At 33.2% G+C, this 66,264-nt stretch overlaps 2 protein-coding genes across 2 annotated transcripts; one reads left to right on the forward strand and one right to left on the reverse strand.

Moving 5' to 3' along the window:
- The first annotated feature begins 10,955 nt into the window (after positions 1-10,955).
- On the forward strand, positions 10,956-12,202 carry LOC113863772 (auxin-responsive protein SAUR36-like). The gene has a single exon (XM_027497471.1). The coding sequence runs from the start codon at positions 11,457-11,459 to the stop codon at positions 11,937-11,939; it is 483 nt and encodes a 160-aa protein (XP_027353272.1). The 5' UTR covers positions 10,956-11,456; the 3' UTR covers positions 11,940-12,202.
- A 10,490-nt stretch (positions 12,203-22,692) lies between these two features.
- LOC113861789 (DNA replication ATP-dependent helicase/nuclease DNA2) lies at positions 22,693-59,775 on the reverse strand. The gene is made up of 34 exons (XM_027494817.1): positions 59,493-59,775; positions 59,243-59,410; positions 58,969-59,157; positions 58,754-58,822; positions 57,759-57,971; positions 57,612-57,665; positions 57,474-57,535; positions 53,887-54,019; positions 52,973-53,083; positions 52,729-52,825; positions 52,475-52,557; positions 50,154-50,219; positions 48,462-48,617; positions 48,254-48,309; positions 48,115-48,172; positions 47,928-48,038; positions 47,797-47,853; positions 47,141-47,275; positions 46,773-47,009; positions 37,212-37,286; positions 36,930-37,045; positions 36,749-36,821; positions 36,540-36,644; positions 36,251-36,418; positions 35,846-35,915; positions 35,610-35,761; positions 31,306-31,383; positions 29,500-29,592; positions 29,264-29,401; positions 27,977-28,016; positions 27,810-27,883; positions 24,098-24,235; positions 23,773-23,892; positions 22,693-23,027 (listed from the first exon to the last, which is right to left on the reverse strand). The coding sequence occupies exons 1-34, from the start codon at positions 59,667-59,669 to the stop codon at positions 22,869-22,871; spliced, it is 3,831 nt and encodes a 1,276-aa protein (XP_027350618.1). The 5' UTR covers positions 59,670-59,775; the 3' UTR covers positions 22,693-22,868.
- Between the last annotated feature and the right edge of the window lie 6,489 nt (positions 59,776-66,264).

The following is a 66,264-nucleotide window of genomic DNA, read 5'->3' on the forward strand; positions in this document are numbered from 1 at the left end:
TAATTTATTTTCAAATATTTTCCAATGAGATATTTTTGCAAGTAAAAAAAGTGGATAATAAAAATTTCATTTCAATTGACTTTGAGTACATTATTTCAATAAAGTATTTCAAAATAGGTCATGGGTGGTGATTCGAACCAAAATAAATGTTACAGAACTCATTCTGTCACGACCCCCGTTTTATAAGGAACCGAGAACATTGTTTCTACATTACATATTTATTTAAGATAAATAAATAATAGAGAATATACGTATAAAATTTACTTCTCATTCAAAATAAAACAAAGTTTCTTACAACAAATATCCAATAAAACAACATAATATTACATTTAGTTCATAATATTCAAAATACCCAAAATTACTACGTAGCTTCCTCTACATGAGGTCTCAAAATATAAGGAAAAAGGACTTTGATGCAACATTACTTGACTCCAGCTTCTAACATTTCTTCACTGGCCCCTCAGCCTGTGAAGTAGATGCAACACCTGCTACATCTGCTCACGTACCAACGTACGATCATCGCAGTACACACGCACACAATGACATAGAAAGAAATGCAAAGGTGAGCTTACAAAAATAAAATAAAATCATATATAGAGAGCAAAATATTTCTCACAGCAATAGCCCCATGCATTTCCAACCCATCTAATGCACAGTATGAAAACGATTTCCAACTGGTTTCACAGCCTAAGTAATCCAGAAGGAACTGAGCCAGTCCGAGAGCGACCCATTCCGATATCTGGATCCAGACAGCAAAGCACAGCAGTTCAGCATGAACTTACCGTTACACGTCTACCTACCTAAACATGTAACTCGGCTCTATAATGATGCAAAACATATTTTTCAGCATGATGCACACCGCCAAAATTATTGTAACAGCTCAGCTAAGGCAAGTTTATAATAGATCAGCCAAAATCTCAGCATTTTAAATCAATTAACAACAGTTACAGCTTAGAAAATAGCTTTTATTCATAAGATCTAACAAAATTCATATCAAAACTTCTTGTAATAATATATCAACCGTCCAAAACATAGATTATAGGCTAAAGTAAGCTCCCCTTACCTCAGAACGATGATTCACACTAGATCTACTGAATATTACTTGTTTTATAGCAAGTTTCACCGAAGATTTAGCTTTAGACGGAGTTTCTCCTAAGAACACCATGAACTTCTATGAGAAAGAGAAGAAGAAGATAAACGAACGGTAAATCTAACTTCAAACTTAAAGAAACTTACTTCAAATCCCTCAGAATAGACGTAGAATCTTAAATCTGGCGAGAAATCTAAGTTTAGAAGGGTTTAATATGAGAGAAAATGGTGGTATATGACCTTAGAACCTTTGAGAACCTTGGATATGAGTAAAGGAATGAAAATTTTGTGTGAAGGCCCCTTTTTATAGAAAATTTTTGAAATTTACTGTTCACCGCCGGAAAGGAAACACTGTTCAGGATACTATTCACGCCAGAAATACTATGCACGCGTACTGTACACGCATTGTATGCGTATGTGACGTCAGCCATGACGTCATGATAATGTCACTGATGACGTCAGCAGTCACTGTACATACGCAGTTTTTTACTGTTCATACGCGGTTTGCACTGTTCATAGGCGGTTTTACTGTTCATATGGTACTGTTCATTTTTTTTTTAATAAAAAAATAATTCCAAACTCCATCTAAATTTATTCTAATACCAAATAATCTTTCAATTAACATTTAACAAATATAAAATATTATAGATTACTCAATAATAAATCACAAGCCTGACACATTCAACAAGTTACAATTTTCAAAATAAATTTCAAGTCCTATAGCAGTGTCATCCATCCCATTCATTGAGCTTAGTGTTGATCGTCTTGGTCACCTAAAAAATAAAATGTAAGGGTGAGCCTTCTACACTATACAAACACAACATGGAGACTCACCTTACCTATTTCAAGCCATCCCTAATAATGAATCCACATTTTACTAAATTTTTATACATTATTTATTACTTTTTATAGAAAAGAATAGACTTAGATAGTGTAAATAAGATGAATATTCCAATTAGGCTAAATAATATAGGTTTCTTAGTTTTTGGTTAATTTACATTGATTTAGATAGTTTATTTTACATGTTTTGATCATTTGAATAATGTGGCAGGAATCCCCAAGCTTATTTTGAAGAATTATTGGATTTTGAGGAATTTGAGGTGAAAGTAACTACTTTCAAGATTGATAGTGACAACTACAGCAAGCCACTTCCAGCAAAGGGACCAAAGTGATCACTTTCAAAGCTTAAAGTGACAACTACAGCAGCCCAGAATCCACTAAACCTGCACGTGGTTACTATGAAAGTTCATATTAATCACTCCAGAGCATGCAGAATTGAAAGTGTTGGGCGTAGTTACTATCGCAGTTCATAGTGACAACTCCAGAGAGTCCAAAATATCCCAGTGCTACGCATGGTTACTATGAACTTTCATAGTAATCACTCCAGAAAGGTAAAACCCAACTGATGTTGCGCGTGTTTACTATGAAAGAATGAAAGTAATTACTTTGGAGAGCATCAGCTTTAGTATAAATAGATTTTTACCAAATTAGGGTAGAGAGTTCTTACACTTTTTATACCTTTTCTCTTCCTTACTAAATTAGGACAATTTTCCATAGCTTAGGGCAACCTTAGGTGACAGCCAAGGGTCCAACCTAGGGTTTGGTTTCTCATTTCTCTTGCTTTTACATTAATGTTAATGATTTTTCTGCATTTTCCAACTGTGTTTTTGACCCCTATTTCCATGGAGGGCTAAATTTTGCGTAATCTTTAGTAAGTTCACATGGATTCTTGAGTTCCTTGATTTTAATGATAATATAATTTCTTTCTTCTCATGAATTACTTCTTCCTTGTCTCTTGAATTGAATTAATAGTGAATGAGGGGGATATTGCTTAATTAACCCTAATTCGTTTAAAGGAGATTCTAAACTAGGGATTGCTTAATCCTAGGTTTAATTCTAAGGTTGCGTAACTTTGGGATGAGAGAATAGAGCCTAGCAAATTGCGTAATTTTTTTAGGATAATAAGGTTAATTTTCGCTTGTTAAATTAACATAATTCATAGGAGAGAGGATGAATGTTAAATCTTGAGTGGAATGAGAATAGAATCTTTGTGGATGAACTAAGGATTGTTGTTTTCTATTGTTTGAATTAATTAAACTTGTTTGCTCGTTCCTCTTTATTTTGATTTAAAACCACAAAACCCCCTATTTTAATTGTTTGTTCAATTAATGCCTTCAACATGTTTAATGAAGATTAATAGCCAATGTTCACGGGAGACAATCTAGGGTAACCCTAGTACTACATTAAGTTGTTTAAATTTTGATGAGAATTTGCGACAAATCTTTTAAACACAACATGAGAAAGTTTGCTCATCACCTAACATGATTAAGTTATAATTTAAACAAGGTTTGTTCACTTCTTTTCAACAACACACGCATCAAGTTCACACTACTACAACAAGTCAATTCATACAAGCAGGTGCACTCACTACACAATCAACCCACATAACAGTATCACACATCAAACATGCTCAGGTGCGCTCACTATACCTCCAACCAATTCACACACACACGTGCGCTCATTGCACGTTAGCCACGCTCACTATGGCACGGTAATCACAGTTTTCTGATGCCCTTAACCTCAGGGACTTACTCAGTTTCACACCATGGATGGTCGCGGTTAGCCCCTGCCTCACGGATACAACGTGTGCGGTCACGAAACTCTTAGCAAAGGTATTGGTCAAAGGCCGATTAGGAGAAGAGTGTGTAGCCCGTGGTGCACCCACGCTTACTATTGGTGTCATCACTACTCTCTTTTTCCAAGGTATTTCTATCGCCCTCATCTTCTACACCCCAGTGTATCGCTGTAACCATTCATAGTTTTCAACCATTTCAAACACAATAACAATCAACATGTCATTCTCACACATGTACTCATATTCTCAATCGTATCACGTAATCATTTTCACACATGGCATGTGTGCACACATTCAAACACATTATACTCAAACGCATTATTTCTATCACAACCCTATTGCAAGTCACACTATTTTCATCACAAACATTAACTCAATATCTACCACATTATATTCCACACAAAATCTCTATCAAAATAAACTTCTTCCTATGTTCTATCTTCACCACATTCCAATATCTAGCAACATAACAAAATTTAAGCACAAAGAGATAGGGTAGAGTCCCCCATTACCTTGGTATGAAGACACACTATGAAATCAATGGTAGAAATGCTCCCTATATGGATTCTCGTCCTAAATACATGGAATAATCCACAAGAAACCTAAGAGAATGAAAAAGGAGTAAAAACAAAAACTCTAACTCACTAAACTTACCTCCAAACGCCCAAAACAGGATCACAATCTTCAATCTATGGTGCAAATGGTCTTGGAGGTAATTTAATCGGTGAAATAGGGTGAAGGGTTGAGAGAATTGACGGAGAGGTGAAGGGAAACAGCGAAAATGCATTTCTCGAACCCTAAACCCCTTAAATACCCCAGGAGTCATAATATTCTTTCTACAACGAGACATCTCCCACTGTAGCGAGGCATCTCACGCTACAGCGAGATCCCTTCTCACTACAACAAAAATATCATACAAATATGCACCTTGTCTTTTGCATAATTCCGTTGTAGCGAGAGGAGACTAAGCCTAGAAAACTACTCCTCTTTGTTGCCTTCTTGTTATAGTGAGACTCTTCTCCCTACTGTGAGAACGCAACAGAGACCCCCTCATTACCTGCACCTTTCTCGCTATAGTAAGAACCCTCTCGCTACAACGAGAGACACAGAAGTTTGCCCAAGACCTTCTCGCTACAGCGAGAATGCCTTTACAGCACAACCTCAGCCTATATTTCCAACCAATTTAGCTCAACCACAAGTTGGAGTGATATTATCCTTTCTCGCTTGAGTTAGACTAATCTCGCTTGAGCGAGATTGCTCTAAAATGCCTACTTCAGCACGATTTAGCCTCGCTTGAGTGAGAAACCCTGCACTAAAACTCCTATTTTTCCCAAAATGAAGGCAATGCAATTAAGGATTTTACAATAAGAGGCTTTGCTATATTCCTTACGTTAATACACACAAAACACTTAATAATTACTCACAAACCTCATTACTAATGTACCAAATAAAGCAACCAAATTGCACTACAAATGCACAACTCACATCCGGTAATTGCACAGTTCACATATTCTATATACAAACATATATAAAAACTCATATAGATGAAGCAATTACAACCCAAATTAAAAGGAATAATATATATAAATATATAGGTTTAACACTATTTGGTAATGCTTAGGGAGAACTTGGTCTTTTCGTCAACATCTTCCATCCCAACCTTGTAACTTTCCTTTGGATCTTAAGAACATGGTCTTAGAGACATCAACTTCCATCTCTCTATTGTGAAAGACCCATTTCCAAGTAAGGGGAGTTGATCCAAACTCTAAGCTCTATTTTATGTTTTAGCTTGAAAAACCCAAAAGACCCTATTTTGAACAATAGATGTGATGTATTTTTTGAAAAGTATAATGTTAAAAATAGAATTTTTGCCATGAAAAACCTATGGTTTGCTTTAAGAATCACCTAAAACAAAATTTTATGGTAACAATTACGAGCAAACAATGTTTTAAGAAGTTTTATGATTTGGCTATTAATTATCATATATGTAAATAATATACGTATTGGAGAATAAAAATAGGAAATGTTAAAGTCAAGGATATATGATTTTATTATTTCTTTGGACCTCTTCTCGCCTAAGAAAGAATGACCCTCGCTCAGGCGAGAATATTAGAAAAACTAAGAGCTTGCTCAAGCAAGAGCTAGTTCACTCAAGCGAGAACATGAGAGATTTGAGGAGTATTTAAGGATTTCAACTCAAAAAACTTGCATTACAATTGAAGAAACTTTCTATAACTTTTCTCTCTAAACTCTCACTTCGCTTCCTCTCAAAGAAAACCTCTGAGCTTTAAACTTGTTTCGAATACGATCTTGAACCTTCGTTCTATTGAATCACTAGTAATTTCATCTGAGCTTAATTCATCAATCTCGTCTTTATTTTTCTTTGTTTTCTCTCTTTTCAAAAAGTACTCTCCTTTGTAATATGTAGGAAGACCTTGATCTTTTGGATGATCTCTTCCACTAATTTCTTCACAAAACTATCTATTAGAGGTAAGGACAGCTTTATTCCATTACTGAGAACATGATGTATTTTGTGCTCATGAGAATGATATTGTGTGTTTCTTGTTTACAAATATGTGTTGAATGAAACTGTTAATGATTTAGTCATTTTGATGAAGTATGATTTCTTTATTCTTGATGAGTTAAATGAGATGTTGTATTGAATATATATGTATGTACATTTTTTACTGAATCTAGAGGTGTCTGGCCCTTGGTGTGATTCATGATATATCATATAAATAGTGGACTTGAATAAAACAGAAAGAGAAAAGGATGAAAAATATTATCATTAAAATGACAAATTTAAGTTACAATGAGAAATGAAAAAGAGTATAGTCAAAATGAGAAATGAAAAAAAATAAGGATAAGTATGGATAGTTCAGAGATACACTGGAGGTGTGGAAGATGGAGACGATTTTGGAAATCTTGGAGAAATGAGGATGGTAGATGCTTTTCTTTGATTTGCACGTAACTAATAAGAGTAAAAGCATCACAGGCCTCACACTTATTTCCAAAACTAAACTCCTTACCATACTTTTCCTAAAATGGGCCAGATCGGCACACGTATCCGTGTTACTATAGCTAACCAGCAACTATCTATACTAAAGAAGACCTCATAGGACCCTAGGGACAGTGAATGAATGAGATAAGGAAATCAAGAATATTTAAAAGGATGTTTGAATAAAATTATAATATTTATGGTCTTTGTATGTATATGAAATGTATTTGTTAGTTTTGATTGATTGGTGTGTTATTCATGTGTGTATTACCTGATATTACTGTTAATCATGTTTAGTAATGAGAAAAGAGGCTCATCCTTAATAAATATTTCAAGGAAGTAAGATGACCACTTTCCAAAGAAACATTAGAGTAGATGGAGTGTTTATGTTTAGTAGGTTACATTTTGCACTTAAAGAGTGGCAGCGGTTCTGTAACTCCTAGTTTCTTATAGATAATAATGATGAATCGAGTAATGTATTTACATTAGAAATGGATATATAGATTATAGCATTCCTTTTGAGTACCTCGTGGTAGGATTCAACACACACTCACTCAGCCTATATATATACATCGAGGAATGATCCAAACACCAAGTGCAGCAAATTACTTGTACATTTTTCTCTATCATGACCATATAGGAAGACCCACTCATTTCACCTTCAAACAAGTGACGGGTACCGAGGTTGTGACTTATATTGGTGATCTCGAAGAGAATGAGGACCTCATTCCAGAAGAACTGAATGAGATAGAGGGTTAGTATGGGAATGATAATGAGGATCGTCCTTAATATTTTAGTGTGGAGACAACTGCTCATTTGGACTAAGTTATGTTGATTTTTGTTAATGATGTATATGAGTCCTAATGTATTCTGGAATTATGATTTGTAATTATTAAACTCTTGTATATTAATGAAGCTGGTATACATGTATTTTATTTCAATTTTTATCTATATTTATTTATTTCTTATTGCTTTACCACTTGAATATTTTGTAAGCTAATTAACAAGATGAAGGTTCAAAATTTTATTTAATTTTGATCTATGAATGTAAGTAAAATTTATTTTATTTCCTCTTTTCAATATAAAACTATTTCACAAATTGTATCAATAAAATAAGGACGTTACAATTTGGTAGCAGAGTAGTTTTTCTAACCAAACTTACTAGTTCGTTTATACTGTGTGTTCTTATATTCTTGTCTCATAATAATATGAATTGATTGATTGTTGAAATAACCTGTTTGGTTTTCCAAATAAGGATTTGTGTGAATTGTTCGATTTGATTGTATATGTGCATTTGTGTGAATGATACTTGCTGATGAGTTTGATTGGTTTTCTTTTAAATTAGAATCATGATTTGTAGAGGTAGACTCACGAGAGTTATTAACAAAATCTTGAACCACATGATGCAAGTACTAGAAGCTTTACTACAAAACCAAGATGCGAAACTGAGTAAATATCAAGGATTATCATTGTTCATGAAGCATAATCCTTCAAGTTTGAAGGAAAATTCAATTCTGATGAAAATATGTATAGATAATCACAAAGATATACTGGGAGTGTGAAGGACAGAGGCAATTTTGGAAATCTGAGAGAAATGAGGGTGGTGGATGTTTTTTTTATTGTACATAATTTGTAAGATTGAAAGCACCACAAGCCACACACTCATTTTCTAAACTAAACTTCTGACCACAATTTTGCTAAAAGGGGGCCCCAACAACTATCTATACTTATGGAAGATCTCAAGAAATCATAGGGACAATAATTATAAAATTGTGATGGATGTGATATAGTATAGTAATTGTGTGATATAGTATATGTATTATGACATGCGGATCAGTGTAGAAATATGTTATTAATATTACAAATGTGATTGATTTAGTGTGTGTGCTCTATTGTGATGGTTGTTGTATAATCTGCGAGTTATCTATATATATATATATATATATATATATATATATATATTAGAAAATATTTTCTGCATTACTTTAAGTGTATTATAAAATTGAAAATTTAGTAAGGGGATGATGCTGATAAACGGATTGGCAGGTGTACCAAATCATTTGCAATAACAAAATAGATTTTATCATCCACTAGGATTAATGTTAATTACCAAACTACAAGAATGTTGTTAGTTGGGTTAAAAAACAGAGTATGAACGTAAAAGGGAAATTTAGATATTGTCAAGAAAGTAAAGGTAAGCTATAAGTGCTGGAAAATTAAATTAACATTAAGTATAAAAGTTAGGCATAAGAAATTAACTGTAAATTAAGCTAACTGCAAAATGTTACTAAATAAGAAAATGAAAACTGAGTTGTAAATTGATTAAGAAGTGGGTTGAGTTCATAATCCCTTAATCCTTTCCCATTGCCTAAAAATATGTAACCCAGAATACAATCCGGTCTAATGGTCAAATTTTTCACAATACCTAATACCAAGTCCTTGGTTGATTGGTTCTAAATTAGTTCTAGATTCCTAATTCCTTAGGTAACCAAAAAGATTATCAACATTAAAATTAGGAATCAATAGGACCACACAAGTGTAGATTCTTATTCCTAGATAATTCATAAAGAGCAGTTTAATCCAAATCCAAAAAATATTACAACTTTCTAGTTATAAGTTTCTTTTCATCAACCATAAGTTCTAAGAAATAGGGAAGCATTAAGCTCATAATTAAATATGTTAGATTACAGACTGCATTTGAGTTATAGTCAATGTTCAGTTTATTATAATGGACAAAAGATTAATTTCATCCTTTCTCAACCCCAATAAATTTAGCAAAACATAGCAGAAATAAAGAAGAAACTAAAATATATTGCATAAATAAACTTCATATTCAACTGAAAGCAAATTACAAGAAAATGTAAATGTAGGAATGGAGAGATGTAGCCCTACTTTCCATCAAAATCTCATACAAAAGCAAAGGAAAAATGGAATAGAAGACTTTCGTACATAAAGATGTACAGAAAATCTAAAATTCTATGTCTGAAAAGTGTAATAAAAGATGCCGCATTTAGCAGAAAATTTTGTTTTTATATGCTCCGTCAGGCTCGTCTCCCCACAATCAGTCATGCATGTGCTCACAAATATGTCCTGCGGCAATTCAACTTCTTCTCTTTAAATTTAATTGTGATTTCTCTTCTAAATCCTTCAAAAATTAACAGCCAACTATTACTAATTGAACAATTCATTGCATTCCAAATAATAGCATTTTTTCAATGAACATTCCAATTAATTTGTATTGACTAAAATATTTATGCAATGAAGTGTGCCATAAGCATTCAATTTACTACATGGGTCAATGACTCATTAGATGTTCACCTTTACAAATATTTTCAGGTAATGAAGAGATAAAAGAAGATGAATTTGACCTAGGATCACACTCACAGTGGAATTGTAAGGAAAAGAAGTGCTATGATAGAATATAGTTTATTTGAGAAATGTAATAATGATAATAATTAAGTTTTCATCTAGAGTTTATAGTATTTTGATAAACTTTGTTGTAAATAATAATTTGAAGTGCAATTTTAATATTTGGTAGTTAGCTATTCTAATTGCAACTCACATTCATCTTTAATTCAAGATTTAATTTGCCAAAAAGTAGGATTGATTATATTTAAAATTTATCTATATGTAACATGAGTTAGGAAAGATGCTAAAATTTATAATGTTAGTTTCATTCTAATTATAAATTTGGATTGCAAAATTATTTTATACTACAATGTAAAGAGTTTTAAACTTTGCTAACTTTTATGGGTTCTAAATTCATATATATGTAAATTTCTTCAAAACTATCCTTATCCTTTAATATTTCAATCAAATTTTATCTATATTTACATATTTAGTAAAAGAGAATTTTTAAATTATAAAGAAGAATTTTACATAAATTTTAAAAATATTACCGCATCTTTTTTTGCATCATTTAAAAAATTAATATAAAATCTTGTTGTAAAAAGTGTTTTTTATACTAATGCAACCACAACTATTAAATTTATTAAAATTAATTATCAGAAATATAAAGAAAAGATTTAAATTAACTTTAAAAATAAAGATAAAAAACAGTAACCCACGTTTAAAATTATTACAATTAAATTATCTTAAACAAAAATTGTCTTAATTTTTTTCAAATAATATATTTTAAATATATAAATATTATGATTTTAAAATCTATTAAAACAAATAATTTTACTAACTTATTTATAAATTATATAATACATCGTCGCATTAGGAATCGCCTTAATATTTTTTATGTTTTTATTACATTCTGGTATTGATCACTCACTTCTTTGTCTCTCTATTTCTGTGTTTACACCCAACAGGTGCGCATGTAACTCTTTTTCCTTTTGCACCGCTTAACAAATCGCAATAAAAGGCGTGTCCCTTGGGCTTCATCATTTGCCCAATCTCCTACGCTGTTTTGGATCTAATGGCTTTACTCTTGACGGTTCCGAAATGAAACACAATTGGTAAGGTTGGTTTGAAGATCATGTCAAATATACCCACATCCCTCTCTGAGATTTGCCTCACCCAATTTCGCCTTGCCATGTCCATAGCAGACCCATGGCCCTTCTCATGAACCCCACCGCACACTACCACCACACACTTCTCTTAGCTTCCATTGCCATACCCAACAGTGCTTCTCTCTCTTAATTCACTCGCCCAACTTTATATATGCTTCAAAACTTTTATGTTGACACGTAATTTACGTATTTTTAGTGAGCTTACGTCGACAGATACATGTACAAGATTCGGGGATTCAAGCTGAGGAAGCGCCTGATCCGGATCTCCAGATGGGTCACAAGGAAGATCCAGATCCGAAACCGACTTCGGTACCATCGGCTGGGTGGTCGTCCTCAATCGCCGGCGAAAAGGCCCATCACGAAGCTCCTCACGTGGGGTCGGAAGCTGAAGGCAAGTGCCAAGTCCTTCCTGACAGTGAGAGGTGGGTCGGGTTATGCCCATATGGGATCCGAGCCGGACCAAGGTGTACCCAAAGGGTTCTTAGCCGTGTATGTAGGGCAGAAGAACGGTGAGTTACACCGCGTTCTGGTGCCGGTAATATACTTCAACCACCCTTTGTTTGGGGAATTGCTGAAGGAAGCAGAGGAGGAGTTCGGGTTCAACCACCCTGGAGGAATCACCATTCCGTGCCGGTTCACCGAGTTTGAACGGGTCAAGACCCGAATCGCATCCGGATCCTGTAGAAGCCAACGTCGATGATTCGTTCGCTTGGCGCTGAGGTCATACTCCTTCACCCCGTCACGTAACTGAAAAAACCAAAATTGCTTTCTAGGAATTTTTTGCGTCGTTAGTTTTTTCACCTCTTGTTTCCAATTCTAATTTTTGAGGTAAGTTTTTGTTATGTTTCCTATTTTGCAAATGCTGTAATGGTGTGTATATTATATATTAAATACAAGATTTTTAACTGAACTGTGACGCTGATTTAGGTACATAAGTAATAACAATTTTAAAATATTAATTTTTTTTTTCATGGAAGAAAGGGGTCGAAGCCCAAAATTACTTTACCGCTGCCCTTAGAGATTAGTTTAAATTATGTGCGTATTATTGACCAAAAAGAAATTTAAGTTAATATATTTTTCCCATCGCAATAACGTAACGTTAATTCTGGCGATCATCATAGTTTAATGTCATACTTAAAATAATAAAGATGATAATGATACTGAACTGATCTTCAAAACTTGACTTTCAATTATCCTTATTGGTTTTCTGTTTTTAAGATAGCTTTTAATATATTTTACGTATTGTTAAATTCTTTTGAATTTATTAGATAATGTGTAAATATTTTCATTTAAATTTATGCGTTTCTTTAGAAATTTATATAACTAAAATTTAATTCCTTTTAATTATGTTAAAAATGAAACAAAGATAAATTCTTCATAACATCAAAATTTTAAATAAAAAATAATATTTTTTTCAACAGTTAATTTTTTTTCTTCAACTTGCATTTTCGAAATGTTCATCTATGTTTTAGTTTTTTTTATTATTATTATTCAAATTGTGAGTGCTTCTAAATAAGAACGATTTTAGGAACAGTATACTGTATGAAAGTTACTTTTGCGTTGAATATTTATATTTTAATTTATAAAACTGATTCAATTTCAAAATTTTCATATCATTTAATTTTAATTTTAAAAAACGGGAATATTTGTTTTATTTAGTTATTTGATTTCTTGATTATCTTTTTGAAAACTTTAAAAATAGATACTTTATAAATTCAAACATACATTTTGAAAAATTTTAATAATATATATATATATACACAAATACACACACATATATTTAGAAATGATATTAAATTATAATAATTTTAAGAGTTAATTTTCTTTCTTTTTATCTCTTAATGTTTTCTTTGAATTAAACATTTAATTTTTTTTCATTAAATCATAAATTAGTCTTATTTGGTTTAATAAATTATTCATTATTAATAATTTTAAAATTAATTTTTAAATTTATAAAATTTAAAAATAATCCTGCAATATATCATCAATTGTTTATTTAAAAATTATTTTAAATCAATAATATAAGTTAAATGTACTGAAAATGTATTCGTATTTTTAATAATTTTTCAATTAATTTTAGGTAATTAATATTGAATACAAAATTAATATTTTGAAATATTTAAAATAACGCATATGCTTGTTGGGAAAGCCTTCTAACATTTAAAATAATATATGCTTGTAGAGGCAAAGACTCCTTGACCCATAGGAAGCTTTGGCCGCTCAGAAAAGAAAACTTATATAGATATATCATTTATTTTATGACCACCCTCTATTATTTTTTTAAAAAATTTAAGTAAAATATAATCATCAATATTTAAAAAGATTATTTTTTTATTAAGTACAAGCTCATTTATAAGATAAGAAAAATATTATTTATATATTTTTACTATTTGAAACTTCTTCATGTTTCATCATTCGGTTCATCTTTACTTAGACTATACCATATCGCGATCCCCTCATGTTCAAAACCGAACATGACCGTCATGTTCGTATAATTTTGAACATTCGCTTAAGCGAAAATTTACTCGCTTGAATGTTAAAAATTACACGAACATGACGGTCATGTTCGATTTTGAACATGAGAGGATCCTTGTCAGACTATACCTCATGCGTAAAAGGTGTGTATTTTTTTAAACTCGTTTAAGAAAGTATGAAAGTCACGTTCAACACTCGCACAAAAATGTTATATTCCCTTCTTCTTCTTCTTTTTTCTTGAATTCCATTTAGTTGGATTCTTTTCTTTCACTGATAGATAGATTGCATAAAAAATATTGAAACGTGACATTCAGGGAACACCAAGTACAACTTCAAATTTCGTAACATGTTAACAATTGGTACGATGATACTAATTAACATGCATGTAGTGAGGTTGTTATTTTTTGTCTCCTCCGCTAGCTCACAAAGAAAAATAGTTACTTGCCAAGCAAGCTCTTTAACATTTTTAAAATCAAATAAGTTTTTTATTTTAAAAAGTTGATTGCTTTATTGTTTCATTCGATTTAGTTTAATTTTTATTTAGCCTTTAAAATTTGAATAAATAATTTATATCTCTATATTATTATTATTATTATTATATTCTCTTTAATTATCATAATTTAAAAATACAATTATTAAATTTGACTCTTTAGAGTGTTGCCAAACTTAGCTTTTATAAATGGTTGTTGTGTGTTTTTTTTTATTTTGCTGCTTTATATTTTATATCAATATATTAATTATTCTAATTTATCTAATTATTAATTAAGTTTAATATATTAATTTTAAAAATATTTTAATTTTTTTTATTTGACTCCCTATAAAACATAAATCTAGATTCACCACTATAAAATTGTGCATTGTCGTGTGTGTGTGTATATATATATATATGGGTCTTTTTAAATAAAATTTTTTTAAATGTAATCCTGAAATATTGATATTGGTTATAATTTTATAAATAAATAAAGCATTGGTATAAAAGTTATCTTTAGCTTTTTTTTCAAATAATTTCTTGAATTTCTAAAGGAAAAGAAAAAATTATAGAGAGAGGCATAAAGAATAATCTTGGAGCAAGGTTTTTATAACTGATATTTTTTAAAGAAGACATATTTTGGAAAGGCCTAATAATTATACTATGTAATTGTCATAATTCAGCTTCTGTCAAAAAGGATTATTTCTTCTTTTAATTTAATACATAAAATATTGGTTGTTTCTATTCTTTTTACTATTATGACATAGCTATTATTTATCACCATAAAATAGTTGAAGAATTCTATTTTTCTATTTTCTTTATTTTTCTTAGAAAAATAATAAGTTAAAGCATTTATGCTATTGAACTTTTGTGAACTATTATAAGCTTTTCATAAACTAGTAAGTAAAATAAATTGGTTTTTTTCCAAATTTTTTGTATATTTTGGAGATCTAAAACTTTTATTTGTATATAAGAGTAGTATAGGAATTTTAACCTTGCCAAATTCTGAATGCTCCATTCTGCAAAATATTAAACAGTTAGTATGATATTAATTTATTTCAGATATTGAGACTTCTTGTAAAAGATTTAATTCTTTAATTCTAAGAGCTAGTAAAAATTTAAATTTTAATTCTTTTCATTCTATAACATTACTAATAATTCCTTCATTATCAATTCTAAATGGATATAGTAATGTTAAAAAGGGAGTTCCTAATATTATTTGGTTAGTCATATTTTTAACTAATACAAAGGAAGTTGTAAAGCATATTTTATTGTTGCAAATTTTTGCTTTTGATAATTTATATTGTATATTCATTTTAGATCCATTTGCTAAGGATAATTTTTCTGTTATTTTTTCATAATATTTTATAGAAATTAGTCCTTCTTGTATATAATTTATATTTGTTCCTGAATCTATTAGAGTTATCATATTAAATTTTTGTTCTTCTATTATAGTAGTAATTTTACACCACCATTTATGTGTTGTAATTAATGATAATAATTCTATATTGAACATTTCTGGCTCTTTTTTAGCATTGCTGGTTTGTCCTTTTAGTATGTTTTTCCCTTCTAATTCCAATATTTTAAACTCTAATGACACTTGATTTTGTTTTAATTCAATTATTTCTTTCTTTAAAATTTTAATTTCTTCTTGTAAATCTTTAATAGTTATACTAGTAATAGGTTGTTTAAATCTTTCATAAACTTCTTTCATTTATATTGGTTTTATTTCTAATAGTTTTTCTTCTTCTCTAGTAACTAACTCACTTAATTTTTTAATAAATTCATTTCGTAATGGACCATCTTCTAAATCTTCTATTAAAGTAATTATGGTTTGGGTCTAGTCTTTTTATAATACATTTATCTGTGGAATTATACAATCATTACAATTGCACAACCCTCGTCCTAAACAATAATTTTCTTTTTCTTCTTCAAAATTAATAGAAATATAATCTAATTGATAAATTTTATTTTCTATTGTATTTTTTTCATTAGAATATTCCTTATTAGATTTTTCTGGTTCAGAGTTTATTAGTATTGTTGCTAGTACTTGTTTTAATTCTTCATTTTATAAAAAGTTAATTTTCTTTTCTACTTTGCATTATTCTGCACGGTGTCCATACTTACCACATTTCAAACAAGTCTTTTAAATTGGTTATTATTAATTTTTCTATTATTTTTTGTTTATCTATATTATTGGTATTTTGCTTTTTATAATTATTTTTATATCTTTTTTGTCTAGAATTGGTATTGTTTTGAGATCTTTGTCTTTTATATTGTCTACTTGGAGCTTGTATGGCTTTCATTCCATATTGTTCACAAAAGGTTCTGAATTCTTTTCTATCTTCTAATTTTTCTTTTCTAATTTGATTTTGTAGTTTAATATCATTGCAAACTCTTAATCCTATATCTACTATAACATTATGAATTTGTCCAAATGTTAATGTTTCATAATTTATTTTACCTTCATATCTAATTTGTAAATTTTCTAGTACTTTTCTGCTAAACAAGGGTGGTAAAGCTGCTATTATTGAATCTTTTATTTTCAAAAGTTTCATATCTCTTAATAATATTAATACAGGAAGATCTACACCTATCATGTAGTTTGGTTTTACTGCTAATTGGATTAATCCTAAGTGAATAAAATTAAATCCATCTTTTTTATGCTTTTGTAATAATTGATCTTTTAATAATTGAATATCTTTTTTACTCAGTGTTCTTGGGTACAAATATTCTATTTTATATATCTCTTCACTATTACTATTAAAAGACCAAAATGATCTTTGTTGATAAACATCTTTCTCTTTTATTATAGGTATTGACCAGTTATGTAAGGATTTTTCTATATCATTTATTGTAATTTGTTGTGGAGTTGTTAAACCAGATGTTGAGGCTTCATCCTCATTCATTTCTTTCCTTACTAGCTTATTATTAAGTCCTAAGTTTAACTTACTTCTAGTTCTTAATAGATTTGCATTTTAAGATACAACCTTTTATGCGACAGGAATACCCTAGCTAACCAACGGATTCACTGTCATCCTCTGAACTTACTAAAGGGACCACTATTCGAGCTTACTAACGTCTAAACAATTCTCACTGCTACACTCTCAAGCTGGATTTTAAAATCTTAAACCTATCTTGAACTCTAAGTTTGTAAAACTTAAAGCTTAAGTAACCGCTATATATATATAACTTTTAAAATAGTATTTAATATTTAGTAAAGTGTCTGAACATGCTTTTCATATTGTTATTTAAGATTTTATTTTAGAGATAATTTTGGGGGGAAAAAAGGAAGAAATAGGAAGGTTTATTTAGTAAAAAACTTTGTTTAAAATTTTTTAGATGAGAGGGAAACAATTTATAAACTCTCCTAAACTCATTTTTTAGTTTCTCTAATTTAAATTTTTTTTATTAACTTTTCTTCTCATTAATAAACTAAACTGTATAAAAAAATTATATTTTGCTTTTTAGTTAACCATTATTTAGTCTTTAATTTTTTAATCAACCTAATAATAATATATTGATTCATTAACAATTTGTATTATTAAAACATTAGAATTGACTCACTTTTAAATTTTTGCTTAAAAATATAATTATTTAAATCTATAAATAATATAATGATTCTACTCAACCAATATAAAATATTAACTAAGCTTGTGTCGGTTGATAATTAATTGATCTATTAAAAAAATATGGTAGCATTTTTTAAAATAATAAGAATTTTTTAATACTGATTATCAAAATAACTAAACTAAAAAGTACTTTTTGCATTTGTTTAAATTAAATTGATATGAATCTATGACTTTCTAGATAGGTTAATTTTTTAAAAATAAAAAATATATAAATTAAATTTATATTAATATGGACTAGCACCAATATAAATTATCTTAATATACTTGTTTTTATAAAAAAATTATAAAGCATAAAAATAAAAAATACTAAGAAATACAAAAAAAAATTATAAAAATGAACAAAATTTTGAAATTTTGGCCAAACTCTTTCCTAGTATTTGCTTGAATAAATCTCAAAAAGTTATATAAAATAAACACATAATTTGTATAAATAAGAGTTTTGTGATAAAAGTTATCTCCCTTCAAAATTTACAATTATAAAGGCAAGAAATTGTAAAATAATTTTGACCGGTTGCTAAATAACTGATGTAAAAAATACTTTTTACATTAGTTGTTTTAATAACTAATGTAAAAAGCAATTTAAATATAACTTTTACATTAGTTGTTTTTAAAACTAGTATAAAATATCAATTTATATATTAATTTTTTTTTGTAATTGATGTAAAAGAAATTTAAAATATAAGATTCAAAGGCCTATCGCAAGTGAAATAATATAATTTGGAGATGATGAATGAAAATTTTACTTTCATTCCCAAGTTTCTGTTAGCGTTATGTTATTGATGAACACAAACTTGACACTTAAATATATTTAAGTACATCAATAATTTTATCTTTATTTATTTTGTGTGTTCTTCTTCATTGACGAACATTAATAAGAAGAGCATTTTCTAAATAAATTATTTATAACCAATGTAAAAATGTGACATTTTTAACACCAGGTGTTACAACTGTAGTAAAATATCTTTATTACTCTATCATACATTTTTAACACTTGTGCATTTTTTTTATCCTTTTCATTTTATGGATTATATTTTGAAATTTAGGTAATTAAATTGATGAATAACATTACATGAACTGCATCAATATGATTAAGTTTGTAAGCATAAGTAGGTCTAGAATGCATTCTTCACTCTCTTCAATTAACATAAATAAATTTATAAAGGGTATGTTTGGAAGAGAAATTTTGGAAGAGAAAGGAAAAGGTATATTTTTTAATTTTAAATTAAAAAATTATATAGTATTTATATTAATACATTAAATTTATATGTTTATCAATTTATATTTTTTATTTAAAAAATATTAATTTTAAATATATTTATTTAAAATACAAAATTTGTGTCCCATTTCTCGTTCTTCCAAAACTCTCCCTACATCCCCTATCCCCTGAGTGATAAATGAGGTTGATTTGGAATGAGAAATTTTTGTGCCACTAAACAAATTAAAAGTACAACAATAACGTTAATTAGTACTCGAAGCGAGAATTAAACTAGGAACATCGTTAACGAAAAGGAGAATCCACAGCCAAATATGATTGGTGAATCCAACGAGAAGAATTCCTTTCTTATCTTGTAGAGATGAGTGAGTGATCACGTAGCAAAACTTGCTACGGAAAGAAAAGGTTCCAAATTCAGGTAGAGTTGGTTGTCGCAAAGCATTTTAGGTAATAAATTGGTACATGAGTTTTCTTTGCGTTTTCCTTCTGCTAATTAATCCATCAAAAGAAAAGTGCGAAAGGAAGTACCTGCCGCCAACGTTTTCTCACCAGAAGTGTCCTTGTCACCAAAGATAACAAGGTTGTGGAGAATCTTATATTCTTATTAGATAAAAAAGCAAAGCCATTCATAAAAATAAGAAAGGGGTATTCATCTCCCACTAGCTATAGCTGCAGAAGAGTCAAGGACGTTTTCATAACGTCAGATGTCAAGGGTCACTTCCATGAAGAAGCCGTAATAGGACCAAGTGGTGATCAAGAGTTTTGGTGGTCCATGAAAGAATCAAATATCTAACCCCAGCATGCCTCACATTCATACTTTAATATGTGGTTAAGACTAGTACCATACACGACACAAAATTCTTCCGGTTGTTTTTTTGCCTCATAAATTTAAACGTTTCAAACAATTTAAATCTACTACTATTTGTCGGGAAATTTTTAAATGCATACCCTTTTAACGGAATCCAACAAGCATATAACAATCATTTGTCCTCTTTGAATGTTTTTTTTTTCCTTTTTCATGATGTAATATATCTTGATAATCATACTTTTATTAACTCAATCATTACACTTTAAAAAGAATTTCTATCTTGTCTTGAAAATAGATTGAACCACTCTCACAAGTATCACTGTGCAAAGTGGGATGAACTCAAAGAGCAATGATCAAAAGCTGTTGTAAATCTACTTTGCAAGTGAATATGCTTTCTAAAGTCACTTTAGAGAACGATTATACCCAGAATTGTTCTTTAAGTGATGATTATAAAGCGATTATACTATTTAGTTATGCAAGTTGTAGTAGTAAATATTTTAACATATTTTAATAAATTAAATTGAGGAAGTATGTCATGTTCAATCCAAAGTTATGAAGCAAGAACTTGACATGTACTTTGTTTGGAACAAGTATAGGGTTCAAGCCATAGAATATCTTCACTGAATCTAGAAGACATGCCTTGCTAACGCTCAAAATGATGTATGGAACGAAGAGGTATAGATAAAGACACATTTAAGCTAATATTTTACTTCATTTTAATATTTTTTTAGAATTAATTTATTAATATTTATTTAAAATATTATTACAAAATTATAAATTAGGTAAGTATTATTTTTTTAAGTTATTAATTATTATAAGTTTTAAAGCAAATTTATTATAAAATATAACATTTATGTTTTTTCTATTTTATAAGACAAATTAGAATGAAGAATGTTTGGAAAAAGTTAATATATTACAAAGTCTAAAGGTTAAACAAAATAGGCTAAGTAAGTGAGATGTCCCTATTAATAATAATAATAATAATAATAGTTTCATTTTCATTTTTTAAATCATCTTAAGTAAATTATTAAGTTTAAAATTTTTTAAATTTTATATAAGGTTTAACCAATATAAAGTTGTAGACTAAATTCTCATTGAATAAAAGTACTACTAGCATAATATCAAAGTACTAAATAGGTTATATACCTTCTTAATTTTCTCCTGACATTTATTCAAATTTAATACACCATAAGAGAAAATAATTAGATCCAGGTAGTAACCCTAAATACATACATAACGATATATCAAATAGAACAACATCAATAGTCATAAGTTATCATCTAGATATTTAATCCTCTACTACCCTGGTCCACTTGGAGGAAGGTCATTTTGCATACCAAGGTATGTCATGTCACAATAAATCTAATTATGAGTGACACAATTTTTTTTAAGGATGTGATGTGGAGGTTTGAGTTCCAAGGCTAGTAAATCATTGGTATTGCATAGGTAGATTTAGCAAGTGCAAATGGAAATTTTCAATCCTAATTGATTTATTACCAGACCTCAAAGAGGGGTACGGTTTAGTGGGGTGCAGTACATGAGAGCGAACAAAATTTAGAATCAAATACCCTTAGAGTTTTGCATGGTTAGGTGTCAAGGCAAAGTGTTAATTCAACTTGATGGCACGGTGATTAAGGGTAAAATATCGAGGCCAACCTCTAATAGGAAAAGAAGGAAGTAAGAAGAGAGAAAAATTTACAAAAATAAGCTTCCCAAATGTCGTCTAGAGAAAATTTAATAGCATGAAATTAAGGGGCTACACCTATTTTTCATTCAATTTGGGCCTAAAATACACTAAAAAATTTAATTTATGTCCTTTAATGTTAAGTTGTCCAATTAATATATAAATTAATAGAAAAATCAAATCAAATAATGACCATACAAAAATATATAGGCTATAAAAGCATATCAAAATATAGACTCATCGGTCTGAATGTTACAATTTTCATTTGCTATCACAATTTCTATCATCTTTGTTTTGATTTACACCATTTTAGAAGAAAATTTCATGATTATGCATTTAGGTTTTGTGTTAACTAAGTTTTGTACATAATTTTTAACCATATCAACCTTGAATCCAAACAAGGCAAGGAAGTAGAAGAAATTATATATTAAAGAGATCAATACAAATTAAGAAATTGGAAGGTTTATAATCATAAATTGAACTTAAAATAAAATGGGTGGAATGAAAGTCATAAAAGATCACAAGAGTAGTTATAGAATTTGAGTCAATTCAATTTATTTTCTACTTTTAATTTTTCATTCTTTTTAAAATTCCATTTCTATTTTTTTTTCTCTACTATTAGAAAGAAAATTTAAAAATATAGAAAAGAAATTAAAATAAACTTTTGTTAATTTTTGTAATTCTTTTAATATATAAATAAAAAAATAAAAGAATAAAAATACCATTTCAAAAATAAGTATTTTATTTTTTCTCCTCGTCGAACCAAGAAAAGGTCTCACTCTTTCTCTTACTTTACCCCTGAAATAGAGTGATCCATTTAACCCTTTGGGAGAATATCTTTTGAAATAATGGTGCATTTTCTCAAAAATTGGTATGAAATCCTTTTGTTGTCTTGACATAAAGTACTCATTTTGCGGACTGCATTTCTTTAACTTGAGATTGATATATAATCTGTGGGGATCAAGATGCAGCCATGAGATTAGAAATGAAATCCGTTTGAAATAATTGAAATGAAATGATCTCGTTAAATAAATTGATTAAATACATGAATATTTTATATGGTGAATTGTGTAACACTTCATGCATTCATCTACATTTGAATTTGAGATTTAATCATCCAGAAGATGCAATTGCAGCGGAGCCACCGCTTGGGTGAGTGGAAAAGGTAAACCCTAACTAACAAATAAAATTAATTTTGGACAAGCAAACATTAAACACAAAAGGTGAGAATTTCCATTTATGTAGTATAGATTTACATTTCTAAATCAATCAAAAAACACTCGTACATACCATTTCTATGATGATAAAATAACAATTACACAACCCATCAAAATATGGGCACCTGAATTTATCTAATTTGTGTACATCTCTTGAGCTCCCCTTTACGACAGATATCCTTCTTAGTCACACTTAATATTCCAGACTGTTCCTCAACTTTCTTAATGAGAAGTTTCAATAGTGGAACCTTTAAGAGTGTTCTCCGAGACCCCACCATGATCAACTTTCTCTGTAAGCATAAACATACGAAACTAGCTAGTTATAAGAGATGAAATAAAATAAAATATCTATACAAGTAACGAATATATTCATGTGAAGAAAAGAGAATTGATAGTTGTGACAATTGTTGGAGAAACACTGAATAATTGTTAAAATTCCAGAAAAATCTTAATCCCCGTAGTAAGTAGAGCGTTTTTCCATCAAGAAAGCTTTCATTTTGCTAAACTCGAATTTCTTTCCCTAAACTGTTTATTTTGTTTCATGGCTGATATATGGTTAAAATTCACTCTATTTCGAAGAGTAATAAATAAAATTATTTTATACTTGAATTTTCATAACCAAATAGTAATAGAAGCAAAGAAAAATAAAACTTGGATCATAATAAGTTAATAACCCAATAAATATCTGTATACTCACCACAATGCTTACATACCAGAGAAGAAATCTATTACATGGATTAATGAAATAACCCAGTAACTATTATGTTTTCTCCTTGTATATAAAACAGTTTCTAAAAGATCCAGTGTTCCCAAAGATATAATAATCGTTTGAAGCCACACAAGTAACAAAAGCTAGTTTTCATCATGACGAGGTATAACGATATACAATTATACATTAAAGAAAAGTAGAAAAAACCGTTTTCATTGTTTTTATAAATGCATTTATTTAATAACCACAACCTGATTAGTTAACCTTAATTATCATCAAGCTCAAGCATATTGGAAATTGTGAGTGTTTAAGCACAAGAGAACTACCTTAGCACGAGTAAGAGCCACATTTATCCTGTGCCAGTCTCCAAGCAGAGAAGCAGCACAGCTTGTTGGGTTTTCACTAGACCTTACAAAAGATACTAAAATACAGTCCTTATCCCTGCCCTGGACAAACACATGACCGATTTATAAGGACCATAATCTGTATTATCAGAACTGAAAAAATGGACAAACACCTAAGTTATGCCTGAAATGTAGTGAAATGTTAAACACCATGCATTGTATAGGAGGATTGAATTTTTGTAAGGCAGGTTCACAAGTCAAAAGCCAAAACTGTAAACATAATTCTTGATACTTTCTGCAGCCAAACCTGGTATTTATCAATGGTGTGTATTTCCAAGGATGTCATGCAAGCAGCATGCCGGATAAGGTTTGCTTGTGAATTATAGGGAGTAATAATGCCAATGTGTTCTCTTCCAATTCCATTTTTTACCAATTCCTTTGCAACCTGCAATATAAAATAAATTAAAAGTTGGACGAGACCATCAAATGCTGTCAAATGGCGATGAATCTTTAATTGTTAATGTATGAGCATAGAATAAGCTAATGTATTGGTTAAGTTGTTAACAGTTCTCTACAGGCTAGTTGTTCAGTTCAGTGACAGCTGTCACCACAACTGAATTAGGGAGAAGTGGAAAGATTCCCCTCTTGTATTCTCCATAAATTTTTAGAATTGTAATTGTTGAAGTCACACATCAACTACAGATATGGCCAAAACTGATCATACTCTTCTTCACCACAATGTTCCACTTCATTTTTAAAGTGATGCTCTTCTTAAGACATGTTATTTGATCAAATGCATGCCTTCTATTCTTCAAAACCAAGTTCCCTACTGCCTTTAATATCCTAATCAGGATCCTTAATATACTCCACTTTGTATATTTGGTTGCACATGCTTTGTTCACCATCTCACTCCAAGACAAACTCTGCCAAATCTCTCAATTATGTTTTTTAGATTACTCACATCACGTCTCAAGAGGCTATCATTGTTTTTGTCTTCAATTTCAATAGTATTTGAATTCTAGTAATGTTACATTCTTTTTAGACTTGTCCTTTCTTCTCCTCTTCCACTATTCTTGATGCAATTTCATATTAGATTCTCTTGCTATTCCTCCTATTGTTTTCATCTTCATCCTTACTTCTGCTCCACCTTTTTTGCTTACTTATCAATGACCGTATCAGATTCCAATGGTTCCCCCACCCCCATTTCCACTAATCCTCCAATCTCATCTCTGATTCCAATCACCCTCCACCCATGAACTTCCCCGTGCATTATGAAAAGGTATTTTGTCCTCCTGCAATCTTAATCCTCTTTATGCTTGTAACTTTAACTATGAACGATTTTATATCCTTACTATTTTTTGTCTCATTTTCAGATTAAATCTATAGGTGAGACCATGGCTAACCGTCACTGGTGCCAAGCAATGGTAGACAAGATGATTGCTTTGCATTCTAGTGACATGTGGGGGCTTGTTCCCTTACCCAATGAAAGTAAGCTCTAGACATTCTCACTAACACCAGTATACTTGATACTCCTATGAATCCCAATACTAAACTTCTCCCAGGTCAAGGGGCTACTGAAAGACCTGGGAAGATATTGACACATTGTGCGCAAACATAAGTATCTCATTATTATCAGACCTAACACCAATTTTATAGTTAGGGTGGTAAGTCAGTTTCTAGATAGCTCATAGGATAGTCAATGAGACATAATTGGTATTTTTCAGTACATAAAACAATGCACCAAAACGAGGGTTAAAGTGATTGCTGATTGGGTAGGATCGCCATCAGAGAAAAAATTCATATCTAGATAGTGTTTAGAATTGGAGGAATCTGATGTCATGGAAGAGTAAAATGCATAATGTAGTTATTTGATCTAGTGCTGAAGTTGACTATCGTGCTATGATAACAACTGCATGTGAACTTAAATGGCTTGGGCAACTACCCCAAGAATAAAATCATAGTAGTCAATCTCGGAAAGCAGTGGGAAGCGGTCAATCCCACAAACACTATAGCGGAATAGCAGATAGCAGGATTACTGCTATTCTGAAAATTTTAAATACACCAAATATCGATTATGCTACTCATATACATGCTGAAGATTTCAAATTTCAATCATTTGGAGGGGTTCTCAGAAGTCAGAACAGAATAGAAAAGAAAAATAGAACAAAACAGGTAAGTCTCACTAGAAAAAGGCCCTAACGCAGATGATCTCCGAACAATTTGTGGCCTTGTTGGAAATGAAGGTGACTATAACTTGACCAGATAGTGTGAACAGATTCAGATGTTGGTTGGAAAGTAGCCCCTAACGCAAATGGGTAACGTCAAAAATGAATAGATCTCGCCAAAGATGAAGAAGATAACAGGAACTTGGGCAGAAAACAAAAATGGTGAATGGGAGCACTTAGGGTTTAAGAGTACTGAGTTTCAATGACATAATGACATGCAGAAATCAACAATGTAAAGGAAAGGAGAGCAAAATGTCAAAATTGCCCCCTTAAAAGCCTTATAATGTTAAGAAAACAAGGGTAAATATGACATTTCTGTCGTGCATCAAATAGCAGCTGCCAACAGTCGTGATTTTCCACAATTTTGGCCGCAATTTGCACCGCTCCAGCAGCTACACTGAACCACGATGCTATGATGGGGACCGAGGAGAAGAAAATAAAGTGATCCTTGAAGTTTCAGCCAAGCCCAAAGATTGGATAGTGTATGTGAGGAAAAGAAATTAGGAAATGTTTGAGATGAGCTGAGTTGGCAAAGTTAGTTAAGGAGAGAATAGTTTTTGATTACTTAGGCCTGTTTAGTCATGAGTAGAGGGGCATTTTTTGTTCTTTTGGAAGTTGTGGGATAGGGTTGCTATTTGGCTCTCCTAAGGAACATTGCTTCGGGGCATTAGAAGAACCTTTCTTCTTTTGCATAGTTTCCTTTTTCTATTACAAATAATACAAACTTCCCTTATTCTCTCTTAATATTACTGTTTCTGCCCTATATCTTTTTCAGTGATTTTCGGGTCTATAACAAATTGGTTCAACCTGCCATATTATTCTTTGACAGTGAATGCCACCACGGAAGAAGAAAGCATCAATTACCAAAACGCCATCACAGGAAACAGCAAAGTTTGTGGAGATGGAATCGAGAATCGACTTCATTGAATGGGAGTTGACGAGTATGAGAGCCACGATGGAGGCGATGAGGCTTGAGAATCAAAAGACAATGGAGGCACTGCATAAGGAGACTGCAGAAAATCAGTTGAAACAGTTTTCTCTACTTTGCAATAATGCTGAAGAAATTGGAAAATTGCCGGAGAAGGAAGGTGAGAACTCTGAATCTTATGCCAGAAAAGATGATTGCTAGTAGCACTTTGGGTCTAGACCAAGGTCTAGTAGGAAAAGTGATATACTTATCACACACCAGACCAGACATTGGATTTGCTGTATGTTCAGACACCACATAAATAATCCTAGTGACACTAATATGAAGGTTGTTAACAGAGCCAGAATACTTCTTATAAGGACTAGGGTAGTTCTCCTTTTATGAGCTAGCTTTTGGAAATGAGTTAGGCCCAAATTTCTTAACAATAAGAATAACTTTTCACACAGTATAATGCCCAAGTGTATTAACCATGCATAAAGTAGTTTAGCAAGTAAAATCAATATATAACCCAATATGAAAACATAGTACGCCATTAATACTAAAACAAGAGAGACAATAAAGCCATTTTTTTGTCTATTATAAAATTTTGCACGTCCCTATCCTTAAGATCATACAAAATGAATTAGTTTTTATTGTCTTTCTAATGTGATCATTTGGTTAAATTGTTCCCAGTTCAGCTTCAGTTAATATATATAGACTACATGGGTTACTACAATATAGAAAAAAAGGTTAATTATTTTTATTTTGGTTAATCCAAACCTTTAATTCACTTGATAAGGCGGGATATTTTTGGAAGAAAATAACCCCTCACAGTACAAAATGTTGCCAGCCAAGTCTCTGGTGGAAATATGTTGAAAATGACTTACCTCAGCAATTATGTGAGCTTCAATAGGATTATTTACAATCTTCTGATCTCTTTCCTCTAAAGCAGGCAACTTGTCTACGATGGAAAAATAAATATTTATATAAGCAACACCATTTACAATGAACATAGGCAAAGGATGAAAAGGAAAAGGAAAAGATATATACAAACCAGTATCGATAAATATCACAGGCCTTCGAGGATTCAAAACCTGCATGTTTATATAGAGATAAGATTCAATCGTACTTAAAGATATAATATTTTTGTATCCCAGCATAAATATCGTCAACTGACAGCAAACTTTTTTCCTTGAAGATTCAGCAGTTCACTTGCTTAACTTTTATTAAAAATTTACCGTTGAATAAATACAACCAGCTCAGCATAATTTCCCTACCTATAGGTGCTCTATTAATTGGCATTGAGTTCAAATTGATAAAATGATAAACTACTGCATCAAGTGCTATAGCTAAGAAAAAGAAAAATGATCTGTATCCAGTGACATTCCTAGAATAAGTATTAATTTATGGTCTTATTTACTTTTATTTGGATTAGTACATAGAGCTGGCTTATGTGTACTAAACATAGTTAACATATTCCTAATCTATAGTTGTTACATGTTTATGAAAGTATAGGGAATTAGTCCCTATACTTTCATAAACATGTGACAACTAAAGGAACTAAATGTAAAATTTTAACCAAGGAGGTAGTTAGGATTCAGAGGAGTGTCAGGTATGGTACTGGTCTGCGTGGTGGAAGACGAAGTGGTGAAATGCCCAATGGTTGAGGAGATGGTAGGTTTGGTGTAAACCATGGTGAAGTCTAAACAAAACAGAGTCTTGCATGAGAAAGGGATTCTGGAGAGGGAAGCATAAAGTGGAAGGTGTACGGAGGTTGGAAAGGTGGCAGGTGGCCTAGAACGTAACAGCAAGAAATGTGTACATGAAGGAATCTGGACATTTCCAGTCAGACATCTTTTTGTAAGCTGGTAAGCTAGCTCCAATGATTGGACTGCAGGAGAGAGTAAGCTCCAAAAGTTTTACATAGGACTAAGTGTTGAACGGTGAAGACTCAACATAAAAGGAATAGTGATATGCTATGAAGGCTGGGGACAAGAGTTGGTCAGCGGAAAATAGAATTCTGAGCTTTCATGCCAACTTGAAAGAAGAAATTCTGAATATTATTGCTCAATTTTGATAACAATATGCCTAGAATAAAGGTGCATTGGGAAAAACAAATTCTTCCTGATAAAAGAAAGTAAAGCAACAAATCTGTACAGTTACAAAAGGAAATAATATTTCCTAAAGTAGTACTATCTACTATAATAATACTTAAGTCAAAACAAATCAAATTAATTCCATCATCAATGAGAAGAAGCTCTTATGAATCGATAAAATTGAGCAATAAATGCAAAATCCTCCACAGGTAAGATAGCGAGATTCAAGAATAGAAAAGCCTTACATCTTCTAGCCAAGGCAAACCACAGTTTAAGCCAGAAAACTCAAGTTTTGCATTAGCTATCTCAGATGAACCACACCTCAATCTTTCACCATATATCAAGGCATTTGAAAGGTCCATAATGCCCTGACACATACGATACTGTATATATTTTAACCAAGTAAGTGAAGCTGATAGAGAATGGAGCAAAAAGAACCAAACTGATGTTTGTAAGTTAATATCTATTGACCATAACATACCTGACTCTGTAAAGCTAAAATAGCCTCTGGATGTGCTTCTGAGAGCCTACAGAACAAACTTATCCCCATGCCATTCTCTCGAGCCTCTGCACTCTAGCAAACATCAGACAAAATTTAAATAAAACTATATTAGTGAGTTTTGTACACGCTACTAATGTGTGCAATTTATGCATTAATTCTTAAGTTGCATTCTAATTTAAATCATGCATTATCCTGCATTTAGATAGGATTTCATTGGGCATTTTACTTGTTTCCTTCAAAATTTCAAATTACTTGTTTTATGTATTTGTCATGTGGGAAAGTGAATTTTGGAGATGGAAGGTGGGTAAATTGGAGGCTGGAATGAAGAGAATGAAGCTTAAGAGATTTTTGAAGCTTGGAATTGAGAAAAAAAAAAAAGCCTTGGCAAGAGAGTACACAACTCACCTGTATCAAGGAACACACCAGTGTTTCTTTCTAATTTAAAGGAGTTGGAAATGGCAGCAGCAAACACAACCTAGCTGTGCTGCAAAAAACACCTGTTTTGCAGTGCCAACAAGAACTACTAAAATTATTTGGGCTTTTTCCCTAAAGATCTAAAAGAGAGAGCTGTAGCTTTATCCATAAAAAAAACCTAAAAAAAGACAAAAGGGAACATTGTTGACCTGAGAATGAAGATGCCATAATTATACCCCAAGAGAAACATAGGCAGAGTTCTTTTGCAAAAAAGGGTAGCACCTATAGTGGAAAGATGACTAATGAGAGAATATTTCCTGATTTGATGCAAGATTATCGTTTGTTTTATTGATATGTAAATCACTAACTAGGAATGTTGATATGTAAATATAGTAATTAGGAACATAATATTGGAATTGTGTAAATACAGTAATTAGGATTGTAGTATCCGGATTTCATTTATTAGATCCTCGTACGCTTTGTATAAATTTAGACCTTTGGGTCAAATGCATATTTTGTCTCTAATTTTCAAGTATGACTCAACCATCTTTGATGATTTGCTCACATGTAGAGAAGACCTTTGGGTCAAATGTATATTTTGTCTCTAATTTTCAAGTATGACTCAACCATCTTTGATGATTTGCTCACATGTAGAGAAGACCTTTGGGTCAAATGCAATATTTCATCTCTAATTTTAAAGTATGACCCAAAAACATCTTAGATGATTTGCTCACATGTAGAGAAGACCTTTGGAGGCACCAGTGAGGAGAGTGGATGGCATATCTTTTAGTCCAATAAAACAGGTAGAGAGAAACCCAGAAGAACCTTAAAGGAACTTATTAAAAGAGATTTTGTTATTAATAATATTTCTTAAAGTTTTTTGAACGAACTCAATGGTGTCATGTGATACATGTAACTGACCTCATCTAGTGGGATAAGGCTTGGTTGTTGTTGTTGTTGTACCACAAAAGTAGAAGTTAATATCATTAAATACATGATTGTAGTCTAAAAGGAAACAATAATCACATTTAGAGTAATTTGCCTTCAAGATAAATCAAGAATTAACATAAGATCTACTTTAGTAATGTTCGTTAATTCTAATTTGTGATATAACCAATCCTAAATGTTTGTTAGAATTTGAATTCACCCCTTCTAAACTAATTGCACTTTTAATTTCTGACTTTTCTATTTTCTCGCTAATTCATCTTATTAATTGATTATGTTTAGATAGTTAGATTGCAATTATGTGGTACGTAACAGCACAATTCTTGTGGAGACAATGACCTTTTATACTACTTGACAATAAAGGTGCACTTTCGATCTATCAGCAACACAGTAAAAGAACAAAAAACGCAGAGTCTGAACACATACCTGCACAAGTGGTGGCAGTTGATAATGATCCCCAACAAGTACAAACGTTGAAGCAAATGTTAGAGGGCCCAAGGACACCTGAAATGGAAATATTTGCATCATAATTATATAAGAACAAACATCTATTTCTTTTTCTTAATGTGTCCTGTGTCATGCAATGGTCTTGTATTTTACAAAGCTAGTCCCAAGCCCTGATAAATAAAGAGGGCATTGTTGGGAACCAATAACCCACATTAAAAAATCTTATGACATTAATCAATACAATATTGTGCTCATGTTAGTTCATAACACACTGCATGGATCAAATACAGCACAAAATGCACTACAAACAACCACTACATCAACAATTCAGCATTCATTTGTTGCAAAAGGTATGGGTTATCACATTTTCCCTGGGATGGATGGGGCTAAAGAAGCCACCCTTGGGAGTAGGATTCATTGTTGCATTTGTAATATTAGAACCACATGCGCCACCAAGAAATTAAGCTGGTTACAGCACAAGTTAATGATTTAAACACTTCAGGTTTTAAACTTTGATGCACAAGTTAGAGCAAGAAACAGGATGGGTAATATTGTTACTTGAAAGACTATTACGGTGAGTGAAGGCTTATAGATCAGATAATAGATTTAGAAATTGATATTGAAAGGAATAGTAGATTTCAAAATTGTTCACCCCAAAATGGGAGGTAAATTTTTGGGAAGATTTGGAAGGATAGCTCTAAAGAAAAGATGGAGCAGGGGGTCATCCAAATGATCATGTAGGAACTAGGAAGTGAAGCAAATGGTACAGTTTCATGATGGATAAGGTGGCATTCAAACGAATGAATATGAACACAAGAAAGAAAATAGGAAAGGCTCACATTAGGAGAGAAACAATCCTAGACTGGAGGATGACTCTGGTTGAAAGAAGAAGAAACAATTGATAGCCATGTATGGGAATTCATGTGAACTACACAGCAGAAAATAGTATATATATGTACTGAAAGTAATAAATACAGGGACTTATATAAAATAGTAAGCACACATACACAAACTGAAAGTAATAAATGTACACGTGATCTAACTAGTTTCTAGCCTAATAGAACTGTTTTTGTAGAATGTCTATTTTTTGTCTATTTTTCAGTTGCCTATGGTGAATACTGAATACCGATGATCAAACTGTGATGTCTACAGCGGAGACCAGGTGCTCAATCGGAAACCAACATTTTGAACCAGATAATCCTCCATATCTTCCATTAGATTTTGTAAAACTCAGTCATTAGTGTTCACAGCCAATGTTACTGTTCACCGACCTTCCTGTTCCACTTTTGTGGCTGCTGTTAAGCTTGTCTGACTTGCCTCATTGAGACAATTCTGGATCTGTGAACTCTTTTTCATTTCGGGCTTCATGCAACTTTGTTTGGTCTCTTTTTCCTCTGTCCAGGCCTCTTTCTCTCTCTTGTTGGCTGCTCATGGCATCTTCCACCCAAGGCTGATGTCTCTAATTTTACCAACTTAGTCACTGCACCACTCTTCATTAATATCCTCTATGACTTCCTTCATTCAATGATAATGGACTGAAGAGAAAAAAATAGAGATTCGAAAGAGCCCAAACACTTGGTTTTGCTTATTCATTCTAATTTGGAGAAAGGCCATGTGGATGCACAACTAGGCAATTGGTCATTGATGTATGTTATGAGCCAAGATTATTATTTAGGCCTAGGTTTATTTCTGAGTAGTTTCATTATATTAGTAAACGCTTATTTATGATTTTGGTTCCTAAAAAAAAAAGTTTCACATTTTAAATTTAGAGGCATCACTTGGCAATGATTCGACTTCGAAAGCACAAATTTGGGAATTTGGGAAAAATTAGAGTTCAAACCAAATGGTTGGGGGTGAGGGAGGAAGAGGTTGGCAACATCGACCAATAGCAGCAATGTCAATGGAAGAGGGGCGGTTGATGGCGACTGGCAAGGGGTTAGCAGAGTGGATGTCGTAGTCACAGGCAAGGCAGAGAGAGGTGGCATCAGCTTTGCAGGTTGTAACAGCCTGACAACTTATTTGGGACTGACGACTGTCTCCACAAACCAATACGAGACTTTTCAGTGTGCTTTGTCCTCACTCGCACACTTCCCGAGAGCTTCTCAGAAGGTCACTCATCCCATAATTGCTCCAAGTTAAGCACGCTTAACTTTGGAGTTCTTAAGTGATAGGCCACCGAAAAGTAAATGCATTTTGTTAGTATAGATAGTCCTAATCAATTCCTTTAAGCTATCCTTAATTGTATACACAGTCTCTAGATCCCCCTTTCATTCCGACGTAAGTTTGATTCATTCATGTGCCCCTTACCGCCAGAAACCTGCCAGGTAGTCGCTCCTTGTCCGTGCCACATTGCACCGGCGATCATTCCCCGCCATCGCCTAGCGCCTGGGTGTCACACAGGTGACATGAGCAGGAGCTTGCTCTCAGATTTTGTAGAGAGAGACACAAGGGTGGCAAAGAAGGGAGAAAGAGAGAGAGGCATGTTGTTCATTGACAAGGACATATAAAGTTGAGAGTTTGTTTTCCCTTGTCGATGTCGTTGATCTATGCCTCTCAAGAAGCAGCAATCCATTAGCAAGAAATCCACAGGTTCTTGGGTTGCTGTTGTTTTATCATTCCCAAGTCCCATCTTAATTCTAGAGTGTGTCACCATCTCTTCTAAATAACTACAGTTACAAACTACTAGTTTGGGGGCAAGGTTCAATCTGATATACTTTTTGGTGAAGAAAAACTACTTGTTCATGGGTTATGTGTTGACTACCATTGGGGGTCACATCAACCGTTACACTTGCAGGTCCACAACTAGCTTTCGCATCATTCTAGGAGTCATCTCCTGGAAATGAAAGAAACAGCCTACTGTCTCTCAATCCCCAACTGAAGCTACGTACAAGGCATTAGTTAGTCTCACTTATAAGCTCCTTTGGTTAAATATCCTTTTGACATCACTTCAAAACTTGGAACTCTCAGCCATGATATTCTGTAAAATGTCTCTGCTATATACCTTGCTTCAAATCCTACATTACATGAACGATCAGAACATGTTATCATCATCGGCTGCAATTTTATTTGAGAACATGATTATTCTGGTTTTATGAAGCTGATAGGACTGGTACAGACATACAAAAAATAGTTCTTGAATTTTTATTGAGAAAAACCTAATTTCCAAACCAGTACCATGTAGATAGTGATTCAGAATTTAAGTGAAAATGTTACACTGATTACTACCAGAGTTATTTGAGATAACTCCACTCTCCCAACCTTTCCAATTATCAATTACAAAAACACACTCACTTATCCCTCATATCCTTATTTATAACAGTGACTAATACAAAAATTACGGTTGGCATACCCACTTGATGGCTATTTATTTAATTTCCCGCCTATTTCCTTCCATCTCTTTGTTAGGGTCCAGAGACAAAATTCAGTAAGAATTAAAGAAGAAAAAAAACTTTTATTAATTACTTGAAGAACTTGGATTACAAGAATTTCCCCAGAGCGACAACTCCTCCCAGAGATTCTGTTATTCCCCAAAAAGTCCCCTAATAACCAAAACTGACTGCTTAAATAAAGAATAGCTAAACTTATCGAATCCTTATCTCTTTAAACAAACTAAAGCTAAACTAATCTAATCCTTATCTCTTCTAACAAACTATTTGAAGCTTATCTTATTCAAAATCCTAACTAACTTCCTAATAAGCCCTTGTTACTGATTATTGGCTTTCTACTTACGGGAATAAACCTGCCAAACAGTAGGCTTCATCAGACTTGCATACAAGAGCCTTCATTACGGGTTTGGGTCCCATCACTCTTTCTGTGGTACACCTTTGTGAACCTATCAGAAGCTTATTCAGGACTCAACATCAACTAGCTGATACGTTAATGAAGTCCCTTACAACAACCAAGTTTCATCCTCTAGTATGAATGTTGGGAACCTCTGATACTTTCCTCCCAACTTGAGAGGAAGTATTACAATTAGATAATGTTGGTTTGTTAGTTTAGTTAGTTATTCAGTTACCTACAGTAGTTTCATTTAGTCACTTGATTTTTTTCATTAGTAGTCTATACTAGCTCAGTACATACTAATTCATTCTCAACTCAATATTGATGTATGTTCATTCTAATAATATCATTATATGAAAAGCAAAGAATGAATTATAATGTTAATATAGAGAGATTTTCTGCTCTGATCACCCATTTCCTATCGTATGACCTGTAAATAATGAGCACCAATAATAAGGATCACATGTACCCTGTAAAATATATGAAAGGAATAAGAAGCATACTGGTAGAGTTGTCTGTCCAGCTTCATCCATGATGCATACATCAAATCTCATGTTGCCAAGCAACGGACTAGAAATGCCAAGACAAGTAACTGCAACAACTTTGACTAGTTCTAACCTTGTTTTTATATCTTCAACACTATGCACATTTGTTGCTGAAATAGAAACTACTGTCAAAATATTTAATACAAATATTATTGCCACTTAAAAGGGAGAATAAAAGAAATAAATTGGCAAACCTGAGAGGCAGTGCCCTCTGACCTCCTCATTCACTACATCATCTCTTCCAATACGTACAAAATCAATGCCCTACATCCATTTATATTATAATGACATGTAAAAAGTAGAAATTTAAGAAAATAAGGGAACAATATATTATAGTCATTTGGATAACAAAGGCAAGCATCAATAAAGAAAATTTAGTACTCCACAAGGGACATCAATCAAGTGAATGTAGTCTATGCAGTCATGAAAGGATTCAATGAGGGAATCAGAGAATAAATATATTGCTTCATATTTTTCCAATCAATCATATCTTAGAGGACAATTTAAATAAATGGCATGCATTCTTTTCCTGCAACAGAGCAACCATATTTAATGACATGATAATACATGAAGACAATATAAAATGTGGACATGGATACCTGTGCTTTTAATTTGATGAGCAAATTATCAACAGCCGAATTAGTATAGGCTGTAAGTAAAATGGATGTTCCTCTAATCAACAAGGCTTTCACAGCATGGACCATGGTGGATGTCTTCCCTGTTCCAGGCATCCCTAATATAAGTGCATAATCTTTTGCCGTAAGTATCTGCAAATTAGTAACAAAGCAGAGTTACAAAGAAAAATCATTTTAATGATAAATTTAGGAATAAATCAACTTACGCAATAAATTTAGGAAACTAAATCAAGAAGTTTTGGCTTGTGCAAACCTTGAGAATTGCTCGACGTTGATCATCATTCAAACTCTTCTCCGACCAAACATAGGATATTGCTGGATCCTGGCTAACTAAAGATCCAGTGTCAAATCTAGGAGCCTAGAGTCAGCAATCCGTAGTGACAGAGAAAAGGAGCAAGCAGTTAGCAAAGATAGTGATTTTGGGAGACAGTAAATCATACAGAAATGTGGCAAGTAATTCACCTCAAGGTCAACAATCATCCTCCGCAGATGAGCACTTTGATCATTTTGTAGAAAAAGTTGTACAAGATTAAACCTACAGTTAAAAATTAAAATGATAAAAATAATTATACAATTAAATAACTTTTAATACCAGCAGACACTTTAAATTAAATCTTGAATGAAGCAGTAGTTAGAGAAGCACCTCATAATGGCAAATGAAGTCACAACTTCATCCTTATCAATTCTCCAGACCTGCTGAACAAGATCATGTGCAGTGGAAGAACTCCCGGGTATTCGTAATCGCTTAGAAAAAGAAACCTAGGGGAATTTTACAAAGAAATTTTAAAAGATCAATTAAGTAAGATATAACTGTCCCACCAAGGATTATGTCAGTCTTTGGGATATTTTCTTGTAAAGACAAGCATACATAGTAAACCTTAAGGTACAAATTAGTAAAACATCAAACAGAAAAGGAAATACTCACAGATACATGGATCTGGCTAATATCAGATATGACCCCCTTTGTAATAATTTGATGGCTAGATTCATTACTCAATATCTAAAAAGTAAACACAAAAGTAGTTACAAATTGAAACATTATTAATATTATGAATCAGTAATGAAATAAGATCCATAAAGCAACCCACTTATCAAGGCAGTTATTAAAATGTCCATTTTATGGGCAGAAAATTTCATAGTTAGTTTTACTATTTTAAGTCAGCTTTCATGCAGGAGAATGACCTAGTACAAATGTTCCAAAACTCGGCTCAGACCAGCCAGTTGGACTGGTGGACCAAAAATTGGCTAATTGACCAGTCCAAATATCATATCGGATCTGATATGCAATACAGCCTGTACAAACTAGCAAAACTTGGCCAGATTTCTGGAAAAACAGCCACTAGGTGAGCGTCGCCCATTAAACAGCGCTCACCATCAAGTCATTGATGTCTTGGTTGAACCAACATGCACCCTTGCAATCCTATGGACATATCATTCCCTCCATCTTAGCAAAGGTCCACCCAAGAACCATGAGATATTTGGGAATAAGATGAACCTGGGATTCAAACCCACTCCAGCTCTTATGCCAAATGATATGACCAAATGCACTTACTGTCATGCCAAAAGCTTAAGCTGTTAGCAGAGATGCAATTCTTGATATATAACACCCTGCATCATATACAAGCCCTTCCCAACTTAAGCCATTGGGCATGAGCCATTATGTTGAACCCAACCCACAGACCCAACACACGTCCTCACAACCAGGGCATATCAAAATGTAAAGGATGTATTTACAGCAATTTGCAATACCAACCTAGTTTTGCTACTCAAGGGAGTATAGTAAGGTCAGTCAACTAAAGAAGCCTCCTATTTGGGCTAAAGAGATTAATCACCTAGGTCCTACTTTGGAAGATTTAGTGAAGCGGTTGTATAATTTAGGTTTAGGAGTGTGACCATACAATATTCATCAAATAGGTAGCTTGTCGTTGCATTTAGCTAATGAGTAAATTTTCAGTACTCCTGTAGTACCTACCCCCCTCTTTCCATATTTATCAGTTTTTTTCTTATTTTCCTTTTAGAAAAAAAAAAACTAAATTAGAATAAAATAACCATACATGCCAAGTGCTGTGCTTTGCTTTAAAGGGAAGGAAGTACATATTCTAGGAGTACTGAAAAAATTTTCCTAGCTAATGTTTGTATGTTGAAGACATTGCGATTATATTGAGCAACAATAAGAGAATGAGCAAATTGAAGATTTTTCTCTAATGTCTAGACCATATTCCAAACAAGGTCTGGGGAATCTTAAATATTTCTGTAGCAGAGGCTGAACTAATGGAATCCAAAATATTTGAGACCCAAGTGGAGCCACCAGGTCCAAAACTTATAACAAAAGGAGTTCCTCTAACTGACCCGCAACTACAGGTTAGGGAGTTAGACATAGCTTTTCCAGTGAGTGGTGCAATAATATGTAAAGGGATCACGGCCACTCAAAAGTGGAATCCTTTTTAAATGCAAATTGGGTAGGATACCCTATATATCAAAAATACATTATAGGATACTGTCTTTCTAAGAGGTGATTTGATACCATGGAAGAGTAAGAAGCAGACAGTGGCAAGATCAAGTGTGAAAACAGAATAATGTGCTATGGCAAACTACTAGTAAAGTCAAGTGGGTAAGACCCACTATGAAACCTTGGTGTGATAACCAAGAGGTCAAAATATCGGATCAATCCAATATTTCAGGAGAGGACTAAGCATATTGAGATGGAATGTCATTTTGTTTTGAGAGGAAAACCTTATACCTATCTTCCATGTTAGGACATCACAAAGGCTTTGACTAGAATACACAAATTTATTCCACCTGTACAAGCTGAGCATAATTAATATAGCTTAAGGTTCATACCTTATTAGGTCATTGTTTAGATTCAGAATAGAGAGAAACAAAAGAAAATAAGAAATTTCTTCTGAAAATGTTAATCTGAATGTAGAGATCCAAAAAACTACGTGTACATCTAGGCTTTGCACCACTCATATCTCATAAAAAGAATACTAACTACTATTCTGCTGCATTTGTAAAATATACAGTGGTCATGCTAACATCTCAACTGACATCTAAACTAAACAAGGTTATATACTCTAACATTCCCCCTCAAACTCACGGTGATTGACTAAGAAAAATTCCATCAAACACTGAATTTGGTGTGCAGAACTGAAAATCAGAAGTGAGAGAACCCTAGTGAGAATGTCAACATATTGGTCCAACGCAAAAATGTGACTGACAATCAAGCTCTTGTTGATGACTTTCTCACAAACAAAGATGCCAATCTCCATATGCTTGGTTCTAGCAAGAAGTTCAAGTGACGTGATATATGTCCCTGTGAAAGAGTCAATAACTTCACCAATTTGGCCAATTACAAGAACACAAGTTAAAAAGATTCAGAATGCCTTAAATGGCTTGTGCTAAAAACTTTGGCAAAATCTCGCCACTCAAAAAGGAAATTAAAGAGAAAGATATCATGATTTATAATGTTATCAATGTTTTAGAGAAAGAATTTCAGGTACTTGAGATCAATAATACAAAATGATGGGGAAATTAATTATGTTAGTCATAGAATACAAGCTGGGTGGTTCAAATGGAGAAAGACATCAGAATTTATTTGTGAAGTAACCGTAAAATACCTATCAAGCTGAAAGAAAAATTTTACCTTACAGCAATACGACCAGCTATCCTTTATGGTAGTGAATGTGGGCCTTAAAGGAACATGAGAAAAAATGGGAAGTGACAGAAATGAAAATGCTAAGGTGGATGAGTAAACACACAAGAAAGGATAAGATACAAAATGATAGTATATACGAGAATATTGAAGTAGCACCTATAGTAGAAAAGATGACTGAAAATCGCCTAAAGTGGTTTGGTCGTGCAGAAAACACCTTTGGAGGTGCCAGGAGAATGAATTACATGATTCTTACTCCAATAAAGAAGGATCGAGGGGTACCCAAAAGAACCTTCGACAAAGTTATTAAAAGAAACTTTTTGATTAACCAAATTTCTAAAAATTTGGTTTTTGACTGAGCACAATAGCATTGTGTAATCCATGTAACTGACATCACCTAGTAAGATAAGCCTGGATTATTGTTATTGTTATCAAGGTAGTTAAAATCGGGATTTTACTTTAAATCGTAAAGGAGAGTGAAAATCGTAAATTGAATCATAAGATTTTATAAAATTCATATATATGATATAAATTCATATTATTCATATAAAATATCATAAATTAAGGGAAAAAAGTTTCAAATCAGTAAAAGTACTTAAACAACGTAGCACTCACAAATCATAATTTATTCCATAAGAATGTAATGCATTTACATGAATAAAAAACAGACCAGAACAGAAAAGATGTAAGAACAATAATAGATTTAGTTGCAGACCAGGTTGCACGCACTAGGAGGACTGTTGAATGTTGACAACAATGTTAGGGTTCAAAGCTGCTAAAGGCAAATTAGATTCCATAAAAAGGAAATATATGAAAGAAGCGTACGATAGGGTTCAACAAAATAAACTTTGCGAGAAATTTTCAAAATCGAAGTGAAATCGTAAAATCCCACAATTTGAGGGATTTTATGATTCAAATCGGGATTTTACAAGGATTTTACTCAATTAGGATTTTATCCACAATTTAAATCGGTGAGACTTCCAAAATCGTAAAATCGTAAGATTTTAAGATTCAAATCGGGATTTTAACTACCTTGATTGTTATTGTTTTAGAGAAAGAATTCATGGTGTGAACTGCGAAGCAATTAGGATATCTATTTTATTTGGGGAGTTTTGGGCCTTTCTTGTTAGTTTTTTAATTAGGGACCTCCATCATTTGTGCCTAAAGTTTTCATAATTTTAGACTTTTTTATGTTAGACTACAAATAGCCTCATGAACGCTGCAAAACAACAAAATCTTTGTTGTTTGAATTGTAAAAGTGGAATTTTTTCTTTCTAACATTCTTTGAGAACTAATTTTTGTTAGAAATCAATAAGCTACACATCAGAAGATAGAGAAGAGGAAGGAAGGATACTCTGAAAAACTCAAAATTGATCTCATTCCACGTGTATCTCAGAATTACAGCATTATATATACGAGAAGAGAAACTGGCTACTGGTACAACCAGTAACTAACTGACTTAGTTACAGCTGCTACAACAGATTGAAATATCTCAGAAAGCTATTATATCATTACACCAACATTGTCACCTCAAACTCAAGAGGGTTGGTTGACTGAAAGTGAATCAACTACATTGAGTTTGCTTCTAAGATTACAAAAAGTGCTACATCTTACTCCTTTTGTTAATATGTCTGCAAGATGGTCATGAGAAGGAAATATGGAATACTATGAGTTGACAATAATTCTTTCTCTGACAAAATGTAAGTCTAGCTCCATATATTTTATTCTTGAGTAAAGAACTGGATTACGATGAGCCAGAGATACAGTAAAGTAGTCACAGTACACAATGGGTGAAGGTGAAGGAACTTTAAGCTCTTGAAGAAGAGATTTGATCCACAGAATTTCAGCCACTGCAACAGCTATATATGGTATTCAGTTTCAGCACTTGACCTAGCAACAAGAGTTTATTTCCTTGATCACCAAGAAACTAGATCAGGTCCAACTTAGATGCATGAGCCAGATATTGAAGCTGAAGCTATGAACTGTGTTGACGAGTCTCCCAAACCAGGGCCTAGGTGTTTTAGCCCATAGAGTGCTTTGTTGAGCTTGAAAACAAGTGACTTGTTTGCAACTTCAAAGCCAAGAGGCTAAATCATATAGACCACTTCATCTAAATGGCCATTTAAAAGGGCATTATTAATGTCGAGTTGTTGAATAGACCACTCCTGTGAGAGCCAGGGTAAGGATTATTCTCAGTGAAAAGCTTCACCACAAGCAAAAACGTTTCAGTGTTGTCAAATCATTCTTGTTGCTGAATGCTTTTGTAACAACACGGGCTTTGTATTTATTTATGGTACCATCAAGGTTTTTGTTGAGACGAAAGACACTTATATCCTATGGCTTGTCTGTGTGAAGGAAGAGTAACCAAAGTCATAATACTGGCAAGAAGAGCAGAGTATTCAGCAGTCATTGCTAAGAGGCACTTACGATCAGAGAGAGCTAGTTTTATTGGAGTTGTTTCCACATGCATAATCAGCAGGGTATGATGCAATCTGGGTTTGAAAATACCAGACTTGGACCTTGTTTGCATAAAATGAGTTGAGGTAGGTCCTAATCAGGTGTATCCAGAAAGGGCAAAGGTGCTGGATCAGGTGCAAGTGCAAGAGTGCCATTGCCATCCAAATTAGGTTCATTATGTGTGTTGTCGCAGCAACAAAACCTGGGAAAATTTGGAATTTGAGCCCCAGATGCAAAACAGGAGTCACAGGTTTATAAGGAGATTCCTAAAAGGCTGAAGAATATAGAAATTTGTGCTCATTGAAGAGAACATCCTTCGAAATGTAGACTATTCCATCAGGGGCCATACATGTGTAACATTTGTGGCATCATGAGTAACCGGGAAATATACATGCTTTGGAATGAAACCATAGCTTGCGCTGATTATGTAGCCTGATAAATCAGTAGCAAACACAGCCAAACATACATAGAAAAAAGTAATCAGGGTCTTTGCCAAAGAACTTGATATATGGCATTTCTCCATTGATGGAGAAAGAAGGTAAATGATTAATAATGTAGACTGATAAGGCCTGGGTTCACCATGGGTCAATAGAACCACTGGCCCATGAAGGAAAAGGAGGCCCAAAACAGTGGATTGTGTATGAACGAAGGAAGAAGAAAAATGCTGACGAGGCTTACGGTTAAGGGAGAAGATTTAGTGATATATAGATTCACATTTTGTGGGAGGGGGATATGATTATTACTTACCGTTATTGCCTTGGTGTAGGAGCTTAGCTCTTGGCAGAGGAGATTTCTCTCTTCTCTGAATTTCCTTTCTTTACATATTCCATAAATATAGCATCCATCATTTTATTCACATTTACATTTCTTAATTCTTCATTGTTTGTTGGTTCTGGTGTTATTGGGTGTCTATCAATTGGTCCGACCTGCCAGATTCTTCGTCGAGACGCTGAATGCACCGAGGAGAAAAGGGAACCAATCGAAACCAGAGGAACCAGTGACGGAGGTAGAAATGGAAGCTCGGGTGGGACTAGTGGAGAATGAACTAGCTAGGATGCGAGTGTCGATGGAGGAATTTCAGGAGACGATAAGGCAGGAAGCGAAGGAAATCCAATCAAAGCTCATTGAGCTCTTGTCACGTAATTCTGGCAAGAATTCTGATGATGACAGAGAAGACTCAGTTAAGAAGAAAGGGGTCGACTAATGGGGGAAAGAAATTTAGAGGGGATGTTGGTATGAAACCTCTGGAGGGTGAACCTCTTGATGAATTTCGTCAATCGGTGAAGAAGATCGAACTTCCATCGTTTAATGGTAAAAACCAAGCGGGGTGAATATCCAGAGCAGAGATTTATTTCAAGGTACAGGAAACGAGCGAAGCAGTACACGTGAATCTTGCTCAGTTGTGCATGGAGGGAGGAACAATCCATTTTTTCAATGCTTTGGTGAATAACTATGATGAGCTAACATGGGCTCATTTGAAGGAGGAGTTATTAGATAGGTATGGAGGTTTGGAGGAGGGAGGAGGGAAGTGTATTCGATCAGCTCACGTCATTGAAACAAACCAGCACTATTGAGGAGTATATCCAAACTTTTGAGACATTGGTAGCACAGGTGCCCAAATTAATAGATGATCAATATTTTTCATATTCCACCCATGGTTTAAGCGAAGAAACTCGAGCTCGCCTCAGGAGCTTGCACGTGGTGGCCCCATTGACAAGGGAGAAGCTGATGAATGCAGCCAGAGCAGTAGAGTCAGAGATTGGAATGAGAAACACGAGGGGATGGCAGAGAAAAGGAGAGACGCGTGTGGTAGGGATGGGTCAAACTGGTTTTAAGAGTTACTCTTCTATTTCAGGCCCAATAATCCCTAAGCAGCAAGGAGCCGATGGAGGAGTAGATGGGCCCGGCCCATATTTCAGAAACGAGAAGGTGGATAAAAACAAAATTGGGCCTCGTGACAGAGGGGCCAAACATATGGCCTATCAGGAGCTATTAGACCGAAGGAAAAAGGGCCTTTACTTTAAGTGCGGAGGCACCTATGGCCCAATGCATCAATGTCCTATTAAGCAATTACGGGTTATTATGATGGATAATGAATTACTCGTGGAAAGTGAGGAGGAAAAATATGTGGCTGAAGACGCTTACGAGGATGAGGGCAAAAGAGGCAAAGGGGAATGCAGTGTTATTAATCTCTTTGACTTAAACCTAGAACGACGAAACCCCCCACGTACACTCAAGCTGAAAGGGCAGGTGAATGAGCTATCTCTCTTCTTACTCGTGGACAGTGGGGTGACCCACAACTTCATTTCGAAGCGTTTGGTAGAGGCTATGGGTTGGAGTTGGCAGCCCACCAAAAATATGCGTATTTTGATGGGTGACAGTTATAAGGCTGAAACTCAAGGTATTTGTCACGGAATCGGAGTGGAAGTGGATGGTGAGAAATTTAAAGTAGATGCGGTGCTGTTTGATTTGAAGGATATTGACATGATATTGGGAATGACATGGTTAGCTTCATTGGGTGAAATGAGGGTTGATTGGAGAAAGCAGATTATGAGGATTTCCACAGACCGTGGCACAAAAATATTGAAAGGGGTGGATTGTGAAGAATCATTAGCAGCCTCTCTCCAAGGAATAATTGGGGATAACATGGAGATACAAGAAAGAAGGCTGTCAGAGAAACAGTATGGGGAGTTAGAAGCAGTGTTGAATGGCTTTGAGGATGTGTTTGCTGAACCAAGAGGTTTGCCTCCAGTACGATCCAAGGAGCATCAAATCATTTTAAAGCCAGGACAAGAGCCCATAAATGTCAAGCCATATCACTACCCTTATCATCAGAAGAATGAGATCGAGAAACAGGTCCAAGAGTTGATGAAAATTGGGCACATAAGGCACAGCCACAGTGCCTATTCCAGCCCTATAATTTTGGTCAAAAAGAAGGATAATAAATGGAGGATGTGTGTGGACTATAGGGTCCTGAATAAAGCCACCGTTCCAGACAAATTTCCCATTCCTGTAATAGAGGAATTATTGGATGAATTACATGGAGCAAGGTTTTTTTCCAAGCTGGACCTCGAAGTCTGGTTATCATCAAGTGCGAATGAAAGTGGAGGACATCCCGAAAACAGCATTTCGAACCCATGAAAGACATTACGAATATCTTGTAATGCCTTTTGGGCTCATGAATGCTCCATCTACGTTTCAAGCGCTGATGAATGAGGTATTTCATAATCTACTTAGAAGGGGAGTGTTAGTATTTTTTGACGATATACTTGTGTATAATGCCAGTTGGGAGGAACATTTGGCTCACTTGAGAACAGTTCTGGGAATCTTGAGACAACAGAAGTTATACGCAAACAAGGGAAAGTGCAGTTTTGCCCAGGAGAGTGTAGAATATTTGGGGGCATGTGATATCCGTGCAGGGAGTTCAGGTTGACCCCGCCAAAGTCAAGAGCGTAATGGAGTGGCCAATTCCAAAGAATGTGAAGGGAGTAAGGAGATTCCTAGGGCTTACGGGGTGCTATCGTAAGTTCATTAGGAATTATGAGAAAATTGCAAAACCACTTACAGAGTTAACCAAGAAGGACGGGTGTAAATGGAATCGCAGGGCGCAACAAGCATTTGAAGAGTTGAAGCAAGAGAAGATTTCTGTCTTCTCTAAGTTTCCTTTCTTTACATATTCCATAAATATAGCATCGATCATTTTATTCACATTTACAGTTCTTAATTCTTCATTGTTTGTTGGTTCTAGTGTTATTGGGTGTCTATCATAGACAGAGTAAGGAAAGCATGATCCCTAAACTTCAAGGTAGAGTCATTTGGGCTAGTAGTGCAAGGCCCATCTTGATAATGAGATGATGCTCTCTTTCAATGGTACCATTTTGATTATGAGTGTGAGAGCAAATGACACTAGTTTCATGACTTAATTTAGAGCAGATCTAGCATTGAACAGAGGCACAGCCACCATAGCAATCTCTTTTTCACCCAAATCAAGCTCCACCATGACTAAAGAAAGGATCACCACATCAATAATCGAGCTCCTTGGTATTTCTGTACACGTGCCATTTTGTTCCAATTCTATATTCTATTATATCTATGATTTTTCTGGGCATAATTCAATATTATGAATCTATAGACTGTTACATACTTATTTTGGATAGGCCCCTATTTTTCTTTGTATTTCCAAGTGAAACTTGAGAACTTTATTGTCTGCATTCTTCACAATAGCACTTATTCCCAATCCACTCTAGCTACATAGCATTTTTAAGGGTCACCATCCCACACCACATTCCAAAATTTACTTTTGATTTTATCAAACATGTAGACATGACATAACTAAATTCTCTTATTTTGAAATGACTATAAGGAAATTATTAATACCACATGATCTCCACTTCGAAGCATGCAATCTAAATCATTTTTCAAGGATGCACTAGAAGAGGAATCAGGAACTGCAGAAAGGGTAGAAGTATCTCGTATGAAACGATAAATGAAGCGATGATCTTTGAGATCTTTGTGATGCGGTATTCCTTGCGAAGCATCAAGAACAAGCGAAGAAAGGCCACCACTGTTTGGACTCTTCACACTATAAGATCGCCACACCTCTTTCTTTAAAAGCTGAAACAGTAGAGGGAGAAAAAATATATACCATATTACCAAAGAAGGGGAGCACTTCTTAAACCATAACAAACTAATTGAAAATAAATCTAGAGGGAAAAACAAAAACACACAGATTTTGAAAATTGCACCTCTGTCTCTTTGGCTTCTAAATCAATCAAACGATCCCAATGGCAGAGGAACTTCGAATATGAAGTTGTCATGTGATGAGTACGAGAATCAAACATTTCTCCCAACCCACTGCTCTCTGAGCTTCCACCATGTGCCTGAAGCATTATAGTCAAAGTGCCACAAAAAAATTAGACATTACCGAGAGTATATTATCATTCAAATTATGTTATGATAAACTCCATATAATAATTGTTTTCAATATTTTTCAATATAACATACTGCTAAACAAATTTGTGATTGTGATTTGTGACCATGGCAGATCTATACTAGATGAGATGACACTAGATTACAATAATAATGATTTGGAAGGAAAACAACTCAGCAATAGACATCAGCTATTGGCTGAATTCGTTAAATTAATAGCAATTTTAAATTATGGTTTCTTAATTAGGAGTAAAAATGCAACTGCCAAAATGTACATTTTTTTATTTATATATAGAAATCTATGAAAAAAAAACTTCAAAGTCATCTATGGTCCTATGCATTTACTATGTGTCTAAGTACATCATCATGGCTTTGAAAATTAAATTCAACAGTAGATACACCATACCAGGGTCAATGTCAACAGCAGTTATAACTTTGTGAAGTATCTAAACTTCCCAAGGTAAAGAAGTACCTTATGATAAATGTTACAAATATTAAGATGGCGACAACCTCTGCATATGCTAGGACTCTACAATCAGAAAACGAAGGCTTGTAAGAGCAATCTGAAAAAGTTGTTAAAGTAAATCATGGAAAAGCCTATACCTGTAACATTGGAGACAGTTGTTGCAAAGTTAATGCCCTAAGAATATCACTGGCTAGTTCATTACGTCGCATTATTAGCCCAATTAAGTCAGATCTTTGAACCACAATGCCCTTTGTCCATAACAAATAAAACAATATTACCTTTCATAAAAGAAAGTAACTGATAATTTAAAGCAACAAATCTTACCCGTGTCTGATCAGATTGGAGATAATACAGAAGACCAGACTCAATAGTCTTCTGGTACCTATTAACACAATCAAACAAAATAAATAAAATAATTTTAGAAAATTTCTTCTATATACAGTTAGAAATGAATAGTTTGCACCTTTCAGACATCAGGAGAGTGTACAAAATTACTTGGGCATCATGTTCCACTGATGACTGCAGATAAGACATGCAAGAGTCATAAGTGAAGAATATCGCCAACAATTAACATTAATATAATCTTACTGGTGTTTTAAACATGTTCATTGGAGTATATATATTTGATCTCACTTTTTTATGGTGGAATAGAAGTGAGGACCAGAACCTGCCTGGCTATTTGGTGTTTTTCCAGTTTTGAACTCTAGTGGCATGATCTTCTCCTCTGGCTCATCTTTTTGCGACTGAAATTTCACTTTGACTGAAGCATCAATCATCCCTTTCAAACCATACTTTGGAGCCCATGCCATCTCTTCAATATCAATCACCTGCACTAATCACATATGCCTCTAAAAGTATATATAATATTCATTTTATGGGAAATGTACAACATCAAGAACAATGACACGCACATATGAGTATGTCTTGGAAAATACATGTGCAATACATATCAACACTCACACTAGCAAAGGCTGCTCAAATAAAACACAAGCAATTAGACAAGAAATAAAATCATATGCAATACAAGAAAGAAAAGGCACAACAATAACCAAATTGCAATGTTATCAATGGCGGATGGTGGGTCATGGTGGAAAACAAAAAAAACTGCCATAAAATTATGGCGGATGGCAGAATAATGGCGGTCATATATATATATATTGCAAAATGTGATATAAAACTAGAAAACTAACTACATATAAAAAGGTTTTGAGAAAAAAAGAATAAAATGGTTGTACAATAGTGAAAAAAAACTGAAGTTATAAAAGGAAAGTAGAGAATTAAAATAAATATGGAGAAGGAAACTTGGAAGTGAAAACAGAAAAATGGAATCAAGAAAACAAAATAATAAGGAAAAACGAAAAAAATGGGAGAGTAAAACAGAATGGGAGAGGGAAAAACAGAACTGAAAAAAAAAAATAGGAGAGGAAAAAACTAAGAAAGAGGGGCAGAGCCCAGAGACACAAAATAGAAAATGGACGTCGGAAAACAGGGTCTTCCACTCACAGTTGCCAGAAAACAGCCGGAAAGGATGTCTTCACCGGCAAAAATGGTGAAGGAGAAATTGGCTTTAGAGAAGAAGGAAGAAAAATAGTGTAGAATCCTTCAGAAAATTTACCGCTTGAGAAGAGAAGGTAAAAATTTTAAGTGGAAAAAGTCTATTTTGTCCTTAAAAAACCCTAAAATACATAAAGCAAGGGCAAGATTGGAATTTCACTATCTATTTTGCCTTTAAAAAACCCTAAAATACATAAAACAAGGGCAAGATTGGAATTTCGCTCTCTTTCTCTATTACACTTCAACACCCACACCAAGACACTACAACTAGGGCTTAACCCCTGCGAAGAAATACTTCACAGCAGCAGCAGTGGCGGACCGCCGCTCCACAGCGCAGCACAATAGCCCACCGACACTCCACAGCGGCACAACAGCAATGAAGAAAGGAAGAAAATATGTGATTTAGGGTTTGGGCTCACGGATTATCTTTTTGGAGCAGGTCCAATCAATGGCCCAACACAATTTTTCCCACAAAAACACCATTTTTTTACATTTTCCGCCATGGCTGCCATTACCGACATGCGCGTAATGGCCGCCATGGCGCCGCCATTGAAAAACGCCAGAAAACGGTAATGCTTTAACGGCGGGGTCAAAAACTGCCACTGAATTCCGCCATGGCCGCCATTTAACAACACTGTCAAATTGTAAAAGCAGATGCATATTTGTGCACAATTAAACAATATAGGCTTAAGTGTTCCCTCCACTTGTTCAGTTATTAAAATATACTTCTACAAAATACATATCTATGTTTCCATAATAATATGTACAAGATCAGTTAGTGAAACATAACAGAACAGACTAAAGCTTGCCTCTGATATGCAAAGATTCTTCAGCCCATCTGCAAATCCAAAATTGACACTAGGATCATTTTTTTCCTGTATAAACACCAAGTATCAGTCACAATATTAATAGATGAAAACGCATTGTCAATTAAATATTTCAATGGAAATAAAATATGAGCCAATCTAACCAGTAATATAAAAATGAGAAGCATATTGTACTTTGGAAACAACAGCTACACATCTTATTGCTGAGAATTTAGGTAACTACATAAAAGCTCATCCATCCAAAACTACATAGGACCATGATAAAGTGCAGGACCAGAATTTGGGCCTGAATTCTGAAAGGCCCAGGATTTGGAAAGTTTATTGTAAGAAAAAAAAAACAAGGAGGGAGAATGTTGAGTTGGCCTGCTGATTACGAAAGCAAAGTAGAAATATAGATGGAAGGTGTAAATTATGCATTTTGCAGTGTTTTGGAGAGGGAAAACATTTTTTTCTTAGGAGCTCAGACTCTCGTTTAGGGTAAATAGGGATGGAAATGGGTCAAGCTGTCTAACAAGAGCCTACAGCCTAACTTTTTTAAAGTCTAGCCTAATTTAGCCTATTTAAGTAATAGGCTTAATTTAAGCTTTTTAAAAGGCTTAATTAATTGAATACATTAGGCTTGAACTTTAAAAAACCTATTAGAATACCTATTTAAGATTTATAAAATTAATAATTTAAGTTTTAAATAATTTATATAAAAATTATAATATAATATTATATTAAATAAATTAAATTTTTAAATGAATAAATCTTAAATTAGAATAATGCTAAACTGACTGATAGAGAGTCAGCTTAGCACTCCCAAAATGCAGGCCATGTGCAAGTACAAGGTAATGCGTCTCCTAGTTTCATCTAGGAGTAACTTGAAAAAAGAAAGGAAAGCAAATACCAACTGCAATAGGGGGCTCAAGCATTTGATTTATTGAGAACTAGTGGATCATAAATCTAAGCACATATGTTTTTGTTGTGGAGAGAAGTTTCAACAGTTACATTAGTGCCCTGAAAAGCAATTACGATTGCCAGACAAAGTTGGTGAATGAGGAAGTTTAGATTGTGGCCATTGAGGTAGACACAATTGAAGAAGAGGAAGCTTTGAATGTAGACTTATTGGTCTGTGTGGGCTTACCCGTGGCAGGTTAGATGAGGTGCAGACTATGAGAATGGAAAGAAAATTGAATGGGATCACAATATTAGTGATGACGGGCTGTGGGCATCACATAATTTCATTTTTCCCAATGTACCTGCTGCACTTGAGACTCTTGTAAACTACTTGTGAACTGGGCATTCAGTTGGGCAACAGTCATAGGGTTTCAACCAGAGATAAATGCTCCAATCTTAACATTCAATTGGGGGATGTTGACCTCAGTATAGATGCTTATGTGATGTAGGGAAACCACATAGAGGTCCTGACTATGTCCATGATTCAGCATCATTCCATAGTTTATTGGAGGAAGTTAGTAATGAGGAGTGTGCAGAAAAGTATCGAGTAGAAATTGAATCACTAGCAGCCACTGAACCAAATTAAAATTTTGCCCAACAGATAGAACTTATAAATATTCTTTATGGATTTACAAAGGTTTTCAGGGAACAATTATATTTCAGCATGAAACTCCTAATTGTTCTAGTGCTTGCTTAACTTTTTTGAATGATCATTAGATCTCAGGATCACATGGAAAAGCTTAGTCTTGGGAAAAAATAGAAGTATTAAAGCAGTAGGTGCAAGGTTCGATATACTCTAACGTCTGATTCTTTTAGCACAATTAATTCTTTTTGAACTATATTTCACCTTTCTTCAAACAATAATATATTCCACTTTAGTTAGATAGGGATCAGATCCTATCAAAGCTAGAATCAATACAGCCTCAACTTCCCTTCTACCCACTTTCATTCAGACAATAGCATCAATATTCTTTCCCAAGCATGGAACACCACAAATATAATTAGCATGGTACCTAAGATGATTTAAATGATATCTAAATGCTATACCCACTGAGATGGCTACAAGTTGACAAATCTGAAATACATATTATAGCGAAGGTACAAATAGACCATATGCCACTCAAATTGTAAGTTTCATTTGGCAACAGTAGAGGAATCTGAAATGATTCAATTGCAAGGTATGGACTTGAGTCCTACATTGGAAGTATGGGAATAGAGTGGGGTTTAAAAGGCCTTGGTCATTCCAACTACAACAACTAGCTTCTGTGGTATGGTTCTTGCAAGGTTCTTATCAGAATAATTTCTATTACAAAGGGCTTTTATAAATAATGTTTCAGAAATAGGCATAAAATATTTTGACGCACCTTCATATTTTTGAACTGCATGATCCAACTTAATATTCTAGGGATATCCTCACTCAAAGTTTTGCGAACATCATTTTCATTTACTGCAATGTACATATGCAGAAGAAATTAATAATGCTCTTGGAGGAAATGGTCCAGAGTCAACACTCAATAAGTTGCATCCGAGCAAACTTCCAGTTGATTAAGTTCCAAACTTTAATTGAGACATGTGTACATATAAAAAAAGTCATACATGTACAGACAGAATACCACACCTCCACACGCATACAAACTTTCAGTGTTTCTCTGTAACACCACTTCTGCATAATCTTGCATGAAATTTACTGTAGGACATTCTTTTGTAAGCCCAGCCTGCACCAACAAACCAAACCACACCCCAAGAATAATAAAATGAACAATAAAATATTTAATAAAAACAGAAGCTCAATTTCTGATTCATCAGAATAAGATTTATATATTATATACTGTCCTACAGGGTAGAGGATGAATTTTAGAGACCTGAAAAATTTGGTGAAGCAAGGTTCCAGTTAATGCGGCAATCGAGTTTTCATTGTGTTTTATCCTCTCATCTAAGACAGCTCTCCTTTGGCAACTAAAACTTGCAGCAACCTGTCATAAACCTTTGTATTAGAAATAAACATACATATGCACACCTAATCATATATCACAGAATACATTAAACAGCATACAAGGGCATTCACCACAGACAATCCAACCTGAAAAGAGTCTAGTGCCTTACACTTCAGAGCCATAAATGCCAAATGAGGATCAAATTTTCTAAATTGAACTAGAAAATAAATTGATCAAATTCTACAAGACTACACAAATTGCACATTACATATCTATTTCAACTACCAATTTTAAAGCATTGATGTGTAAGAAAAAAATATTTAAAGAACATCATTTTCAGGCATTTAAGTTAAATATAAACAATTTTTACCACAATTCCCTTTTATCTATGTACTATCTTCAATTTTACTTATAACATTACATTATTTTCTTCTTTCCATTCAATAAGTTATTGATAGATGAGAAAAGAGATTACAAAGAGGAAAATGAGGCAACGATACATTACACATCCTTCACTCTCATTAAGCATGCATAAAAATGCAGAAACAACAACTGCGCTGTTCCTCTGTTAGAAAGAGTAGAAATAAATACACCTTTTAACATTTCTTAACACCCAGTGAATCAATGACATGCAAAGTAAACACTCAGTCATGAACATCAGTGGTTAATTACAAATATAGAAGTTCATTACAATTCTCAGCAGGTCCACAATATTGTTGGATAATTAGAGTGTAGAAATCAATGTTTCATAAATAAAATTTTGATAAATCAACTAAATTACATTTTCTATAAGTCACAGATGGAAATACATAATATGGTTGAGAGAGTAAAAAGATAACTACCCGTGTTCCAGGCAACAGAATATCTGGGTGTACAATCAAAAAATTATTATCATGATCAACATCACAATGTCCCCCTTCACCAAATTGACCAATTATGTTTACAGTATCTCCAGGAGCAATTACACTGTAAGACCTGGGATAATTTAGAGAAGGAATTAGAAATGATAGAAATGTGATGATGAGAAATAGAATAACTGACAGGAAAGATAATACAAAAAACTCAAAAAATTTCAAGATTTGTGTGCAAGAATTTAGTTAAGGGTGCTTGATTATTACAACTTGAAAAAATAACAGTAAAGCTGGAGAAGCAAAGGATGGATGGAGAAAACCCAATTACAGTCAAATGGAATGAATCACATAAGCATCTAGAGCCTTAATTCTATGGTATTGACATTTATATATAAATGATGCCAGGTACAGCCCATCACAATCATTATGACAGCTACTATTTCATAATTAATATCAGAGCATGGAGGAATTAGTCTGATAGAAACTGGGTATCTTATTAAGAAAAATTAGGAATGAACCATAATTACAAGAAGAGCACACTGCAGTTTTTCAAGGGACTGCTCCTCCCAAGCCAAAAAGGCTCTAACTCTCTAACAATTGACATGACCACCCTCCTCAATCCCTTCTACTTATTTAAAGAGAGCATGCCTCTTTTATTGGGAGGAGAGGAAAGTAAATGGGCTAAAAATTGAGTGGCCTTGTTGTCTAAAATGCCTTAGAAAATCTTAGAGTTGAGGCCCTCTTACTTATATATATCATTTGATATGATGCTAACCCACGAATGTAGAATTTTATATTGTAACACTCCCCCTCAAGTCCAACTAGCTTTGAGACTTGTATTTTTTTTTTTCTTTAGCTTGAGCTTGTAACATCAAGTTTTTGGACCTCTTACCTCAGTTCTTTTCTTTTATTGTTTGGGTTTGTGGTCCTTTTTTCTTGAATTTTTTTAATGTCACAGGTCTAATTTTATTTTTTTTTATCCTTTTTTTTGGGGCATTCATTTTTATTTTGCATCCAGGATCTAATACCATATTAGGATTTTAGAATGTGGGCAGAATCCAATAGTGAGGGAGGAAAGTAAATGGGCTAAAGCTTGAGTGGCCTTCTTGTCTAAAATACCTTAAGAAAATTTAGAGTTGAGGTTCTCTTACTTATATATCTTTTGACATGTTGCTAACCCAAAAATGTGGAACCTTATATCTTAACAGTGGCAAACTTAGGCTTTTGACACCCTTCTTCATCAACCACTATTGTGCACAATAGGGCCACAATTTGGCCACGGCGACAAAAACACCCCATGATGGCCACTCCACTCTGTATTGCAGTGAAATAGCGCTGCTGTTAACCACTTCCGGATACTCTAAAGATTCATATTATAAAATATTCCAACACTCCTTTTCACGCTAAAGAGCTTTAGCTTCCTATTTTCAAGATATAATATCAGCTTTACAAATGCATTTAAGGTATCCCATAATCAACTTTTGACAAAACATTGGCTGACATTGTTGACATTTGACTCAGTCTGACTTCAAGATGGTCTTCATCAATATCCACTTCATGTAACATAGTGTATAGAAAATGGTCATTTTCAATTTCTGCTTCTTTAATATTGGCTGACATCAACGGCTCTCCAATTTTCATTTTTTTCGAGCTTCAAAAATAGTGTTCATATTCTGCAACTGATCCAAGTCTGCTGTAAAAGCCATAGTCTTGGAGGCAGGAAAGAATATGTGAGGTAATTTGAAATGGGATGCTTTGTACAAGACCTAACTCCTTTCCTTAAGACAAAAAGCAGGTCAATCTCATCAATTATATCATCAAATATACTGAGTTCAAGTGTACAATTACCTTCAGTATTTTCTACTTGATTTGGTCCCAGGTCTGACTTTGCAGAGGAACGGATTCCAGTTTGGACTGGTTATAAAATTTAGTGGATTAATTTTGTATTGGATTTGGTTAAGGAAGTGATATTAGAAGAGAGATGGAGGAATTCCAATGATGAGTTTCAACCATAATCCCCTGTAAATGAACTATGGGAATAGAAAGGTAGTTCAAGAAAGGTAGCATCATAGAATGCATAGAATTGTTTGGATTTGGGGCAGTACCATATTCCCCTTTTTGTGTAGGAGAATAACCAAGGAATATGCAGTTATGCTATTTTGGATCAAGTTTTCCTTGTGTAGGACTTGAGTTATGACCAACATATAACTGCTCATCAGAAAAAGGCACAAAAAACTAACTTCTTTATTTATTTAACAGGAGATTCAGTAACATGAGCAGAGGCAACAGAGTTGTGTTAACTCCAAGGTTTTAAATATGTAGGTTTTCCATGAATAAGATAACATGTGTCCTTGATGTGATATAGTTTGTAGCAGTGGTCACACCAAGTTTTTGCCTCTTTAGGATGCAAAATCTTTGGGTCATTCCTACAAGAGACAAGACCCAAGCTTAGATGAAGTTGTCAGCTATGGGACTAATCTCCAACATCATTTTCCTCTGAATTTCTTCATCTAACCATGGCAAAGGCTTCTTTGAGTGGTGGGCAGTGGCTTAAGGCCAAGAATAAGACATCACACTTTGTCTAATTCTTTGTAAGGCTCTTAAGGAAATCAAATGTTTTCTCCTTTTTCAGCTGTTTGTCATATAATAACTTATCCTTAAAACATTTCGAAGAAACAGAATGGAAGAAATATATTCCTAGCCATAACTCAACTAAAATATCAAAATATTCAACATACTTGTTATTTTAAAACAACTGGCCTCACTTCGAAGCAATGTGCAGAATTTTGAAGTTCAGAATACATCTGATAGAACACTGCTAATTAATTGATAGGAAATGCAATTAAACACAGAAAAATAGCAATTAATGTTGCTGCCCCAGAGTTATAGAAACTCCTACAGAGCATGATCTCTGTCCAAGAGAAGATAAATATTATCATAACTGTCTTTCACACAGAACTTGCACATTTTATTTTAAATATGTGACTGCCTCCGCCAATAACCACACATTACATTCTGAAGACATATGTTAGGTAACCCCCATTAGTAGTTTGTTTAAATAGATTACTTAGTTATCCATTAGTTAGTTAGATTAGTGGGTTAGTTAGTTAGTTAGGTGAATTAGTTTGAATATGGCATGTTTCCTATAAACAATACTAGTGAATTAGTTAGTTAGTTAGGTTATATTAGTGAATTAGCTAGACCTCTGAAAAACCAGACATCGAGAAGACAAAACCAAAATGAGACTGACACCTAGAATCCAAAATCGAGAAGAATCTGACACCAAAATGATCTCCTGAATCCCCTTTGCTCACTCCATACGTGCCACCTGTCCTCATTTGGTTATCATTTTCTCTCTCACTACCAACAGAATTTTCAACCCGCTTCTCATCTATGCTATTCTCTTTTTTCCTTCCATAAACCTGCAGGCCTTTGCTATTAGGCCAATCCCATATTCCTCATGTGATGAAGACCTATCACAAACATCTAGCTACTCCGAATATATTAAATTGAAATGCCACAAATATAGGATAGACACATCAATATTAGCTCATGTACTTTAGAGCACACTAGCTTACCATTCATCCTTTAAGTTTACAGCCCACTCTTCTCCAGTTTGTTCATTTAGCAAACGAAGCACCTGGAAAGCATTTGATAAACCATATCATTTCTCAGATTCTTCAAAGAACTAACTGTAGCAATGAAACAAGCAAGACCTTGTATGGGCATTGAGCAGCGGATGAATCATCAGGCATTTGTTTTTCAGATACCTAATTCAGAATGTCAATAGTGGTAAGCCCACAAGAATTCAGATTTTACAAACCAAAGAACATATTAAACAGAACTTAGTTCCAAAAGCATACCTCCAAAACCAAATAATTACAACTGGAGAAAACACTAATGGCCCCTCTACATAAATGTGATTTTGTCCTTTCTATTACAGGATTGGCTTTGACAGGGAGCTCATTAGCAATTAGATCTTGAGATTTGTACAAATAAGTATGGTTAGTGCACACTGTAGCATCATCATCAACAGCAATGGCATCTTCAACTTGATCTAACAGTTCAAGCAATGCCTATAGAAGTAATTATTCATATTAATGCGTGGCTTCCATTGATAGTGAAAGTACTGAAGTGTAAGCATCTTACAGAATGACAGGTAATAGGTCACAAGTTTCCTTCACGAAACACACAAAATAAAATAAGTGTAACAATGTTTCATACTTCAGAGGGATCCATTTCATGGAAGTAAGCAAAACAAATTTTATTAAACTAGTTTTCATTGTATGATGATTAAAAGAGTAGTATTTTGCACAACTTTAGCAGCACAGGGTTTGAAATATCAAAAGTTTATGTATCACAATGCATCAACATGTGCTGAAGCAATTGATTCTGGCTTTCCATAAGTTTAGGTTCCAGTCAGGGACAGATGCACTAGTATCTATGTTCTGACTTTCTTTTACTAATATATACATTATTATATTTTAATTGCCCCCTCTATTATATTTTAATTGCCCCCACTTCACTGTCAAAGAAACACACTTCAGCCACTTTTTATTTTATTAAATGATTGCCTCCACAACAAAAAAAATTCTGGATCCGTCACAGTTATTCCTCTTTAAGCACAGTTTTAATCATGCCTTATGGTTAGAGATGCCATCCTTTGGAATTAAGTTTCACTCATGCTAAATCATGTTGATTTCTATTTCAAAGTTATCTCAGTCAAAATGTTTCTTTCATATCTACTTTACCAAAGGAATACGAAACAGAATGTTTATGTTGTTGTGCCTTAAGGTGTAGCGCATTTCAACCATTAGATGTGGTACTAATTATAGTGGATTTCTTGTAGTTCTGAAACCTTTTTGTGCTGTCTTAAAAAAGGCTGGTCACACGGTCCATGGTGTTGAATTCCCTTGGCAAGCTGCACCTACGAATAACAAAGAAGAAACTCAAATTAGCCATTTGATAAAACAAATGAAAATTAGGAAATCAAGTTAAGCAAGGAAAAGGAACATTTAAATTCCAAATTATCTTCAAATCTACAAAACAAATCATCAAAAGAAGATAAATCACCTTATCAGGGCAACAAGACAAAGATGGCGGAGTTCTGAAGGGACTCTGTCCTCCAGAGTTACCCACGCTCACGTTATTATCCACGTCTCGGTCCAGATTTATCCTTTTCTGGCCCAATTTACTCATTGGCAACAGAGCTTTTGCTTTGGGAGTGAGTGAAGGAAGTTTTCCGTCTTTATCCTGAGAAGTCTGCACCATGGACGCCACAATCTCATTCATTCATTGACACCAATAAGTACCCAATTTATAAAGAAAAATGCTCTCGTAAACTTGCCTGGTCTTCGGAGCAGTTGCGAATCGGCGACAAGTTCATTTTGGAAGAATCAGCTAAAGCTTTAATTATTTCAGGCGCGTGTTTTGAAACTGCTTGAAGCCTTTCGTTAACCGGGGAAATCTTCCAAGTAACCTCGTCAACCCCGTCATCTTGGCTCTGCTTGACCAACTATTATCCTCAAAATAAAGGTAGTTAGTTTCATCAGAAGAAGAAAAGAAAAGCACAATGCGCTTAGAGCGAAACACGTTACCATGCCAGGCGAGAATTTGAAGCGCTTAGGGGCCGTGTCCGGAGTGGGGTCTTCGGCGGCGTTAGGCACTGCATTGGTGGGAGGGGGTTGCGACTGCTTCTGGGAGGCGCGATCGAAGAAGTGCTGAATGCCAAACTTGGAAGGTTGTGGATTGGGTTTCTTCTTCTTTGGAGGCATTTCGGAACACTCTTGCTACGCCAGCTAGGGTTTCTACCACTGCACCGATAGGCCGAGGCACCACGAGAGCCAAATTTTAATATGCTCCGTTTTTTCCCGCCTCAACAACTACAACGCAGCTTCCCCCAGTCTCCGTTTATTCGGGAGTTTTTTCTCCTTTTTTTCTTTCATTTTCATACCAAAAAAAGGAATCGGGTCTAATACTATTTGACACGTGTATTTTAATATGGCTTGCTTGCCTGTCTTATCCCTTGTGTTTCGCTTATATTTTTCTTTTTCATATAAATGATGTTTTTTACTAAATCATGTGCATGTAAGATTTTTTAATAAAATCTTGAATGGTAAAATAAAAAATTAATTTTTTATTAGTTATTTATTTATCTAAAAAATTAAAAATACAATTTATTATTTACTCTTGAAGTAAGATTTTTTTCTAGGTTTAATGTCATGTTAGTACAAAATAAGAAAAACATATTTAATATCTTTTTACATTTAGACTTTATATCTCAATGTAATAAAATTTTAATTATGCTATTTTGATATTAACACATTCTCACTTATGCATGATGTAATTAATTATTTCAAAATTATATAATTCACAACAGAATAATATATATATATATATATATATATATATAACTTGTTAAAATATATTTATTTAGAATAATAAAATATTACACATAAAAGTATAATTAAAATAATATTCATATTACCTCTATGTGTACAATAATAGTTAATTAACTTGAACATTGGCTATGTATTTAGCTACATTTTCACTAACTCTTTATTTTTAAGTTAAAGGTTGTATTTAATTTTTTTTTATAAAAGTTAATAGAAATAAATTTTATTTTTTAAAGTTAATCGCATAAAGAAAAACATTCATATTTAACCATTTCATTAAAACAAAACATGAATAAATTATAGAGAAAAATAATTTAATTTAATTTAAAAATAGTAACAATAAAAAATATTATATAAATACAATTTTTTTTTGTTAGATTCATAAATTTAACTAACTTTTTTTTTTATAGAAGTAACATTTTTAGGAACTAACTTAGCTAAACATTCTAAGGTTGTATAAATATTATTATCACATTTTATAGTATTAATTTTCAAAATCTACGATTCTATTAGTAGTTTAAGATTAAGGTAAAATGATTATTATTTTTATTATTTACTAATTTTTAATACAAACAAATTTCTATTTCATTTATATGCTTGTATTATGATAATAATTAATGGTGGTAATTAGTTATAACAATAAAAAAGATGATATTAGTAGTAGTGTAATTGTGGTTGTGGTGAGGATAGTCAATGATAGTGTTAATGACGTTGATAAAGATGATGATATTAAAAATTATGATAGTTGGTTATTATAGGGGCTAAGGGATAATATTAAATGTGATATCAATAATGATGATGATGATAATCAATGATAATGTTAATTGTGGTAATGAATATAACATTATTAATTTCTTTAATCCATAATTATGCTATATTAGTAAGATTATGATAACATTAAATAAGATTAGAAAAGTAGCCTTAGATTAGTAATTTATTAAATTAATAGTAAAAGGTTACCTTAGAACTTAGCCAAGGAGAAATGGTAAAATTTTAGTACTCAAGTTTAAGAAAATTTATATTCAATAAGAATTAAGTATAGGGTAGTGAAGTTTAGATTAATAAATAAAATAAAGAATAAAAATAAATCATGAAAAGTTAGGGTAATGAAGTTAATTAAACTTAATCTAGGATTATTTAATATAGCCAATAACTATGACCAATACCCATAAGAGAATTGACAAGAAAACTAGTACACATGATATATGAGCTAGAATGTGATTAAAATTTGCATTAACTTTAAGCTCAAGGAACTGGGCAAAAATTGGACTCAATTATACATAGAATACTCCAAAGAATTGAGTCAAGACAAGCAAGAGAAAAGGAAACAAAAATAAGTTAGGAATAATGGACAACCAAAATTGTCCTGCACAAAAGTATGACTTCAAATGCATAATGTTTTGCCCCTAAGTGTCATGGCCAAGCTTGCTTAAAAGAAAGAGAATTGCATACGCTATCACATGTGGCTAATTCTAATATCCTCCTTTCTTTTATAATAAGTGTTGTTGATTGAAATCATTGCTTTCTCATAGACAATTCACAATTAAGGGTGAGTCGTTCATTGGAGTAGTTACAAAATAGATGGCTAAGATCAAAGGTTGAAAAGGTTAATAATTGGTACAAGGAGTTATAAGTAAGGCAGATGAAAAAGGATAATAGCATAAAATTGACATTTTGTCTTCTAAAAGGGTATTATGGTCAAGTGTAGAGTAGAATTTTAGTGTATGAGATCTATGAGAATGGGAAGAAAGTGACTTAATTAGAAACGAAGCCTTGGTCAGAAAGAAAGCATAGTGGAAGGGTTTTTGCGAAGAAGAGATGAAATACTTAGTCAAAGACGAAGGCTAACACGAATTTATAGTGCCATGGGGAAGAAGAATAAGACGATAAAGGAATTGGGGAAAGCAAAAAATACCCATTATAAGAGAAAATTGAACATGGACTTTGTAACGCCCATATTTTCTTTTTTAATATATGAAAATTTTCATGAAAATTTAAATGATAAAATAAATTTCTTTCATAAGCTCTCTAATGAGAAAGAAGTAACGAAATGATATATGATTCATACAGTAAAAATTCATTGATTCATAAGTACTTTAGAAAACAAAGATTCTAAAGTTTCATCTGCAACAAAGAAAATAGTAGTTTTATAATTGTTTCAAAAGAATGTTAAAGAACTAAAAGTATTCATTACATAACTCAAAATAACTAAGTCATATAGCAATTCTCATCCATCCATGCATTGTGAGCTTAGTATTACTCGTCCTGGTTTCTTGAAAATGTTGTGTAAGGGTGAGTCTCTACCCTACCACTCATACATAACACATATTCATCATAACCCAAAATTTTATCACAAATAAAGAAAATATCATGTTATTACATACCTGAATGTCATGTAAAGCAAGTTCTCGTCTTAACACATAAACACATATTATATTACACTATGGTCACAACTATCTGATGCTTCTAACCCGAGGTTTTACACATCTATGTAAATAGTCGATGGCCCAATGCAATACGAATATAACACATGCAATAGACAACTTCTTAGCAAAGGTAATGGTCAGGAGTCAAGTCGGGAAACGAGTGTGCGGCCATGTGGCGCATTCATCAACAATATTCTGTGCACAACCCTAAATGTCACTCACCACCATTCATTTCTCCAAGATATTCATATCGTCTCCACCTTCTACACTCTCCGTCTATTTCTGTAACTATTTACATCATATTCATTTCTATCCCATACTCTTTCGAATATATTCACATGTTCATGTTCACGCATATTTTTTATTATATTTCCACATACTTTTTATCATATACATCAAATCATGGCATATTCAAACATGAAACATCTTTTTCTTTGAACATTTCATATTACAAAATCATGACATCATATCAACCATCCTCAATATACCTTATCATACACTATTTAGGCATAATAACATATTTTCACCATACATTTTCATATATTCATCATAAAATCACATAAACAATCAATTATTCTTACTTTTTACTTATTATTTTTCACAAAATAAGGATTATTCCACTTATAATCATATATATAATAAGATCTATAAGAACAGAAGTAATATTCATAACAAAATGATAAAGTAGAGCCTTCCTTACCTTAAGTTAAGGATTTCTCAAAGATTTAACCAAAGATTTTGCTCTAAAATCAAAGTTTATCCTAAAAATCATAAGGTATCTATAAGAAATTTGAGATGAAGAGAAATAAACGATAAATCTAGATTCAAACTTAGATAAACTTACTTTGAATCACTTAGAATGAACGTACGATCCCAAATCTGGAGAGAAATCTAAGTTTAGAGGGGTTTAATATGAGAGAAAATGAAAATCTAAGGGTTTGGATCTCTTGAGTGCTCAAGAGAAGTTAGGAAATAAAAATTTTCATACACGGAAACCCCTTTATATAGAGCTCACTTCGCAAACCACCATAAATCTTGCTTGAGTGAGATTTGCCGATATTGCTCTTGCTTGAGGGAGAATCTCTTACTTAAGCGAAAGGCCTCTGAAAGTGAAGGTTTGAGATTCATCCTTCTCGCTTGAGCAAGGATTGTCTTGCTTGAGCGAGAATTCATGTACTTCACCTTCATCAAACACTTAGAATTTAATTCAAACTCATTCCAATTACACTTAATATCAAATAATTCTTTAATTAATACTTAAAAATACTGGGTGTTATAGATTTGCCTAAAAATGAGGATAGAAACAAAGAGGTTTGTGTAGGCTTTGTGTATTTAAGTGAATGACCATAATTGTTATATTCGATTTCAGCAAGTAACATGTGTATTATTTATATTTGTTACAAGTTGTTATTGAGGAATGCAATGTTGATAAGGAAATGGCAAGTTCAGATGAAATCGATATGCACAATGATAGATACATCAATTTGTTTGACTTATGTAGCAGTGAAATTAAGAAAATGGAATTTTTGAGTTGATGAGAATTTAGTTTAGTTAATGAGAATTATTATAGAATATTAAGGTCACATTGCAAAATGAATGATCGTGATGTTGAACAAATACGGAGAATGAGAAAGAGTGATATTGCAACCTGCAAAATATATAACATTTGTTAACCAAAGAGAAAGTTATGACATGGTTGGGTTTTTCAAAAAAGATATATGCAATTAAATTGAATGAGATAGAAGAAGACAAGATAGGGATGTAAAAAAGGCAGAAAAATTCTTAATAGGCTTGCACTTTAAGGATCTCAAGTTATATTGGGGTCATAAGGTTGATTCTAATGGGAGGTTGTTGCATATTTTTTAGTGTGATGGTATGAGTCAAATTGATTATGACATATTTGAAGATGTTGTTGCTTTCGATACTCTTAATGGGGGGAATAAGTACAAATGTCCTGTTATAGGTTTTTTTGGTGTCAATCATCATAAACAGACGTGTGTATTTGAGTGTGTTATTGTATCTAATGAAAAGGAGAAGACTTATGTATGGGTTCTTGAACAATTTATAATAGCAATGAAGGATAAGTGTCTTAATTGTGTAATTACTGATGGTGATGTATCAATGAGGAATGTCATCAAGAAAGTTTTCCCAATGGCTCATTATTGATTGTCTAAGTGGCATTTAATTAGGAATGTGACATGAAGTATTTGTAATGAAAGGTTTAGTAAATTGTTTAAGGAATGCATGCTTGGTGACCTCGACGTTGAATAATTTGAACAGAAGTGGGCTTTCGCTGTTAAGAAGTGTCATTTGGAAGATAATATATGAGTTAAAGAATTGTATAATAAGAATGAAATGAGGTGTACTACTTACATTAAGGGTAAATTTTTTGCTGGCTTAAGGACAACTTCAAGATGTGAGGGTCTACATTCTCAAATTGGTATGTATGTTAAGTCACAAAATAACTTGAGAGAATTTATAGAGAATTTTAAGTAATGTATTGATAACATTCATCACAAGGAAAAATAAATAAATTTTAAGTCATATTATGGAATTTAATGCCTATAAGTCATATAGTTGAGTTGAAGATATTTGCAGCAATGATGTATACCATGAATGTTTTTAAAATTTTTCGTGAAATGTTATTGAAGTTATTATCTTTAATAGTGGTCGATGTTATTGAATGCCTTTCATAAAGGATTTATATTGTCATATAGTGTGGTCATAAAGCAAAGCAATGAAAAATTTGTTTGAAAGCATAAAAAATAGAGATATATTATTTTTGTCTTGCAATGGAGTCTTTTAGTTTACCATGTCCTCATATTGTTGCAGTGCTGGTGTCCCTGAAGGTTCACTATCTACCAAGTTCTTTGTTAAATAGATGGACAAAAATGGCAAAGGGAGTTTATAAAGAAGATGACAATCAAATGATAAGAAATGCTGATGAAATCTTATTGAGGAGGAGTTGGTTTGGACTATTGTGTGAGAGTGGAATATAGGTATTCCAATTGGCTTGTCAAAGTTATAATGAGGTTTCTAATGTTAGAGATATGCTGACAAAAGAGATGTAGGAGCTACAAAGAAAGTATGGACATGAACAACCTACTTTTACTGCTTGGAACTTTAATGACAATGGTGGAATTAATGTGGCTGACCCTATTGCAGACACAAATACGACAATTGGTATATGTAGTGGTGTGTTTGGTAGGAAACACAAGCGTGTTACACAGTGTGGTTGTTGTAAACGTATTGGTCATACTTGGCATACTTGTCAACATGCCATTGATATAAGTTAATCATTGAGGATAACAAATGATTCTAGTTCTTCTCCAAAGAGTGTATATTTTGAAGAAAGTAATAGATAGTAAAATGTGGTACTATTTTATGATATATGAAACTTGATTTATACATTAATTGACGTTAATACAATGGAGAAGAATTGTAATAACAATTTATATGTTTTGTTATAAATGTTTTGCAGGAGGATTTTCATTGTCCATACAAGCTACAACAATTACAGTCTTGTTGAAGCAGAAGATATTTGATGA

The sequence above is a fragment of the Abrus precatorius genome, unplaced genomic scaffold, assembly GCF_003935025.1.
Source record: "Abrus precatorius isolate BTA unplaced genomic scaffold, Abrus_2018 Scaffold3, whole genome shotgun sequence".
In the NCBI taxonomy this organism is placed as follows: domain Eukaryota; kingdom Viridiplantae; phylum Streptophyta; class Magnoliopsida; order Fabales; family Fabaceae; genus Abrus; species Abrus precatorius.

Coding starts and splice junctions, on each gene's coding strand:
- LOC113863772 (XM_027497471.1), top strand. CDS start 11,457: ATGTACAAGATTCGGGGATTCAAGCTGAGGAAGCGCCTGATCCGGATC.
- LOC113861789 (XM_027494817.1), bottom strand. CDS start 59,669: ATGCCTCCAAAGAAGAAGAAACCCAATCCACAACCTTCCAAGTTTGGC. Junction 52,826..52,972: donor TGCTTCACCAAATTTTTCAG/GTCTCTAAAATT, acceptor TTGTTGGTGCAG/GCTGGGCTTACAAAAGAATG. Junction 47,010..47,140: donor TAGAAGCCAAAGAGACAGAG/GTGCAATTTTCA, acceptor CTACTGTTTCAG/CTTTTAAAGAAAGAGGTGTG.